General features: G+C 40.0%; 4 protein-coding genes across 6 annotated transcripts; 1 reads left to right on the top strand and 3 right to left on the bottom strand.

Annotated features, from left to right (window-relative positions):
• Positions 1–33832: 33832 nt before the first annotated feature.
• LOC122005561 lies at positions 33833–35864 on the top strand. Of its 3 annotated transcripts, none has more exons than XM_042560639.1 (7): positions 33833–33919; positions 33990–34091; positions 34173–34305; positions 34605–34708; positions 34947–35091; positions 35183–35302; positions 35373–35864. In XM_042560639.1, exons 2-7 carry the CDS (start codon positions 34051–34053, stop codon positions 35679–35681), a joined length of 852 nt encoding a protein of 283 aa, XP_042416573.1. In that variant the 5' UTR covers positions 33833–33919; positions 33990–34050; the 3' UTR covers positions 35682–35864. The 3 variants fall into 3 exon arrangements, with proteins under 3 accessions (XP_042416573.1, XP_042416572.1, XP_042416574.1); XM_042560640.1 differs by having other exon boundaries at positions 33852–33927; positions 34009–34091; XM_042560638.1 differs by having other exon boundaries at positions 33834–34091.
• LOC122005560 (probable beta-1,4-xylosyltransferase IRX14) lies at positions 35701–37545 on the bottom strand. Its single transcript, XM_042560637.1, has 3 exons — positions 36567–37545; positions 35940–36473; positions 35701–35836 (listed from the first exon to the last, which is right to left on the bottom strand). The coding sequence occupies exons 1-3, from the start codon at positions 37331–37333 to the stop codon at positions 35734–35736; spliced, it is 1404 nt and encodes a 467-aa protein (XP_042416571.1). The 5' UTR covers positions 37334–37545; the 3' UTR covers positions 35701–35733.
• Positions 37546–41658: 4113 nt separating this feature from the next.
• Positions 41659–43499, bottom strand: LOC122005559 (F-box protein At1g47056-like). The gene has a single exon (XM_042560636.1). The coding sequence runs from the start codon at positions 43399–43401 to the stop codon at positions 41920–41922; it is 1482 nt and encodes a 493-aa protein (XP_042416570.1). The 5' UTR covers positions 43402–43499; the 3' UTR covers positions 41659–41919.
• A 3546-nt stretch (positions 43500–47045) lies between these two features.
• LOC122004251 (pentatricopeptide repeat-containing protein At3g49710-like) lies at positions 47046–68587 on the bottom strand. Its single transcript, XM_042559170.1, has 9 exons — positions 68493–68587; positions 68021–68308; positions 67204–67297; positions 54470–54550; positions 54316–54389; positions 53776–53886; positions 51411–51490; positions 50813–50962; positions 47046–47395 (listed from the first exon to the last, which is right to left on the bottom strand). Exons 1-9 carry the CDS (start codon positions 68585–68587, stop codon positions 47046–47048), a joined length of 1323 nt encoding a protein of 440 aa, XP_042415104.1.
• Between the last annotated feature and the right edge of the window lie 3502 nt (positions 68588–72089).

Genomic DNA, 72089 nt, shown 5'->3' with positions numbered 1-72089 from the left:
CTATTCGGCTAGTATTACCACTAGTCAGCAGGTCCACATGTCCTATTGCCATATTTTGACTGCATACATTGCCTCATTAGACATTGTTGTAACTATAGGGGATGTTAGAGCCCTAAATGAGTTTGACATGGTAGGTGCTAAGAACTTCTCCTTAGGAGGTGTACATATAGATGATGAGGATGCCCCGTCTTAGAGGAGAGCGGCCCAGTACCAGCCCGATCCTGCTGCCTTGCCCCAGCTTGATCCTGAGGCCCAAGATCAGCCTGATCCAGCTCTAGACGAGGAGACAAAGCTAGATGCATATGTTGCTGATCTCTTTTGGGCACCAGCACCGGAACTGGCACCTCCAGTTCCTCGCACGTTAGATGACCAAGTTACTAGATTTGAGGCTGCCATGACGAGTCTTCGAAAGGAGGTCTCCGATCTTCGACGGGACATGTCCAGTTCTCAAGAAGAGAACTAGACTCGTCATACTGAGTTGATGGATTTCTTATGATCCTGGGGTTCCAACCCATCTTCCTAATCCTCGCAGTAGTGTAGTCTTTGACTGTTATTATTCTTGTTTGTTTGTTGTTAACTTGATATGACTTCACTTTCCCTTCAGTTACTAGTATTCCATTTTACTTTAGCCAGTTTCACTTTAGTGATTTGCCTTGCTATTGCTTTTTACATAATGTAATCTCACTATGTTATCAGATTAAGAGGAGGATTTATTTAAATAAATTAAAAATGATTTCTAAAAAATAATCTCACTATGCTTCTTTCCTTTATAACATCTTTCTGGCTTTGAAAATTTTCCTTATCTTTTTAACTACTTTCAAAATTAGACTTATATAGTTATATTTTTCAAAGTAATTTGGATTTTTGAAAAAAAATGTTTATCTCTTTGAAAAATATTTTTAGCATATTTTGAAAAGTTATCCTATAAAAAAATTACTCTTCAAGGTTTAGAAAAATTCCTTTGATAATTTTTGACTATCTTTTACCTTAAAATCTTTATTAGAAAGTTTTTTTGCAATTAATTTCCTATAAAAATATTAAAGCTTTAGAAATTATTTTTCTAATTTTCCTTAAGAAAAGTTTTTTTAAAAAAAATAAATAAATAACTTTGAATTTTTTTCAAACTTAAAGAAGTTTTTTACAAAGCTTTATTTCAACAAGGCTCTTAAACAAAATTCCCTTAGAAGTTTTGCTTTAAACTTCCTTTGAAAATATTACTTAGATATTTCTCTTGAAAGTCTTACTTAGAAAACATTGAATCTTTGAAAATCATTTTGAAAACCAGATTTATCATATCTTGAAAAGTTATTACTTCTGAAATATTTGAAAACTTCCTTGTAAAATTTCAGTTATTACTTTTGAAATATTTGAAAACTTACTTGTAAAATTTCTTAAAATATTTACTCCTCCCTCAAATGAATCTGAGCTTTTATTTAATAACACTTGCAAAGTTTGTTTACAGTAATTAGTATTCAAAGTTCCTTACATGGTCATAATTCTTTAAAACTTACTTGAAGATCTCAGTTTGCAATATTTTCTTATTTTATGCATTATATGTCTTTCATTTTTTTTATGTATGACAAAGGGGGAGGATAATGGGTTAAGTTAGAAAAATTGAACTCACTTTTAAAATACTTTATGCTTTATTACTTTGTTACATTTTTTTCTAACTTTAACCCGGGTTGTCATTACATCAAAAAGGGAGAGATTGTTGGTGCAGGTTGCACTAACAATTTAGTTTTGATGTATGACAAATAGATGGGTTGTTTGTCTAATACTTCTACCAAGTGTGTAGGAATTGACTGGTCTGAAGGACATGACACCAGACTGAAATCCAGCTAGATCCACAGGGCCTGATGGATGGTACAAAGTCTAGATAGGTTCATGGGGCCCGATATCTAGTGAGAAATCTGGTTGGGTCTGCGGGACCTGACAATCAGCCGAAGTCTAATTGGGTCTGCAGACCTGACAACTGGTGGGAAGACCCGGTGGGTTAGAGGCAAGTCGAGTAACTACAAGTGGTAAGTAAAGGTAAGCAACTGGAGGAGAGATCCAGTGAGGACGCGTTCCCCGTTGAGGGAACTGTAGGCATCGATCCAGCTTAAGTCTATTTGGGAAACCTAAGATGAGACCTTGACTAGATCTTGGTCTTGGGGAGACAGAATCTAATTACTACTCATATTTTATTATGTTGTACTAACTCTATTTTGCAGGATGAATCTATTTTTGTGTTGCCTAGGACTAACCTTTTTCTGTAGGGGAAAGCTGTTGAAGAAAAGGGTGTGGTGATCTTGTGGCCGGCTAGAAGGGGCGTTGAATAGTTGGTGTCCCCAAATCGATAACTTCCTGCACTTGTTAGTTTGCACAGTGGAATAATACAAAACAAACAAGCTAAAGACAAAGAAAGAATAAGCAAACCAATACACGTTGATTTAACATGGTTCAGAGATTAGGGCTCCTGCTCCATGATTGTCCTTGAGGTGGATGATTAATGTTAACCTTTTTGCATGTCACGAGGTACTCCAAATTAATACAGATTGGGATTCATTTAAGCTAAAGACAAGCATTGTAGTAAGGAGTCCCAAGTCGTATTTTTTTCTTTCCAAGGGTAACTAATAAATGTGTGAGTACTCTAGAATTGATTCACATGAAATTCTCTCGTAAACAAGGTCAATTAAACACTTCTTTTGGATTCATTTTACATCTAAATTCATCTAAGTCTCAAAATTGAACTAATTTAACCAAGAATAAAATCCAAGGAAAGCTAATCTTATCCAAACATTCTCCACTGTAATTTATCAATTCAGCATTAATCAAGCATCTTTGAATCAAATTCTTCAACTAGTAAATAATTCAATCCTTCACATGATCCACAACAATTAACTGAGGATACAATCATCTCACATTAAACATCCAAAATAAAATCTACAATTCAGTGATAATAAATCCAATTCATTGAATAAATGTTTTCAAAGCTGAAACAAAGAAGAAATAACAAGGAAAATTACATCCACTCTAACTGTGAGAACTAAATGTAAACATGTGGGTGTCTGACCTAGAATAATGAAATGATACCATGTATCTACTTAACAAGAAACTAAACTACCAAAATTTGAAATAGAGATAAGAATTACAACTACTTATGTAGCTCAAACAAGATTGGAATTGCAAAAGTGCAACGAAATCAGGGGTTTCAAGTAAAGAAATAGGAACAGAATTGCAGGAAATAAATTCTAACAGAATGAAATAGAAAAGGAACAAGGAATCTGAACACAAAATCTGAAGAAACAAAAATGCAGAAATAATAAATTGCAGAATTAAATTCTAAGCCATCTTCTAATCAAATCTACTCTTCTAATGAGTCTTTCCTTGCTGTCACACAAGAAATCTAAATGAAGAAGGAGCTTTCGACCACTAACTCAGTACAATCTCATCCAGCACCAAAGAAATCCATCCCGGAAAAGCTGGTAAAGATTAACACTGCCAAGCTTGAAATTCTGCAGATCTGGAATCGAAAATTCTCTGGATCGATACTCTCATATTGAGAGCGAGCCACTATCAACAGAGAAACACCTCCGCTGATGGCTGAAACAGAGGAATCGAACAAATCTGAGCTCCGGAGAGGAAATCGCCGGCGCGTGCAGAGGATCAAAATTTGGAAGCCAACGGATGGAAGTTCCAACGCCAATGAGACTCACTGAGAAGTAGATCTGGAAGAGGATGGGGAACACCGGCGTCGCAGCGGAGAAGAAGATGGCACTGTGGAGAAAATCGCGACGCCGAGCTCAATCACTGTAGCTTCTCACGCAGGTTTTAAATCTCCTCAGATTTGATCCAACAGCTGAGATGCTTCGGAGCTTGATCAACGGTGGACAATGGCCTAAAATTCGATCCAACAGTACTGATCTTCATCTACGCTCCAGATCTGCTCCTCATTAGGTTGGATGAGCCGGATCTTCAATGGATGTCTCCGATCTCTCCAATCTTCAATGGACAGTCCATAATGCTCCAAGGTTTGATCACCTTGTTAAGCCCTTGATTTGAGCCCAAATGCGGTCTGATTTGATCGGGTCCATGACCCTTTTGATGCCTACAAAATAATAAACAAATATTAGCATCAAATACCATGAAAATAGGCTAATTTGTAATTAGGTCCAAAATCATATGTAATTATGAAATATGGTGTAAATGTGAGATTAAGCTATAAACAGATCATTAAAAATGTGCATTATGAATCAAGATAATATAGCTAAAATCATGGTTATCAATGATCCCTATCTGTCGGTGGATTAGCCCCCGGCAAACTTCGGCTAGCTCATGTAGCTCCTTGTGGGTGGAGAAACCTCACCACAACTCTCACAAGAACTCTTGAGAAGCTAGGGCACTGGTAGACTACTAATAGAGGTTAACCACCTCTATTTCATCAACCTTAACCAAGCTTCCAAGACTTGGTTATATAGGCCACAGTTTGGAAAACCCTGCCTACCAGTTGACTGCCCTCTGTGGAAATTTGACCGTTACAATCCAACGGCTTGATACTAGTCGAGTGCTTCACACTGGCTGAGCGAATAGAGACCTTTTATTCTCTCTCTAGTCAATTGTCTAGTTGACTGTACCAATCGACTGATGGAAGTATTAGTCGACTGGTACCCGAGTATAATCTCTCAACACTCGGGCCCTCACCTTTATGACTCATTTGACTCTTCCTTGCAGCCTTGACCTCTTGTCTTCAAGCCTACTTCCTTTGGCTCTCATCCCTCGGATGCATTCAAGTTCACGGCTAATCCCCAATGCCATTTTTCGCATATGCCTCGAAGTCGCTTCCCTCGGCCCTTGTCCTTGATGCCTTGTCCACGGTCCCTCAGATACTCCATCCTTCACCAGATCCGAAGTCATCAAATTGAGTCATATGTGTATCCTGCAAATCTACACAACTCAAATACACATATCAAATACAAGGGTGAACCTAACTTAAACCCTTTGCCCAAACATCAAAACACATGGTCGCGCAAACCATTGGGATTGCTCCAACAAAGGAGTCCGGGCACCTGGAGCTAGTCCGGATGCCCAGACCAAGCTCGCCCGGGCGGGCCGTAGACGTCCAGGCAGTCTGGGTGCCTGGAGTCGATCCAGGCGCCCAGACCCGAAACTTCATCCACAAGCTGACGTGGAGCGCGTAAGTTAGCCAAGCCACGTGATCCAGGCACCCAGAGGGGTTCCAAGCACCCGGAATGGACCTAATTAAAGGCCTTCGAATCGAAGCTTCAAAACAACAACTGCAACGATCTTCTTTGCTGCTCGGTGCTCCAAAAAGACTCTCGTAATGCTGCTACACTTCACCAACAACCGGACTTCAGCTCTAATTAGTTTTTTTTTTTGTCAGAATTTTTTTTATAGTTCTTGTACTTGTAATTTGTAACCAATTTTGAACTATTAGTGGATTGCCTAATGAAAGCACTCGATGAGTGTGAGCCTTGAAGTAGGAGTCGCCGAAGGCTCTGAACCAAGTAAAAAACTTAGCCATGTTAGCATTGCCTTTTATTCTTTCTATAACGACCGCCCTTCTACTAGCCTTAACTTACAGGACACACGTTACCCTTTTCTCTGGCTGTCTAAATTTTGGCATTATTACCTATTATATGTTGCTCAGTCCATAGATCTATTCTAACTTGTTACGACTGGTAGGACATGACTTGCAGCCAAGCAAAGCCGAATGAGAGTTTAAAGCTTCTAACGGGTCTAGGCTAAGTGGCCCTGACAGGTAGTGTACTCCCGGCCGGTGTAGGGCACGGTCGTGTAAGGGTCACACGACCATGACCCTTAGTAGAGGAAAAGAAAGGGAGCGGCCGTGTGAACTCACACGGCCGTGTCACTTTGGCCGAGAGGAAAAGAGACACGGTCGTCTGAATCCACACGGTTGTGTGACTTTGGCCGAGAGGAGGTGGTGCACGGTCGTGTGATTCCACACGGCCGTGTCACCTTGGTCGAGGGGAGGAGGTGCACGGTCATGTGATTCCACACGGCCGTGTCACCTTGGCCAAGGGGAAGCAATGGGAGGTCGTGTGAACCCGCACGGCCGTGACACGGGCCGTGCGGAGGTCACCCCTTGCTCCATAAGAGAGGTTGATCTCCCCCTTGTAATCATCCTTGGCCTACCATTTTATCCCTTTACTTGAGGAGGAGTCTTTGACACACAAATTACTATCAAACAATAAATTTATCATAACAACCCTTTCTAGTGTTTCAAGTAAAGCGGAAATAAGGAAATACATTAGCACCAAAGTTTAACATAGCAAATTCCAAGATCTTCTTCCACTATTCCATTGCACACACACCAAAACACTGCACCGGCTGCCTCCTCCTACTCGAGTTTTCCTTTACCCTTATTTGCAGTATAAGGAAATGCAAATCTATAAGCGAATGCTTAGTAAGTACCATCTACTCACAAAACGATGCATTTAAGGAGAACATGTTTTCTTTTTAAAACTGCTTGCGGAAAGCACAAAACTTACACTTGACCGTAATTCACGCTAAAACACATAAATCCAAATTATATACATGGCATGCAAAACATCAACTCAAACCATGCTAGTAATATAATGAAAACAGGAATTTTGGCATATCAAAGAGGTCATCAATGTTGCACTTTATAATTCAATTTCTCAACTTAGGAAGCTTACACTAAAACAAACCATGAAGTTTAAAACATTATAGTACATACTTAGTGAAAATATTAATCAACTTGCTTGGGCCCAACATTGTATTACTTTGCGCGCATCCTTAATAAGATCCGAGGTAGCTAATCCCGAACCTATCAAGGTACTACTAGGTGGTCTAGGAGCCTAGGGGCGATCTAGGAGCCCACCCATGGACCTTGTGTCTAGTACATACCTTTCTAAAGTAAAATACTTTCTTTTAACTATTAATTTCTTGTACTTGCACTTGCTTGGCATTTAACCAAACACCTTATATGCGCTTAATTCCCCTCATACTCATAGGGAAGCACTTTAGGCACTTGATTATACTTCTTAGTCCCAAAACTTAATGGAAAGCAAATCAAGACGATCTAAATATGCTCTTAATCCCAAAACTTTTAGAGGGCATCAAACATAACATGACATGCTTCTTCCTTAACATGTCTAAAGCATATCTCAACATGCATCTCCTAAATCATGCATAAAGACATTACAAAACGCATCTTTTAAGCGACTTATACTGCAGGCAAGGGGTACTTACATCCTTTCGCTAGATCTTACTATTATAAAGTATAGAGAAGACCCAAAATCCTCCCTCGTATGCCTTAATCTCCGAGTCGCCCTTCACCCGCGTACCAATCCTTGCGCAACTCTCCTCCTAAATCCTCCCCTTGAAGATCTTAGAAGCTTGGACCTAGGTTTCTTGATCTTGGCCGAAACCACAAAGGAGATAAGAGAGGATTCGGCTAGAGAGGAAAGGAAGATTAGGTTTTGATCTCATCCAACCCCTTTTATACTAAGTGGAAGTTAGAGCATCTTTTCACATATAATCAACTTATAATGAATTGTTTCATATTGCTCTTGTTATGCTTTACCGCCATCTAATGGTTACTTAAACCAAACTCAACTAAGGAGTCTCGGGTTCAAATCCTAGCCCAGGTCATTTTTGATATATTTTTATTTCTTTTCTCTTCTTCTATTTGTTTTTTTTTGCTCTTTTAGAATAGAGGAAATTTACGGGTGTTACAATTCTCCATACCTTATAAAAAGTTCATCCTTGAACTTAGAACAATTGTGGATACTTTTATCTCATATTGTCCTCGTGTTCCCATGTTGCCTCTTCATACTGTTGACTTTGCCACAACACTTTCACTAACGGTATCTCTTTGTTCCTCAACTTCTTAACTCCTCGATCTATTATTTGAATATGTCGACTTTTATAACTGAGGTCCTCTTGAACTTGTACCGTCTGTGGCTTAATCACTTGATTTGTATCGAGAACATGCTTCTTCAACATTGAGACATGGAATACATTCTGGATGGCTGACATTTCCTGAAGTAGTTCCAGCTCATAAGCTACCTTGCCAACCCTTTTGGTGATCAGGTATGGCCCCACATAACGTAGACTCAACTTTCCCTTCTTTCCAAACTACATCACTCCTGTTGGTGCGGGAAGCATCCGACGATCGAACCTAAGTTTTGATAATGGCAAAGGGATTCAAAGTTAAGATTCCTTGTTATCTAATGTGCTTAAATGAGATTTCAGGAAAGTCCTAACTGCGGTTAGGCAGGTGGAAAAACCTAAGGGGCGGTAACCTTAGGTCCTAGGGGGTGGTAACTCTAGGTGAAGGAAAATCCTAAGGGGCGGTAACCTTAGGTCCTAGGGGGTGATAACCCTAGGTGGAGGAAAACCTAGGGCACGGTAACCCTAGGTCCTAGGGGGTGGTAACCCTAGAGGGCGGTAATCCTAAGTCCTAGAGGGTGGTAACCCTAGGCAGAAAGTCCAGTCGGTCTGGAGGACCGGACTAACACCAGGTAATCTCTCTTGAGGGGAGTAGGTGAGGACGCGTTCCCCGTAGAGGAAACAGTAGGCGTCGATTCGACCTAGGGTTTTCGATTGGAAATTCGAAGTCAGACTCGGACAGTCCGATGACTGTCAACCACTTAATTTGTCATGTTTATATCTGTTCTAACTCTGTCTTGCAAGGTACGGTGTTGTTTTGGGACTAACATATCTTGCAGGTACAAAAGGAACAAGTTAAGCCTCGGATGAACAGTGTCCGAGGCGCCTTCATGGAGCTTGGAGGCGTCTCGGGTGCAAGCCGAAGCTAGTTGTCCAGAGTGTTAGGATCGATGATCGCGGCTAGAGAGGGGGGTGTGAATAGCCGACCTCAAATCTTCGCGTTTCTTCCTACGAATTAGGTTAGCGCAGCGGAAATAAACACAAGAAACGAAAACAAGAAGATCAAACCTCAACGCGTCGATGTAACGAGGTTCGGAGATGATACTCCTACTCCTTGGAGTGTCCGTAAGGTGGACGAAGCCTACCAATCCGTCGGTGGATGAGTCCCCGGAGAACCGGCTAATAACTACTCCTTGTGGGTGGAGAAACCTCGCCACAATACTTGTAACAACAAGAAAGGAGTACAACAGATACAAGAAAGCAAAAGACAATATGAAACACTTGCTTGCCTTTCTTGTTGACTGGAGTGATGAAGCAGCAGCTGACGAGAATCCAATCGAGAAGCTCACGCGAAGCTTCAGCTCAGCAAAGCTCTGATAGCAGGTAAGAGCAGAAGCTCTAGAGCACCAGAACAGAAGTTCTAAGAAAAAAAGCAGCACACAGCAGCAGCCCTTCACCTAGATTTATACCTGCGAAGAACCTGCAACGAAGACAGAAGACGCAGAACCTAGCCGTTGTCACTCACAACGGCTAGATCCAGACCGATCAGGCTTCACCCTGATCGGTCTGGGGCTTGCCTGATCGGTCGTGGGGACCGATCAGGCCCTGTGCTGATCGGTCCCCAGACCGATCAGAAGGCTTCACAGAGAGTTGCCCAACTCTCTGTGTGGAATCTGATCGGTCCCCGGACCGATCCCACCTCAGGTGGTAGCGTCCCTGATCGGTCCCGGGGACCGATCAGGCTCCATGCTGATCGGTCCCCAGACCGATCAGTAAGCCCACAGAACCATGATCGCCTTCTGTTTGTTATCTGATCGGTCACCAGACCGATCAGATACACAAACGTATCACTGGATCGGTCTGCAGACCGATCCAGAGCTTGGTTTTTGCCCAAACCAAGTCCCAAACCTTCCAAACCAATGTCCGGTCAACCTTGACCTATTGGTACATCATGCTTAGCATCCGGTCACTCCCTTGACCTGCTAAGATTCCCCACCAAGTGTCCGGTCAATCCCTTTGACCCACTTGGACTTTCCTCTTCGTGCCAAGTATCCGATCACTCCCTTGATCTACTTGGACTTCCCAACACCAGATGTCCGATCACCCTTGATCCATCTGGATTTTTCCTTGCCCGGCTTAACTCACCAGGACTTTCACCTAGCTTCACTCACTAGGGTTTTCACCTGGCTTCACTCACCAGGATTTCCAATCTGCCTGGCTTCACTCACCAGGACTTCCAAACTGCCTGGCTTCACTCACCATGACTTTCCCTTGCCTGGCTTCACTCACCAGGACTTTCTCGAATGCCTGGCTTCACTCACCAGGACTTCTCCGACTGCCTGGCTTCACTCACCAGGACTTTTCCCCGTGCCAAACTCCCTGTTTGGACTTTCCCCGTGCCAAGTCTCCATACTTGGACTTTCCGCGTGCCAAGCTACCTGCTTGGACTTTTCCCGAATCAGGTCAACCAGGTCAACCTTGACCTAAGGTTGCACCTACAATCTCCCAAACACCTATTCTTGTCAAACATCAAGAATACAACTCTCTTCTCGTCAAACATCGTCAAACATCAAAACACAACTCGAGTCAGGTCAACTCGAGTCACCTCGACCTAAGGTTGCACCAACAATCTCCCCCTTTTTGATGTTTGACAAAATCCAAAATCAAGTTAGGTTAACCCGATAACCTAACTTAGGTTTTCCAATATTCTTCCTTGAACATTTTCCAAAACCTACACTCTTCCCCTTGGGACATCTCTCCCCCTTTTTGACACACATCAAAAAGAAGGAATCAAGGTCAAGGGTTTCTTCCTAATGAAAGTCCCATACCTTTCATTGAAACCCTTAATTTCCCCCTTGATACTAAACTCAACACTCAACTTAGTGACAATCCCATATCACTAATCCTCAAAAGTCTTAAGGAGTAAAAACTCCCCCTAAAACTCAACTCCCCCTTGACAATTAGTTAAGACTCCCCCTAAAGGTCAACTCCCCCTTGACCATTGCACCAACAATGTCTTGGAGAGTTTCAAACCTTTAGAAACCCGAAACTCAACTCCCACAGCTGAAATTTCAGACCACAATCGAAATGCAGCAAATTCAGCGCGCCTGATCGGTCACCGGACCGATCAGGACCCCTTTGGATCGGTCCCCAGACCGATCCAGCCTTCCCTGGATCGGTCCAGTGACCGATCCAAGTTCAGATCAGGCGGTTTCTGATTTCTTCTCTCCCGAAATTCAGAAACTCACAACAAATTCTAGAAAATTCAAAAAATTATGAAATTTTGAGGATACATTCCTCATACCATATACTATCAAGGAAAAATAGTTTTCTATGAAAATAACTTCCATTTTCAAATCTTGATACAAAGTTTAAAAGTCTTTGAAATGATGAATGCTATCACTAGAAAAGCTTCATCAAGGTTTTTCAAACCAATTTCAAAATGATTTTAAACCTTTTAATTTAGGACCACAATCTTAGGGCTATATGTACATGACTTGTACATAAGCTTTCCCTATGATCTCCAATTTCGAATTAGGCTCATCTAGGTACAAGAACTATGCACCTTGATCCTAACTCATGATCCTAATATCTCACACACATCTAAGGTGTGTAAAACACATCCAAGTCAATTTTGATGTGAGATATGGGTTTTAGGTTATCTTAGGCTAAGTTTTCATGCATTTTCTAAAACAACAACTTGATCTCCATATCAAATTGTGTTGTTTATCCTTAGATCAATTTCATTGATTATAAATGCAAGAAATGATGACATGGCATAAAGAGATATCATAAATGAAAACATGTGCCAATATCATGATGTCATGACATAAAGTATGAAACTTAAATAAAGCATGACATATAGATAACCTAAGAATTATCATGACATTTTAAATGATCATAAACTAAATATGATGTCATGACATGGCATATGGCAAACAATATATGGCAAATAGCACATAAAGGTATAGAAAATACTTAATTCTAGCCTTAGTTGCCATTTTTGATAATTTTGATCATTTTGCCATAGGTTCTATATTCCTAAGTGTAATAGACCTAAAATCATATACTAAAGATTTTTAGATCACCATGTGCCAATAAGATTGATCCTAGAAAACTCCTCAAATGAGATTGGCACATCCTAATCACCTTAGGAATAATTCTTAATTTCATTTTCAAAGCTTGATTATACCTTGAAAAATCCTAAAGTGCCACCTTTTGCCATGATTAGGTTAACTACCTATTCAAGTAAGGTTGGCACACCCTAACTCATCTAGTGTGATGAAATCACGCTCCTAGGAACCCAATACCTATTGGAGCTCATTGGGCTCACTAAATATTCACTAGGGATGACTTCCCTAGCAATCCTCCTAATGACCCTCTTAGGCTTTAAAGCCTTGGTCATTTGGGACTCATCAAGATCAACTCTAGGGGTGACTCCCCTTGTGACCTTGGTGATGGTCTTCCTAGCCCTAGATTTTGTTCCATAATCGAATGGAACATTGTGATAAGTGGGCTTGACCACTTGGGACTTAGGTTTGTGACCCAAACCTTTCTTGTCCTTGGACATTGGTTTTTGACCCTTAAACCCTAGAGATGACTTCTCCAAGTTCTTAAGAGCCTTTTCCAAAGTATCAAGTCTTGACCTCAAGACTTGATTCTCCTTCTCTAATACCTCAATTTTTAATTTTTTATTTTTCTTTGAGGTATTCCTAGGCATATGTCTAGATGATTTAGGATTTCTATCTAGGTTTCCCTTAACCTTAGATGAGTTAATCCTAGGGTTGGCTTTCCTAGTGTTATCCTTATCTAGACTAACATCTTTGGCACCTAAGCACATATATTGGTTCCTAGAATTAACATGCTTATCATTCTTGACAATAGCAATAAGGCTACTAGCATGCATCCTACTAGAATTGCAAGAATGTGCCTTAGAGATTACCTTAGGGTTTGCCCTAGCTCCCCCTATACATGTGCTCGATCTCTTGTCCTTGTGAGGTTGCCTCCCCCTTGGACATTGGCTCCGATAATGTCCCCTTCGCTTGCATTGAAAGCACACCACGTGCTCCTTGCCTTTGCGTATCGGGACTCCGGCTTCCTTGACTTTTGGTGCCGGTGGAGTCTTCCTAATCCTCCTTGGACACTTACTCTTGTAATGTCCATACTCCCTACACTCAAAGCACATTATGTGTAATTTGCTAGAAATTAAATGGCTTGAGTTACCTAGGTTTGAGGATGGATGAACGCTCTCTCCTTCATCCCTTCCGGAGGTAGAAACTTCTTCTTCTTGCTCCGAACTTGAAGAAGAAATCTCCTCCTCTTCTTCTTTAGATGTTGAGTGGCCCTCAACTTCTAAATCCACATCCCCATGGTGTGAGCTACTTAGCTCACTTGACTCCTCTTCATGACTTGAAATGGAGCTTTCTTCATGGAGCTTGGCCAAATTGGTCCACAATTCCTTGGCATTGTTGTAACCACCTATCTTACACAATATATCATTAGGTAATGAAAATTCAAAAATTTTCAATACCTCATCGTTGACTAGGGATTGGTGGACTTGTTCCTTGGTCCACTTCTTCTTCTCTAGGGTTTCTCCTTTCTTGTCCATCGGAGGCTTGAACCCTAATTGAACACAACTCCAATTTTTAAGATTAGTCATAAGAAAATATTTCATTCTTACCTTCCAAAACGCGAAGTCGTCACGATCATAGAAAGGTGGAATTGTGACATCTTCTCCGAACCGATCCATTCTCTAGCGCTTGTGCTCCCCCGGGTGTTGATCCAACGAAGAGCGGTCTCGCTCTGATACCACTTGTTAGGATCGATGATCGCGGCTAGAGAGGGGGGTGTGATTAGCCGACCTCAAATCTTCACGTTTCTTCCTACGAATTAGGTTAGCGCAGCGGAAATAAACACAAGAAACGAAAACAAGAAGATCAAACCTCAACGCGTCGATGTAACGAGGTTCGGAGATGATACTCCTACTCCTCGGCGTGTCCGTAAGGTGGACGAAGCCTACCAATCCGTCGGTGGATGAGTCCCCGGAGAACTGGCTAATAACTACTCCTTGTGGGTGGAGAAACCTCGCCACAATACTTGTAACAACAAGAAAGGAGTACAACAGATACAAGAAAGCAAAAGACAATATGAAACACTTTCTTGTTGACTGGAGTGATGAAGCAGCAACCTCACACCAGCAACAGCTGACGAGAATCCAGTCGAGAAGCTCACGCGAAGCTTCAGCAGCGAGGAGCTCAGCAAAGCTCTGATAGCAGGTAAGAGAAGAAGCTCTAGAGCACCAGAACAGAAGTTCTAAGAAAAGAAGCAGCTCCCAGTAGCAGCCCTTCACCTAGATTTATACCTGCGAAGAACCTGCAACGAAGACAGAAGACGCAGAACCTAGCCGTTGTCACTCACAACGGCTAGATCCAGATCGAGCTTCACCCGATCGATGGGCTACTGATCGGTCGTGGGGACCGATCGGGCTCTATGTTGATCGGTCCCGGCACCGATCAAAGGTCGCTCTTGCCCAACTCTCTGTGTGGAATCTGATTGGTCCCGGACCGATCCCACCTCAGGGAGCCTCCTGATCGGTCCGGGGACCGATCAGGCTCCATCTTGATTGGTCCAGGAGCCCTGACGGTAACCATGATCGCCTTCTGTTTGTTATCTGATCGGTCACCAGACCGATCAGATACACAAACGTATCACTGGATCGGTCTGCAGACCGATCCAGAGCTTGGTTTTTGCCCAAACCAAGTCCCAAACCTTCCAAACCAATATCCGGTCAACCTTGACCTATTGGTACATCATGCTTAGCATCCGGTCACTCCCTTGACCTGCTAAGACTCCCCACCAAGTGTCCGGTCAATCCCTTTGACCCACTTGGACTTTCCTCTTCGTGCCAAGTATCCGATCACTCCCTTGATCTACTTGGACTTCCCAACACCAGATGTCCGATCACCCTTGATCCATCTGGATTTTCCCTTGCCCGGCTTAACTCACCAGGACTTTCACCTAGCTTCACTCACTAGGGTTTTCACCTGGCTTCACTCACCAGGATTTCCAAGCTGCCCGGCTTCACTCACCAGGACTTCCACCTGGCTTCACTCACCATGACTTTCACCTGGCTTCACTCACCAGGACTTTCTCGAATGCCTGGCTTCACTCACCAGGACTTCTCCGACTGCCTGGCTTCACTCACCAGGACTTTTCCCCGTGCCAAACTCCCTGTTTGGACTTTCCCCGTGCCAAGTCTCCATACTTGGACTTTCCGCGTGCCAAGCTACCTGCTTGGACTTTTCCCGAATCAGGTCAACCAGGTCAACTTTGACCTAAGGTTGCACCTACAATCTCCCAAACACCTATTCTTGTCAAACATCAAGAATACAACTCTCTTCTCGTCAAACATCAAAACACAACTCGAGTCAGGTCAACTCGAGTCAGGTCAACCAGGTCAACCTTGACCTAAGGTTGCACCAACACAGAGGAGCTGGAGGCACCTTGGACCGCGGCTTGGAGGTGTCTTGGAGTGGCTTGAAGGCGCCTTCAAGTGGAAGAGGTGAGACCAGATCAGTGCTGATCCACGCGGCTGACTCGGCGGGTTGGAGGCACCTCGGATGCTTTAAGGCGCCTTTAGCAGTGAATAAAAGGAGGTATCGAGCAGCAGTCTAGTACAACTTTGAAAAAGCAATCCTTCTGCATCCAGCTGCTAACGAGTCCATCCCGAAGTGCTGCAACAACATCCCGACGACCCGGAGCTTTGAATCTGCTATTTTCCAGTGTCGTTGGTATATTTAATTTCTGTTTATTGTACTTAAATTGTAACATCTTTTCGATATTATAAGTGTTGCCCACCGTAAATGCTCAACGAGCGTGGGCCTTGGAGTAGGAGTCGCCATAGGCTCCGAACCAAGTAAACAACCTGTGTTTGCGTGTGTGTTTGCTTTTAATTTTTTTGCTGCGTATTCTGACTCTATTTCTAAATCGTACGAAATAGCCACGAGCGTTATTCACCCCCCTCTAGCACTTCTCGATCCAATAACTCCTTTCATAGGAGCCACTTTGAGGAACACTAAATCCCCAACCTCAAATTCCAGTGGTTTACGGCACACATCCGCATAGCTCTTCTGCCGGCTCTGAGCAGTTTCTATTCTCTAGCGAATGTTTCGAATGACTTTGGTGGTGTCCTCGATAAAATCTGTCTGGAGTCCCATTTCTTTCTTTTCACCACCTTCATACCAACAGATAGGAGATCTACATCTCTTCCCATATAGAGCCTAGTAGGGTGCTATTACGATAGTAGCTTGATAGCTATTATTGTATGCGAATTCTGCTAAGCATAGGTATCAGCACCAGCTCCCCTTGAAATCCAAGGCACAAGCCCATAGCATATCCTCTAGAACTTGATTTACTCATTTTTTTTGCCCATCAGTTTGAGGATGAAATGTTGTGTTAAACCGTAGCTTAGTGCCAAGAGCTCTCTTAACACACTCCTAGAAGTGTGAAGTAAAACAACCATCTCTATCAGAAATTATGGTTTTGGGAATTCCATGCAATTTGATAACCTCTTTAACATACAATTACACTAGCTATTCTATGGAGTAAGATATTCTGATAGCTAGGAAATGAGCAGACTTAGTTAATTTGTCCAATATTACCTAGATAGCATCGTAACCATTCGTTGTTCTGGGTAGTCCTACTATAAAGTCCATAGATATATCCTCCCACTTCCACTCTAGAATCTAGATAGGCTGCAGAACTCCGCCTAGTCTCTGATGTTCTGCTTTAACCTGTTGGCATGTCAGGCAAGTACTGACATATCTTGCAATATCTCTTTTTATTCCAGACCACCAGAAGCATTCCTTTAAATCTTGGCATATCTTGGTGGAACCAGGATGCATTGCATAGGGTGTTCCATGGGCTTCATCTAGAATTTTCTTTCATAGTTCTTCTTTATTAGGGACACAGAGGCGATCACCATAATATAATATCCCACCGTCTGATACTCGGAACTCCCCATTTTCTCCTTCCTGTATTCTCTGCTTGATCTTCTGAATATTAGAATCTTTATCTTGTCCTTTCTGTATCTCATCAAGCAGGGTTGACACTAAGGTTAAAGTGGAGAGTTACCCAGTAACGATTTCCAGCCCAAAATTTTCTATTTCTTTCTGTAGGGGAGGGGTCATGGAAGATAAGGACAATAGAGTGGCACAAGATTTCCTACTTAGTGCATCTGTCACTTTGTTCGCTTTCCCTAGATGATAGAGAATTTTACAGTCATAGTCTTTGACCAGCTCCAGCCATCTCCGTTGTCTCATGTTCAGGTCCTTCTGGGTGAAGAAATACCTAAGACTCTGGTGATATGTGTAAATCTTGCACTGAGCTCCGTATAAGTAATGTCTCCAAATCTTAAGAGCGAAGACTACCGCTGCTAACTCAAGGTCATGAGTAGGATAGTTCTTCTCATAATCCTTGAGTTGTCTCGAGGCATAGGTGATGACATTGCCATTCTGCATCAGTACAACCCCGAGTCCTAATTTAGAAGCATCACTGTAAATATCGAAGCCTTCTTTAGTCTCTGGGAGAGTCAGGATTGGGGCACTGGTCAATCTCCTTTTCAGTTAGGTGAAACTCTTCTCACAATCCTCTGTCCACTCAAATTTTTGGTTCTTTCTGGTAAGTGTTGTCAGTGGTGAGGCGATCCTTGAGAAGTTCTCTACAAATTTCCTGTAGTAGCCTGCTAACCCAAGGAAACTCCTGATTTCATTGACATTCTTGGGTCTATTCCAATCACTCACAACTTCTATTTTTGTCGGGTCTACCATAACCCCATCCTTGGAAATAATGTGACCTAAGAAGGACACTTGATCGAGCTAGAACTCGCACTTGGAAAACTTTGCGTATGGCTCTACTGAAGAATCTGTATTACTATCCTCAGATGTTCAGCATGTTCTTTCTGAGTTTTGGAGTATATAAGGATATCGTCTATAAAGATGATTATGAACTTGTCCAAATATACTTTGAATACTCTATTCATCAGATCTATAAATGTAGTAGGAGCGTTCGTCACTCCAAAAGGTATAACTACAAACTCGTAGTGCCCATACCTCGTTCGGAATGTCATCTTCGGCGCATCATCCGCTTTCACTTTCACTTGATGATATCCGGACCGCAAGTCTATCTTGGAAAAGACTGTGGCTCCCTTTAACTGATCGAATAGATCATTAATTCTCGGCAGGAGATACCTATTCTTGATTGTTACTTTGTTCAATGCTCGGTAGTCCACACACATTTGCATGGACCCATCCTTCTGTTGGGTTCTTCGGGCAACGAAAACCGCTTTTTTACGTCGCGGAAATCCCGAGTCACCCAAAGCCATGGATCTCGTGCAAAGATTCGTAAACAAAATTTTCGAAAAACCTTTTTCTTGTACGAGTTTGTAAAAACTTTAGATCTACACTAAAGTTAAGATCATTACCCTTGTAGCGAAGCCCTTCGCGTTCCCGCTTGTCCAAGATGTCGCCGGATCTCTAGTTGTCAAAGTAGACAACCTCTATATGTATCCACACGGACACAAGTAGAAGGAGATGACCAAAACACAAGGTGTGCTAGCACCAATGGAGTGTTCGGCCAAGGAATGGGAGAAGGAGAAGAGAGAGCACCCAAGGGAGAAGAAGAGTGAATGAATCAATATGAGAGGAAATTCAAAAAACACCTTAGCCATCAAGTGGACGGCCACTCTAGGAGGTGTAAAACCCCCACATTAATTCCAATTAATGTGGAGACCATTAAGAGTTGTAACCCCCATGAGGTGGCACTCTAGGATGATGTGGATCAACACTATTGGTCCACATCTTGCCACCTCACTAAATGACATGGCAACAAGTGTAACCTCCTCATTTAATGTGGGCCGGCCACATTAAATGCTATGGAGGCTTGTAACCTCCATGAGGTGGCACACATTGATGATGTGGAGCAATCCTATTGGTCCACATCTTGCCAACTCACTAGTGATGTAGCAAAAAGTCAAGTCAAACATGACTTTTTCTCTTCCTCTCAAATCAAGTCAAACTTGATCAAATCTCTCTCATGGTTGATCTAATCCAACCATATGATTCAAGCCAACTTAATATAATGAATCTAATTCATTAAATTAAGTTGATTTAATGAGTCATAATCTAAATTAGACTCATTGAATACATGAATCAACTTGAGTCCAACTCAATTAGCCCAATTTGGATTACTCTTAATCCAATATGATTCATCAAATGAATCTAATCCTCTTAGTTCATCATATGAACTAAATCTCCATCTAATTGTCCTTAGTGTGTGACCCTATAGGTTCTTGTAACGTTGGCAATGCCCTAAACCCATTTAGGAGCATAAGTAATGAGCGGTATCTAGCAACACATCATTACTACCCAAGTTACAAGAATGTCGAGATCCGACATCACCTTGTGACTACCAATTGTGACTCCTCACAAAATATGTCAAATGTTCTTCTATCCTTGACATCTAGATTGATCAATGCGAGGCATAGACCGTGTCATCCTCTAATCAATCTAAATCTTGAACTCCGAGTAGACTCACTCGATCAAATGAGCTCAACATCTCATGTTGACTCATTTGGGCATGGCCATGCACTTCGTGGTCTAACTCTATCAAGAATATTGATGTCGCTCCCGTCATATGGGAGGGATAGATCCCATCTACATCACTCACATCCCTCTGCATAATTTATTACATACCCAGTAATCGCCTTTATAGTCCACCCTGTTACGGGTGACGTTTGACGAAACCAAAGTACATAACTCCTTATGTAGGGATCCATGGTGACTTCAGGTCAAAGGACTAATAGTCATACTAATAGCCACATGAGAAAGTATATGACACTCATATAACGATCCATGATACTTTCTCATGGCGGGTCATTCAGTATACATTCTCCAATGTATACCCATGTGTCAGCATGATATCTCTATATCCATGACTTGTGAGATCAAGTCATCGAGCTGACCTACATGATAGTCTTATTGCATTAACATTGTCCCTGAATATTAATACTCGACTAGGAATGATTTAGAGTAGTGTTCCCTATATCATCTCACTATCGATTCAACTAATCGATTGATATAGGTATGAACCTTCTACTCTAGGACGTTACTATACTTATTTTATCTGGCACTAATACAAATAAGCATAATAACCAAAAACTAAATGCCTTAATATATATACATGAATATGATATACATGAGTCCATACAATCATCAAATGATTGGCTCTAGGGCTCTAACTAACACCTTCTTCTTTACAAACAACACCGGAGCTCCCCTTGGTGAGTGACTAGGGCGAATAAAATCCTTGTCGAGTAGCTTCTGTAACTGGCCCTATACTTCTTTCAATTCTGTCGGAGCCATGCGGTAAGGTGTTTTTGAGATTGGATGGGTACCAGGAATGAGTTCAATCTCAAATTCAATTTTTCTATCCAGAGCTAAGCCTGGCAACTCATCCGGAAACACTTCCAGGTAGTCACATACGACTCTAACTTCCTCTAACTTTTGGGTTCTTTCTTGCTGGGTGTTAACCACATGAGCTAGAAACCTGGAACATCCATCGGCTAACATTTTCTGAGCTTTTATGGCCGATAAGAATTTCCGGGTTATTTTCTTGGATTCTCTGATAAATTCAAACTTAGGCTCTGACTCGGGTTGGAATATGACTCTTCGCTTACAACACTCGATGGAGGCACCGTACTTTCTCAGAAAGTCCATCCCAAAAATAACATCATTGTCAGACATGTTCAGCATTATCAGATCACTGTACAGTTCTCTGTCTGAAATTTTGACTAGCACAGCACGTAACCAGTGCGTAGATGTTATTATCTCTCCCGAGGGTAGTGTTGTTAAGAATTATCTGCGTAGGACCTCCAGGGGTATACCTATTCTTTCAGCAAATACTATGGAGACAAACAAATGAGTTACCCTAGTATCAAAAAGCACAGTTGCATATTGACTAAAAATGCGTATCTGACTTGTGACAACAGTGGAGGCGTTTGCTACCTCCTCTCTGGTAAGGGAGAAAACTCGAGCATTAGTAGCACTTGGTGGAGCCTCCAGTCTGCCTTGACTAACATAAGGTCCTTCCAATGCGGCCTACATCTAGTGTAACTGTGACTGCTTGTCTCCATACTGAACAGGTTGTTCTGGAGGTAGGGGGATCTTAGTCGGGCAATACTTGGTTATATGCCCCTCTTGCCCACACATATAACAACCACTAGTGCCCTTGCGACAAATTCCAGGATGCATCTTTCCGCACGCGGAACACGTGGCATACTTAGGCTGCTTGCTTACGGATCCTCCCTTCTTATTACTCCAATACTTTCTCTTGGAGCTCCTCTTCCAGGTTGAACCTTGGCCTTGAGTTTTCTGAGTGCCAGAACACCCTTGACCTTTGTTCTCAATCTATACTGGCTTCTGCTGCTTGATGCTATTCAGGTAATGCTCCGTGATCAGGGTGCTACTAACCAACTCTTCTTTAGTCTGCAGTCTATTTATTCCGCTAGCTACATTCAGAGCTATCTCTGGTCTCAACATCTTGAGCATTAGCCGTACCCTCTCTCGTTCTGTGCTGACCAGTTCAGGACATAGGCGAGTTAGCCTATTGAATTTCTTCACGGCTTCGTCGACCGATAAACTTCCCCGACGGAATTATGTGAACTCATCGTAGTGTTTGTTCGTGACTCGCATATGAAAGAATTCTTCAAAGAACTCAGTCTCGAAGTCAGACCAGGTCATTTGATTCACTATCATTTTTGCCTTGACACGCTCCCACCGCATTCTTGCATCTCCAATGAGGCAAAAGGAGGCACACTTTATCTTTTCTACCTCTGGCCAGTCCAGTAGTTCCATTATGCTCTCCAGGGTTTTGAACTATGCCTGGATATCCCATGGTTCATTGGTGCCAGAGAAATTCTCTGGTTTCAGTTTTTGCCACTGGATGAGGTACGCTTCTTGCCTCACTACCTTTGCTGGTGCTACAGGTGTAACTGATGGAACTTCAATTGTAGTAGGTGTCACCATATTGGCTTCCGATGGGACTACAGGAGGAGCTTGCTGATTAGCAGTCAGGTGGCAATGACCTGCTGCTGCTCTGCCACTTGTCTCTGCAGTTGAGCTACTACTTCTAAAAGGTTGGGCTACGGTGTAGACTCATTTCCATTGGTTGAGGTTCATTAACTCTCGGCTGTCTCGCCGGTCATCCTTTAGCCATTCTACATATCATAAGCCAAACCAGTGAGACATACATCAACCCCTCCTCATCCCTACTTGCTATCATTACTGCTTTCATGTATAAGCCTGCTAAGTCTTAACAAGCATTTCTTACTCATATACAGAAATAAAATGCATAAAAGTCATGAGAATGTACTTTCTTACATGGAAGCTGCAGGATCAATGCTTGATGTGTGTGTAACGGAAGGATGAAACTTGCTCTGATACCAAACTGTAACACCCGCCCTTCTACTAACCTTAACTTACAAGTCACACATTACCCTTTTCTCTTGCTGTCTAAATTTTGGCATTCTTATCTATTATATGCTACTCAGTTCATAGATCTATTCTAACTTGTTATGACTGGTAGGACATGACTTGCAGCCAAGCAGAGCCAAAAGGGAGTTTAAAGCTTCTAACGAGTCTGGGTTGAGTGACCCTGACAGGTAGTGTACTCTCGGCTGGGGCAGGGCACGACCATGGAAGGGTCACACGACCGTGACCCTTAGCAGTGGAAAAGAAAGAGCACGACCGTGTGAACTCACACGGCCGTGTCACTTTGGTCGATAGGAAAAGAGACATGGTCGTGTCACCTTGGCCGAGGGGAAGAGGTGCACAGTCGTGTGATTCCACACGGCCGTGTCATCTTAGCCGAGGGGAAGCAAGGGGAGGCCGTGTGAACCTGCACGGCCGTGACACGGGCCGTGCGGAGGTCACCCCTTGCTCCATAAGAGAGGTTGATCTCCCCCTTGTAATCATCCTTGGCCTACCATTTTATCCTTTTACTTGAGGAGGAGTCTTTGACACGCAAATTATTATCAAACTGTAAATTTATCATAACAACGCTTACTAGTGTTTCAGGTAAAGCGGAAATATGGAAATACATTAGCACCAAAGTTTAACATAGCAAATTCCAAGATCTTCTTCCACTATTCTGTTGCACACACACCAAAACACTGCTCTGGCTGCCTCCTCCTACTCGAGCTTTCCTTTACCCTTATTTGCAGTATAAGGAAATGTAAATCTATAAGCGAATGCTTAGTAAGTACCATCTACTCACAAAATGATGCATTTAAGGAGAACATGTTTTCTTTTTAAAACTGCTTGCGGAAAGCACAAAACTTACACTTGACCGTAATTCACGCTAAAACGCATAAATCTGAATTACATACATGGCATGCAAAACATCAACTCAAACGATGCTAGTAATATAATGAAAACAGAAATTTTAGCATATCAAAGAGGTCATCAATGTTGCACTTTATAATTCAATTTCTCAACTTAGGAAGCTTACACTAAAACAAACCATGAAGTTTGAAACATTATAGTACATACTTAGTGAAAATAGTAATCAACTTGCTTGGGCCCGACATTGTACTACTTTGTGCGCATCCTTAATAAGATCCGAGGTAGTTAATCCCGAACCTATCAAGGTACTACTAGACGGTCTAGGAGCCTAGGAGCTATCTAGGAGCCTACCCATAGACCTTGTGTCCAGTACATACCTTTCTAAAGTAAAATACTTTCTTTAAACTATTAATTTCTTGTACTTACACTTGCTTGGCATTTAACCAAACACCTTATATGCGCTTAATTCCCCCCATACTCATAGGGAAGCATTTTAGGCACTTGATTATACTTCTTAGTCTCAAAACTTAATGGGAAGCAAATCAAGACGATCTAAATATGCTTTTAATCCCAAAACTTTTAGAGGGCATCAAACATAACATGACATGCCTCTTCCTTAACATGTCTAAAGCATATCTCAACATGCATCTCCTAAATCATGCATAAAGACATTACAAAATGCATCTTTTAAGTGACTTATACTGTAGGCGAGGGGTACTTACATCCTTTCGCTAGATCTTACTATTATAAAGTATAGGAAAGACCCAAAATCCTCCCTCGTATGCCTTAATCTCCGAGTCGCCCTTCACCCGCGTACCAATCCTTGCGCAACTCTCCTCCTAAATCCTCCCCTTGAAGATCTTAGAAGCTTGGACCTATGTTTCTTGATCTTGGCCAAAACCACAAAGGAGACAAGAGAGGATTAGGTTTTGATCTCATCCAAGCCCTTTTATACTAAGTGGAAGTTAGAGCATCTCTTCACATATAATCTACTTATAATGAATTATTTCATATTGCTCTTGTTATGCTTTATCGCCATCTAATGGCTACTTAAACCAAACTCAACTAAGGGGTCTCGGGTTCAAATCCTAGCCTGGGTCATTTATGCATATGTTTTTATTTCTTTTCTCTTCTTCTATTTTTTTTTTTTGCTCTTTTAGAATAGAGGAAATTTACGGGTGTTACACTTCTGCTGGGTTTCTATTTTTAAAATCAAATTTTAGATGATCGCTATTCACCCCCTCCCCCCTCTAGTGTTCTTTTCGATCCTACAAACACAACTACTGGAAGTCCACGAGGAGACATTTTGTTAATAATTTACTTATAATTTCATTTCATTTTTGTAAAGTTGTTACACATGGTTCAACTTTAATTATATTCTTTATATAATGAGGTTTTGCCCCCAGGGCGTAGCGCAGACGGTGGGCGCATGGTATCTCTGGCGTAATGGTCAGGGGTCGATTCTCAGGAACTGACGACCTGAGGTTTACCCCGCTATGCGCCTATGGCCTGTGTACCTGCATGAACCTCCCTCCATATCCGTGGGGCCGACACTAGGGGGGCCGCTAAGGTAGCGGATCTACCTTTTATATAGTGAGGTTTTTAGACCCGAGCATTCTGGTCAGGTGTGATGTTTAGGAGCTGGTGCGCTGCCTAGCCAAGTGTTCCCAGAGCAATGTAAACGCAACTCAATGTATTGGCAAGATTATCACTTTAATTTAGATTTAATAGATAAATTTAAGGAAATGAGAGATAAAATTAAAGATATGGAGTTGCGAGAAGCACAAGAACAAACGAAAATAGAGCAGATGAAAAAATAAATGCAAGAAAATGATCAGTTCTAAAATTTTGCACGAGTAATGCTAAGTATGATGTCGGTAAGTGTTGGGGGATCTCATGGATCTAAATTATTATCGGCACAAGTAAGAACATTTCTCACTAAAAAAAATAATTGTTTAAAATTAGTTGTATAGTTAAGTACATAATAGCAAATTTATTTATTTTTTAGATGGTAGCTATGTTCGCAAATATTATAAAACAACAAATTCAATCAGCTGTAGAAGAAGATAGGTATAGATCCTCCCCATCAACAGAATCATATAATAACTAGAGAGGTTGGTATTTTAATTATAAATATTTTTATTTGAGTATTTTTGACTTTCTATTTTTTAAATTGAAGTTTAAAATAAGTTAATTCATAATCCTAGTCATATGAGTTTTTTTTGTATTATTCTTGTATGCTTGTTCCTCTAAAACTTACATTTCAATAATCCTATTGATTTAAATTAATTAGTTTAGTGGTTTGTATATTAGTTGAAAGTAACTAGTAGTTTGTAATAGTTATTCCTTGTGAACTTGTGTCATTCCAAGTTCATTTTCACAACAAATATAATATAAGAATGCTTATTTTAAAAGAATCCATGGCGAATGAAATAGTTGTTCCTATCAACCAAACCCACTTTATGCCAACAGAAGTTTGAGAAGCTGACCAATAATGCAAAGATAATAGAATTCTAATTTTGAACTTAAGTCTGAGAAGCTAACCAACAGAAGTCTGAGAAGCTGACCACTTTATGCCAACAGAATTCTCTTCGAAGCTCAGCATGCTTGTATACTAGAATTTTAATTTTGTTTGCTTAGTCTTTTATGTCTTTTTTCCATTCTTTATATCTTTCCATTCTTTGAATGTTGCTATTGAAGGTCGGAGCAAATGCCTTTTGTTGTTTGGAGCAAATACCTGTTGTCACTTGGAGCAAATGCCTTTTGATGCTTTTTTGGTGGAGAAAACTTGTTATTCAAGTTTTTATATATTTTGGAGATTAAAGAAAGGATTGTATTAGTGGTATAGTGTGGTATTAAATGTGTGTTATGAATATTTTGAATTTAAGTATGAATATGACTTGTTGAATATTTTGGAGATTATGTGTTATGAATATAAATTAGATTTGTGAAGTGAAATATGAATATTGTCAATTGATTTAAATTGAGCATTTGGTTTGGAAATCTATAAGTACAATATGATATAAGAGTATTTTTAAAATTGGTAAATCTGTATAATTAGCAGCAGTTTATAACCGCTCATATAGATAGTGTCATCGTTGTATAAGCAACTTATAGGATCGGTTACATCCGCTTCTAGACACTCATTTTCTAAATCAGTCTACAATTGGCTCTAATAAATCATCCTTTTGTATTGGTTTTCGACCACTTCTAAAAGTCATTTTTTTAATTGCATAGTAATTTATAGGATTAGTTGTAACCATTTTTACAAGTTAACCTTCCGAATCGGTTACTGGCTGCTCCTAAAAGTCCACCTTAAGCCGATCCATATTGATTATAGATGCAGTCATGATTGCTTCTATGCATTTACTATTGGTATGCATCAGAAGCGACTTCAAGGCTTAAACCACCCGTTTGTTTTACCGCTTTGGTTGCCTTTAGCGCCGCTAACACCTACAACCGTTGGTTAACCGGTGCAATAGGTTTAACAGCGTTCGTAAACCACTGGTATAGGTCTTTACAAACCGCTTCTGATGTCTATTTTTTTGTAGTGTTAGGGTCAAATCTTATTAGATTCTGGTCGACCTAATTGACATGATTAATAAATGGTCAAGTTCGAGTCAATCTGAAATGACTCGATTATAATTTATGAACTCATTTATAAATATTTTCGGATCAACTTCTGATTGAGTTTAGGTTAAAATAAGCATATTTTTATAAAATGGATCTTTTGGGGTTAGGTTTGGGTTGAGCTCAGGTTAACATGAACATGTTTTAATAAATGAGTCATTTCGGGTCAGGTCGGGTTCGGGTTGGATTTAGATTATGGATCATTTTAGATCAGGCTCAGGTCAAATACAGATAAACGAGTTGAGTTAGGGTCGAACAATTTGATCCAAAATATTAATTAGATCGGGTTTGGTTTTGATGTTCTAACCCATCAACCCTCTAACCTGAATCCACCAACCTGGACCTAACTTGAATTGCCACCCAAGAAAAAAGAAGTTTAGCAATGGACAACTCTGTCGCTAATTAAATATAGCGACCAATTATTACCATCATTATTAAATGGGTCGTTGATGTCGTTTAGTGACGAAATTTAATCATTCGTCGCTAATAGCGATGGAATTTAATATCTGTCGCTAAACTTAGTGATGAAAATTTAATTCTGTCACAAAACTTAGAAATGAAAGTTTAAATTCTGTCACAACTAAACAACAACTAAGTCATATCCCACTAAGTGAGGTCGGCTATATGGATCCTTTTCCGCTATTGAGTTCTATCTCCTACTATATCATCATCTATACTTAAATAAATTTTATCTTATTTTATTGTTGCTAAATTTTATCATCATCTATCCTTTTACAATGAAATTAAAATTCTATCACTAAATTCATTAATGGTTCCATCCTGGCTCTAGCCAAACTTGGCAATGGATACGTAAAATTCCATCTCTAACTAGAGACAGAAAATTAATATTCTACTGCTAACTAGAGATGGAAAATTAAAATTTTTCTTTGCTGGGTTTAGAGACGGAATTTTAAAATTTCATCGCTAGTTAACAATGGATTATTAAAATTATATCTCTAATTAGTAACAGAATATTAAAATTCTGTCTCTAATTAGCAACTGAATATTAAAATTCTGTCACTAATTAACGTGAAAATTCTAGCAAAGCCTCCCCATTTTGACATTTTTCCCTATTTACATATATAGATCAATCAACATCATCACAAACTATAGTTTTCACAACACATTCACAAATAACATAATACATTCACAAACATAGCATAACAATCACATTACACATTATAACAACACAACATAACAAACGATACAATCCACATAACACATTCACAAAAACGATATTATCAAATCCAATCCAATCACATATCAAATTTAATCCAATAACAAAATAAAAATGAATATCCAAGATATTTTAAATTTTATTAATAAACATCTAAATGTAATACATACAAATATACTACCAAAAATAATAAAAACATCCTAGCAAAGACAATCAATCCTACTCCAAAACTAGCTAGTAGTATCCAATTCTGTAGAAAGTATAATACATTATCAGAATTGTGACTAACAAATTGAATTTAAACTAAACAAGGTCAACAATATATTAAAAAAAAATACAACTAGACAATAGTTTTACAAGTTTTAAAAAAAATACCTGAATGCTAGTTTAGATATTTGTATATAGTGATATATAGAATATTGTTGGGAGATTATTAGTGCAATCATCCTCGGGTCAAGATTGACCAGTTTAACTAAGCTTGAGTGGATTTAAGCTTGAGTTTCGATGTTTGAATAATATGTGAGTAGAGGTCGAGTAGGTCATGGTTGACCAGATACTTGGCAACATGTGAGAGAGAAGTCAAGTAGGTCATGGGAGACCAAATACTTGACTGTAAAGTCCTAACTGGAGGTTAGACAAGGAAAGTCCTAACTGCAATTAGGCAAATGAAAGTTCAAGTGGGTCAAGCAGAATCACAAGTTGGCAAAGGGAAGTCTTAACTATGGTTAGGTAAAGGAAAGTCTAAGTGGGTCACAGAGGACTGTAAGTTGGCAAGGAAAAGTTCTAACTAAGGTTAGATAAAAAAAAATCTAAGTGGGTCAAAGAAGACAACACTTGGTGATCGAAAGTTCAATGGGAAGTTGGCATGAGATGGAAAGTCCAAGTGGATCAAAGGTTTACCGAACACTTGGTGAAAAAGTCCCAACAGGTCATGATTAACTGGATGTTGGAAAAGGAAACCCTAGACTTGGGTTAAATAAGTTAGGATTGGACAATCGATTAGGACATTTGCCACATGAGCACAGAGGGTGGTGCCAAAATCGATTGCATTTCTAATCAATTAGTTTAATCGATTAGACAGTGCTAAATCGATTAGGAAGAAAGCTTAATCGTTTGAGAGCTTCACAGAGTGAATTCGTAAGAACAAGGGCTGAATCGATTGGCCTAATCGATTCAGCCATTGCTAATCGATTAGGTAGTGATTTGTCGCGAAGAGATGGAATCAATTGAGGCAATCGATTAACACTTCTTAATCGATTGGGCTAATCGATTAAGGTTTTTTGTGAGAGAACAGACAGTTGGGGGGGGGGGATCAATTAGCTAATCGATTCAGCCCCAGCCAATCGATTAGAGCAATCGATTGACCAACATCTTGAAGGAATAGAAACCTAGGGAATCAATTGGGGAAATCAATTAGAAGCTTCTGAATCGATTATGATGACTCACCAATCGATTAAGAGTTAAAAAAGAGTTATTCTACAAGTGTTCGAATGATTGACTAACGTGGTAATCGATTAGGAAAAAACTTAATCGATTAGGGATGTCAAGTGAACCATATAAAGGGTTTTACAAAGGTTTAAATGCATGACTCACTACAATCATTCATGCCAATTCTTGAGGGTTTGGAAGAGAAGTGTTACTCATTTTATAAGCATCAAGAAGCTATTCCAAGCAATAAAAGAGCAAGCCAAGCAAGGTTCATTGTTGTAATCATTTTTTGATTCTTGTGTAACCCAGTTTGCATTTATTGTTGCATTCATTGTATTTCAGCTTATATGAGACTTCTCTAACTCCAAAAATGAGGTATTTATAGTGCATATTTGAATGAGGAGAGTGGACCTTTGGATTAGTCACCTCAAGGAGGTAGACTACCAAGAAGGTGAACCTTGCTTCCCGGAGGCTTCTCCGCCTCAGAGAAGCAAGGTTCATTGTGTCGGTCATTTGGTCATCCTCCATGTGAGACATTGAAGATGAGGTATCGATCAGCACTGTCCATCATCATGTGATACAAATCGTCATGTAGCTTGTCTTTGTATATACCACGTATAGCTCAGCATCATCAATGTCCATCTCCACCAAGTGTCCATGAGCCGCCTATGGCTCCACATCATCTTTGTCGAACCTCTTCCTTTGTCTGTGAGCTTAGGATCATCCGATGCCTCGTCTCCAAGCCTCTTAGAGTCACTTTTAGCAAGTGACCAACTATCAACGGATTTGACATGTCTTTATAGGGAGTCGTTTGTTGCATACTAGATAAACCTTTCTAGTAGGTCTATTCACCCTGTTGGGCTTTTTAGCAAAACTTCATCCATAAATAGATTTGAAGTATCTTTGTTGTGAGCCATTTGTTGCAGTCTAGATAGACCTTTTCTAGTGGACATATTCACCCTCTTAGGATTTTTGGTAAAGCCTTAGCTATAAATGGATTTGAAATATCTTTACCACGAGTCGTTTACTACTGACTATCATTCCAACGTGGATTTATTCACCTGTACATCATTGCCACCTCACCCTGTCTCTCCCACATACAATCCTCACCCTCCACATCATATCTCCCTTTGATGTATCCTCCCCTCTCAGCTCTCCTCCTCATTCACACGATACTCTCCTTACATGTGGTATTCAATAGTAAAGCTCCATCGACGTCGTCTCGATACTCCTTGAGGTGTCCTACATCCCATTCATGTCCTACTTGTAGGTGCAATCAATCTAGGATTGATCGGGTACAATCATGGTTTTAATTTGTGTGTGTCAAAGAGTTTTAGTTAGACTTGCATATTGATTTGATATGTGTGTTATGAGTCATGCAGGACTTGGCGAAGCACACATGAGGAGCTTGGTGCAGTCAAGCTTGAAAAACTCATCCTATGGCTCGAGTTCTTGAGATCGACGAAGGATGGTGCATCCGAGGGATCACTGGATGAGGAGCAACAGAGTGGAGCCGAGGGAAGCGTACTTCAAGGCAACACAAATGATGTATGGAGAGGAGCCGCAAGCTCGAGTGCATCTGAGGGACGAAGACAGAGGAAGAAGACTTCAAGGGTGACTCCGGAGAGGATGAGTGTGAGTGTGTAATCATGACCAATAGACTGAGTGTGAGTGTGTAACCATAACCAGTCGACTGATAGAAGTTGCAGTCGACTGGTCCAGTCGACTGCTTAGTTGACTGGTCCACTCGATTGAGTAGTCGACTGGTCCACTCGACTAAGCAGTCGACTGGGAACGAACAGAAGTATTTTGTTCGCTCAACCAACATCGACCTTTCACCAATCAACTGGTAAGTGGTCATTGGCAACCGTTGGCATTCTGTGAAGTAGCCGTTGGCTACATCCAACGGTAGCACCAGTCGACTGATGGTTTTGCCAGTCGACTGGTGTATAGGAAATGAGTTGATGTGTGATCAACTCTTTCTTCTCTATATATAGGAAGCTTGGGGAATTGAAGGAGGTTACTTATCTTATTGAAACACTCCTAGTCTTTCTGGCCTTATTCGAGCGTTCGGCTTTAGGACTATGGTGCAGGACCTGAAAACTTTGAGGTTGGTCAATCAACAGAACTAGGTGTGGAATGCTTCTATATCCTGACTTTAATCGCCATGTCACCTAATTGATTTTGACTACCACATCATTTTCTGGATCTGCTTGCTATAACCCGTATCAACAAACTATTCACCCCCTCTAGTCGGGCGTACCATGACTAATATTTAATATTATACCCAAGTTCTCATGGAGATGTAGCGATCCTTATCGATACGTTATATAGTCAGACCCTGTAATGTGAACTCTTATATATTTGGTACTACACCCGAGTTCTGGAGATGTAACGGTCCTTGTCGAGACGTTATAGTCTGACCCTACAACACGTTCCTTCTAGAGAACAACCTATCATTAGCACAATAGTTTAATGGATCTATTCATTCAACATTTGTCATAGTTTAACGTTGATTGGCAATCAAACGTAACTCTCCTCCTTTATCCAGACTTGAGATCTGTCATGACTGATTCATCATGGGCAGAATTTGTGAAGCAAGCTAGTATCTAAAAAATTGTATAACCAAAATGTATCAACCTTACCTAAGTACCTGATCGGAGTATACATCCAACATCCTAAAGATATGTATCTATATCTTCTAAAAACCAACTCACCATTAAACTGCATCCTCTCAAATATACTGTAATTTTTTACTAATTAACTAAATATGATAACCATCGTTGATATAGTAAGGTGACTAGTTATAATCAAGGTGGAGGAGGATATTGATCTCCTAATTAGATTGTACAATAGATTGAGGGACTTGGTGCTTCACTTCTCAGTGTTAGGATACCCAGTATATAGCCAGTCGACCCTAGAATCAGTCTGACTTAAGGGACCCATCACCCCATTCTTTGAGCACAAGTCTCTCAGCCTACAGTCGGTCGGCCCAAGGGCCGATTTGACATAGGGGACTTATAGCTCCACTCGGTGTCAAGATATACAGAATAAATCCGAACGGTCTTAGTGCCAACCAAGCATACGAGGCTTAGCTCCCCATCCTTCAAGGGTAGTCTCCCAGCACACAGTAGAGGTAGTCTCCTATCATATAGTCGGGCGAACTAAGATATGGTCAGACTTATAGAGCCAAGGCACTTGACATACAGTCAGTCAACCTGACAACACAACTCTTAACATACAACCAGTCGGCCCTAGATCTAGTCGAACTTATAGCGCCAAGGCACGCATCATATGGTCGATCGGTTGTGGTGCCAGTCGGACCTTCGGGACTTATGTCCCCACTTCTAATGTGCTAGTCTCTCATCATACAACCGAACAAATATAGGTTCGGTTAGACTGCCTCCAGGGAACAACATTGTCAAGGAATCATAATAGTCTATCAGAGAATAATAGCTACTTATCCAGGAATATTTCACTACTACATCATATACCTACGATGGAACCTTCCTATGAGGGTGACTATACATCTGCCAGTACTTGACATCAGACATTCTCAACCACCTCATTTATTGCGAAAGTTATAAAAGACTATACATATACATGTAATGGAAGATTCCTCAAAGGATAACTGTGCATTTTCAGACTGTACATCTTCGATTACCCGACATATTTTGGCATCAGATATTCCTTGTCATCTCATTATTATGGAGGTTATGAGGGACAGTATAAAAGAGGTCCTCTCCATTGGCCAGGTACGCTTCACATTATAAGCACACACGCATACTATTATCGGTCTTCTCCACTTTCGCTCGGCTACTGATTTAAGTATCGATATGTATACACCAAGAACCTCCTCTCTGATTCTCATTCTAATGTTTCATTTACTCTCTCTAATATACACAGGAAGGCTTGCCAAGTTTCCATCTTTTTCTTCAATTTAAAATCTTCTTCCAATTACGATAGAGTGTGCCATTGATAACAGATTATACATCTAACCGCCCCCAATTACTGGGACAATTGATATATTCATGTCATATTTACTATAATAAATTATGGAATCGATTCTGAAAGCCTACTAGACGAAATTCTCCATTTACCTTGAAAGATCGCATGGGACAATCCGCCCTGAAATGAGGATATGATTGTATTTTGCTCGCGCATCCAACCACGTAAATGTAATAAATTCCTCCTCCCGCGATCTTAAATACCGTTCCTGAATTTAAATATAAATTCAATAAATTAGTACAGTTGACTTGACTTGACTTGACTTCATTTAAGTTGCCGAATAACAAAAAAACATAAATATCGAAAAGTTTCAGCTGGCTCGTGTTCTTCACTGCGTTCTCCGTCTTCTCGTCTTCCACAGCTCACCGCCACTGCCATTACCACCATTGCGTGTTTGTGGGTGTGCAAGTAGCCTCCTTTCTACTCGTTATCTACATCCCTCTTTCTATCTGTTCTTGCGCTTTTGACAGCAGTAGCCGTGAAAAGCAGAGGGAGGGAGGCAGACATTGGAGGGCGAGGTGAAGAAGAACGATGTTGTGTGGACTTCTAGGCGGAAAATTCTTCAGAAAATGGTAAGAATTTGCGTTTCTGGTAAAAATTTGGAGATTTTGTTAATGGTGGTGGAGATCACGGATGGATGGATCGGGCTGCAGCAAGCACTCGGCGAAGAACATAAGGACGAGGGTTGTGCCGATCCGCAATAAGAAGCAGGCCACGGTGTGGTGGCTCAAGAAGGACGTCGCTGACCTCATCGCCGCCGGCCACGAAGCCAACGCATATGGAAGAGTGAGATTTTCTCTTCGCCTTCGATAAACTGTCAAAAATCACCTTTTTCTTTTCTTTAATGGGATAAACGCTAGGATTCTCCCATCCCTTGATCTCTTTTCGTTTTAGATCTCCTTGAAAGATCTTTTTCTAAGCATTTTCAAAGTGGAAGATTTGTGTTTAACATTTCCGCATAGTGAAACCGATATTGTTCCAATCATCAATTTGTACTGAGTTACACTGCATTACATTTTCTAACCCTTTTTGTAAGTTTTGAAAAACATCGTTGAGATTGTTTCTTCTTTTGCTTCTTGACACAGATTGATGCTCTCATGGTAGAGATAAACCACACATCATGCTATGACATAATCGATCAGCACTGTTTATACATCTTGAACCATCTTCCAGACCTGAAGAAGCAGAGGTATTAGAACTGTCGTACTTTCCGCTGTAAAACTCCAAAGGTTGCTATATGAGTTGCAATAACTAATAAAGTTCGCTCGATCTACTAGATGAGTTCATATTCCTTTTCTTAGGAATTTTGCTCTCCTTTGAACTAGAAAGTTCATTGTCCAGTTTAGTGTACTTACATGGAAGTCGAAGTACTCGCTAGGACTTTCGATTTAGATTACTAAATGCATTTTTCATATTTCTTCTTCTAGGGAATGTCCTCGAGAAGCCATGGAAGCTATAGCAACTCTAATATTTGCTGCTGCAAGATTTTTTGATTTACCTGAGTTGCGTGATCTTAGGCGTGTGTTTAATGATAGATATGGGAGTTCAATGGACTCATCTATAAATGCTGAGGTGTTAGTTCTTCGCCATTATTTCTTCCGAAAAACATATCAATTAATTTCTCTTTCTTTCTTTCTCTAATATTCATTCATTTTGTTTCCAGTTTGTTGATAAAATTCAAGAGAAGTCATTTTCAAAAGAAAAGAAGTTGCAGCTGATGCAAAGTATTGCGGAAGAGTTCTCCGTGAGATGGGATTCTAAGAGATTTGAGCACCTATCAAGTGTAAAATATTCTGAAACTATACTGTTGATATTTTCTTGAGTTATAAGCGAAACCTTAACTATTTCTGCAGGCGACGCCGGGGAAAGCTACTCATCCAGATACTAGAAACAATGAAGCCTCACCAGTTCAGGTTGGAACCAAAGAAAAGGTTTGGTCCATAGAAAGATATCCTTCAAATCCTGCAAGCATTGCACGAAAAGAGCAAATAGAAGCAGATCCCAAAGACACTCATGTTGTTTCAGCTGAAATTAAGACGCCTGCTCGGGCTACTTCAATGCTGATGCCTGAGCTATTGAATCCTAATGGTGGTCGAGTGCTTCGCAACATGCCAGATTACTTTCAGTTGGCTGCGCGGCTTGCTGCTTCAAGGAACACTTGAAGTACAAAGCAACCATGCCATGGTGCCATTTGGTAGTTATTATTATTATTATTCACCAGTTTGGATCTTGAGAGACGTGTCTGGTCCATGTCGACATATCGTTGCTTGTGTCTTCGTTGCTAACAGTCGTTTCCAGAACCGGCTCTATTGTCCATCTGAAATTTAAAAGACGCAAATTTAACAGTTGAGTTTCTGAAATGATAACGAACATCTTCCACATTATCTGCTCTCTAAACAAGGAGGGCATGTGGCACGTACCCTGTTGGGAACTTGCTGTCATGGCGAGCCTCGGAGCGGAGCCACCACAGGAGGACCTTCTTTCCGCAATTTCCCAACGGCTCTATGAAGGAGGCATCTTCCAAGAGACACAGCGGGCTGTCGATGTCCTCTCCCTTCCTGCCCACGTCGTCGAGGTTCCTCACCCAAGTGGGCTTCCCCTCAGCCTCTCTCCGCAGCAGCTTCGAGTTCAGCACGAACCCCGCCCACTCCATCTTCGCCGGCAGCACGGTCTTGCCGGCGCCGATGAAGGTGGCGCCAGTGTTGGGCAGGGGGTTGTAGGTGTGCCATCCGACCAAATGGCCGGAGGAGTTGCAAGCCGGGCCGTTGATTGGCACAGGGGAGTGGCGATCCTCGGGCGTCGTGCCTGATAGCCCGGCGCTGAGCGTGAGGATTCCCATGGAGATGGCGCCCATCCATTTCACTCTCTGCGCCTCGTCGAACAGCTCCATGCTGTGCACATTGCTGTCGTCAGCGAACACCACGACGCCGTCCATTCCCCGGTCTCTCACCATTCTGTTTCATAAAAAGCGGAATAAAGATCCAATTTTTATATTCATTTCCCGATCAAAATCCAATTTTGATTATTTGGAGGGAGAATTAATTCACCTGAGGGAGTGGAGCCGCATGCGGGATTCGGTGATCCGCCGGAAGCGTGAGTCTTCCGGCATTGGATCGGGGAAGTGAACGTGGAGGTAATGGAGGCCGGAGCGGGCTAGGAAGGCCGCTGTGTCATTGGATCGGCGACCGGCGGGGGCAGCCTCGACGACGATCCAGGTGAGGGGGAAGGGAACGAGGAGGAGCGTGTGGAGGAGGCCGGTGAGGTGGAGCGTTTGGCAGGTACGGACGTAGGTGGGCGTGACGACGATGAGCGGCTGGGGACTCCGCACGCCGTCCTGCAGCCGCTGCTCCCGCTGCACGCGCTCGATGATCCAGTGCGCCCGCATGGTCTCCTCCGCGTCCGGGTGCGCCCACGGTCGGATGCGGATCCCGTGCCGCCCCACCGCGACGCGGCTCTTCGTCTCGTTCTGCGACGCCTCTGCCGGCAGAGGAAGCGAAGGCGGAGGCAAGGCAAGCGAGAGAGAGGGCGTCTGGGTCGTAGTAGTGGTGTGGACGACGGGGGCGGATGTGTTGTAAACAGAGGGAGAAAAGAGGAGGACGAAGACGAGACGAGAGAAGTTGAATCCGAGGAAGAGACTGATGACGCAGCAGAAGGCATGGAGGACGATCCAGAACGAGGCGGTAGGGGAACGGAGGACGCTCTCGGACGGGGAAGCTGAGTCTGAGCCGCCGCCGCCGCCTCCTCCAAGTCCTGAATCCTGATGGCGGTAACTGCTGCGGCGATTTGGCTGGTTATGGAGCAAAGACAACTTCATATTTTCGCCCTGATCTCTTCAAACTAATCCTCTTCTACTCCAACCCTTCGCTGCTTCGGTAAACAGAGCTGGATTTTAAGGAGGTTTGTGGTGGAGTAATTAATCGAGGAGGAAGAAACAGAGGCACCAGAATCATTCATTACATTTGGCGGAAGAAAGTGACGGCGCCGAATTGGAAGCTTTTCATTCGCAGTCATTGTCAAGGTTCCTGTCTTCCTCATGTTTCAACCAAACGCAGGATTTTTTTTTCTTCAGATTTCAGACAAAACTATATAAAATCTTGAATTATGGAGTATATTATTTATTATTTTTTTACATAGTTGAATTTAATGAATACAAACCTAAATGTTTTAATCTGAATTTATGATATTCAAAAATTGTATTATAAAATATCAAAAGTTTTTAGAGTAAAAACTTAGGTCCTCGGGGGCAAGAAAGTTGGGCGTACCCTTGCATCCTTTCCTTAGTTGTCATATCAATAACTCAACCATAAAAGTTGGTGATGCTTTTGATCGCTTTAATATATACACATATTTATATCTTACTATCGGATTATTTCTAAAAGATAAATTTGAAAACCCTATCAAAAGTAATTTATGAATTTCTTACGCTTTTTGAGATTTAAACACTGGCCGGATGATATGTGCTTATTATTGCCCCATAATCTGGGTACCGCTTTAGTATATTATTTGATCCAACAGTTGGTGTCGTGCTAAATCAATTTAAAATTTTAAGTATTTCTAATTAAAAGTTAAATTAAGTTGTTATCCTTCTCTAATAAATTTTCTTCTTAAATTATTTATTTATTTGACTAGTTCAATATTATTATAAGAATTTTACATAAAAATAATTTTAGTAAGCATTTTTTAATATTGGATAAAAATTATTATTACTTAGGGCAGTTTCAGCGTAATTGCTCTAAATAATTTAAATAAATACTGGTAAATATTGTTGTAGAATATTTTTTATTAACGCTTATATATTAAAACTGTTTGAATATTGTTAAAATAATTATGGTTAAAATTATTTTAATATTAATTAGAATGACAATATTAGCTTAGTTATTGGTTTCATATATATATTTTTAATTTATCATACCTTTTTAATAATAAAATGAGAAATGTCCTTTTAATATTTAATAGCATAAATTGCATGTAGTGGATATTCAGAGTATCATTTAAATATCCATAAAGATTTCAAGTTAGTCATTATGTGTTCTTAATTTATTTTGATGGTCCATAAAAAACTTCATTAAGGCTGTATCGATTATCTTAAAAATAGTCAAAAAAAAAAAAAAAAAAAAAAATTCCCATTCTTTTGCATGAGATGTATGTACATTTATGATTCATTTAGTCAAGAATTTCATCCTATGCCTGATTTTTTTTATAAGACAAAATAAAACAGAATGTTTGAAATTTGGTGGCATAAATTTTATTTTGGTTAAAGGCCCGACCTCTCATGGGTTGGACATAAGATTTTTTTGGACCATTTTTTATAATTCAGAGGATATATCATTTGTATTTATGGTCGGATCGTGATTGTGATTCAACCATAAATTGTTGCGATCCCTTCCTGGGTTCACCGTCCCCATCATATTATAATTTTTATTCAGAGCGGGCGGCCGGAGGCCGCTCGGAGGACACCCTCGCTCGACGTCCAGTAACCTGGCCATTTATCCATCACAGGAGGCCTCCGGTCATCCGCTCCGAAAAAAAATTATAATATGATGGGGACGGTGAACCTAGGAAGGGATCCCAACAATTTACAGTTGGATCGCGATCATCCGACCATAAATATGAGTGACACGTCCCTGGATCATTTTTTTTGGTCCAATAGATCTGTACTCCATGGGTTACTACCATACAATGCACGATCTAGAGACTAAGGGCGGAAGAAGATGTTAGCTTATATGCGTTTAGCTCGTGGGCAATGTTTTTATATATGTAATTGTTCATTCGATCACCTTAAACAGCCAATCAATCTTAAATCCATAAATTAAATTTAGTGATGAGTAGATTATAATTCTGGCTCCACAAGACTAATAAATTTTCACTCATAATAATGTTTATCATTAGTCATAATCATAGAATAGCTATTAATTTAATACATAAATCTGTAATAAAAATAAAATAATTGGCCAGCAACTATTGTTTTTTACAGAAAAGAAAAAAGAAAAAAAAAAGACATGGGGCTAGATTCTATAATACTCTTTTGACTCCGACGGTGTAATAATTAAATAAATAATTCAGCCAATAAAGTAAAATGGCTGGATATTGGTAAAGAATTAAAGATCGATTAGGTTGAATATTAAATTTGTGTAAATGTGACGAAAAAGAAAGGAAAACCCACTGGTGGAGGTGTTAAGCTACAATGAATGATAGATTCATAACGCAACTAACTACTAGTGAGAATAATGAGATACAATGAATTGATATTTATTGTCTGGTTTTTTTTTATATGTTTAGTTGTTCATGGAGAAAAAGAAAAAGACAAAAAAAAAAAACTATTTGTTATTATAAAAAAATAAGACTATATTTCATCCTATTTTTTCATCAAAAAATACTATTAAGTGTAGTAGTTTTGATTAAAATTATCCTAATTGTGTGTTACTGAAAGATTAAACCTAATGAATGTGCAACCTCTATACTGTCAACGCTATCTATTTTAACTATCAAATGGCACAACAGAATAATACATTTTGCCGAAATCAAATTCAACAAAGTAATCCTACAACTTTCGAACAGCCAATTTCCTCGAACAAAATCGAAGTTGAATCAAAAACAACTTCAAAGTTTCCTCTATAGCAAATTCAAACAATTTTAAATCAAACTTCCAAGTCACATATTTAGTTCAAAATTTTGTCCATATGACATTTTTGAAAGGAGGCATTTGCCCTTTTGGAATCTTCAATTTACAAAACACCTCAGACGATGCAAAGAGGAGAAACCAAGTAGCCATGTGCAGTCAGACAATGCACAGGCTCATGTGGAGAGACTTGCCAGAGGAGAGGAGTTCATGTTCATCACCCATAATCAACAGTCAACGATGGTGAATGGTTGGTGGCTTATGATATCCAACGATCACCAAGTATGGTGGTCCACAATATTATCTATAGTGATCAATTTTGATGAGAACAAGAGGCTCAGAGCTTGTTCATCCAATTCCTTTTATCTATATCTGTTCATGTTCTTTGGCATTCTACTTTTTCAGGCGTAGGAACATAGGAATCACTACTGTAAAGTATATGGCTTCCAAATTTCATAGTTTAAACTTTGTACTATTTTGTTTGCATAGAGCTATGCAATTCTAGTAGGATTCAATTTAGTGCTTATGCCTTGGTCCAGGACTTCGACAGCACGAGTTGCTAACAAAAGATTGATCATAATTCTGTTCCATATTGCACTTCCCTATAGCAGTGTTAAAGTTATCCTTCCCCCAAAGCTTAACACTGGGGTTCGATTAGTTAGATGGAAGATATAAGGGAATGAAGAGAAAGATTCCCAAAATTATATATGAATCTTGTATCTTTCTATCACTTTCCATCCTCTTCCTTGTAGAGAAAATAAATGAACTAATTATCTTTCTGGTAGCACTAAATGTATAGGGAATCAGAACAATTTTCTCTTCTTTTATTTTTCACAACTTAGGATCCCTAGTTATCGTTAGAACAGGGTAAATATCTACAAAATGGTAAATATAGGTGCGAGAGGCTGGAAATAAAGAGATAAATAATAGGAACTACATCAGTAGATATTCATTAACTGCAGATATATTCTCCAGAATGGTTCGGAAATATGTATGTGTAGTAGAAAGAATAATAGTTTTAAATATAGCAAGTCATGAATAAGTAAAAAGAAAATATGAGCATGATTCAACTGGAAAGTATTATCAAATCAGTTAGCAGTGTTAGTCCCAAATAGTTGGGACTAACATCCGCCGATACCATTCCCAAGCTAGGATGAAGAAAGTTGAGAATACTAATAATCCTTGACAACCAGTACAGAGTGTCTAAATTCTTGATGTGTATCTCAGCAATATTTCTATCAAAAAATTTAAATGCCAATTCAGCAACTAACATTGAAATAAGTTAAGTTACTTCATTGGTTATGCATCCATTAGCAGTGTTAAAGATATGAATCAATGTCACATTGCACCTTCTTCCCAGAAAGTATTATCCTAACATAATAACAATCTCAAATGGGTTTTATTAATTAAGTGGTAGACTTTGGTTTGCAATTTTATTTAGTCCAATGACAAATGCAAGATTATGAAGTCCTAGTTTCTTTTTTATTGAAGAAGCACTAATCATCAGAAACAATACGAAGTTCTTGGTAAATGCATATTGAGGGAACTGAACTCATGACAGTATAAACTTTTAACAGAATGTGCTTATAAATCATTAGAGCAGAAATATGTACATATAAACATTAGCAGCAAGTAGTTTAAGCAGAATACATACCATAGAACAGCATAAAAAACAAATTATACTTTGCACTTGGCCATTTCAGGGCAGCGGATGTTAAAGGCTCCTCATTGTTGACTTCATCAGAGAAGGTTCACAAACAACAAATTATACTCCAGCTTCACTATACTCCAGCTTCACGAAGATGAGAATCATCACCTGCACTTGACAAATTTCGGACGGCAGATGCTAAGATGCTCCTCATTCTTGACTTTATCAGTGAAGATCTATCATTACTGCTTGAAGGAAGATCCAATGTCATGATTTGTTCTGTGAGAGAAGAAGCTTCCTCATTCACACTTTCCGGCATCCCGTTCTCGCTCGTGCTCGCATCCGGTTCCTGCAACTCAATTGCGTCCCAGATGACAACAAACGGTGCTCCCCGGGCTGCCAATAACCAATCCAAGCCCTCGCGCGTCACTCCGTTGCACCTCTTCAGTTTAATCTTTATCAAATTGGGGCACCCCTCGGCAAGGGCCTCCAATCCACAGTCTGTCACCGGGCAGCCTTTGATGCAAAGCTTCCTCATGGCTGTGCACTTGGTGGCAATACAAGCAACCTCAGCGTCGCCAATGGTTTCACAACCACATAGCGCGAGGCGCTCAAGATCACGGCAGCTGCTCGCAATGAGCTCCACGCTCTGTAGTGTCGGGTTAACCCCAATCAGGACGAGCTCCTGCAGCTCAGGGCAGCCTTTGGCGATGGCCATGAGGCCGTAATCTCCGATCCGATTCATCCTCCAGCCATCAATGTGGATCTTGCGTAGGTGACGGCACTTGTTGGCAATGGCGATGACACCGGCGTCGGTGCATTCAGGGGTTTTGACGAGGCGGAGAACCTCCAGGCCCAGGCAGGAGGAGAGGGCAAAAAGGCCTTGGTCGCTGACCTGGATCTTCTCGAGGTGGATCTCAGCGATATGTGGAACCTTTACGGCAATCACCTCGAGGAGGGAATCCCATACGCCGGTGCATCGGATGATTTTGAGGATTCTGAGGTTGGGGGAGCCGGCGATGAGCGGGTCAAAGCACTGACCGTTGTAGAGTTCCTTGAGGCAGATGGAGCGAAGGGCAGATGAGGCGACTGCGAGGCGGACAACCTGGTGTGGAGGGTTGGATAGGCCTCGCAAGCGCTTGATTGATAGATCTTCGAGGCGGGGACAGCCCTGGAGGATCGCGTCGAGGCCGGCGGCTCCGAAGGAGCAGGAAGCGCAAGAGAGGCGGCGGAGGGAAGGGCAGCCGTCGGCGAGGACATCCATACCGAGATCCGTGACGCGTCGACAAGCTCGCAGCTTGATCCGGGTAAGGGAAGGCCAGCTGCGGGCGATGAGTTCGAGGGCGTCATCGCCGATGCTGTCGGATCGGCGGTCGCAGCGAAGGGAGAGGCTGGAGACGGCATCGAAGCGGTCGATAAGAGAGGGAAGAGCTTCGATGAGGGAGGAGCGGGCATCGAGGGCAAGCCTGCGGCGGCTGTGAGCCTCGACCTCGAGCCAGCGGCGACAGACGAGGGAACAGCTTTTGCGGTCGCCAGCTCCGAGGAGATGGAATACGATCGCGAGGCAGTCGTCGGGGAGGTCCAACGTACGGTCGCGGGGAGGATCGCCGCCCATTTCGGCGGCAACAAGAATGGCGGAGGAGGGCGGTGACGATGGTGGAGAAAGAAAAGGCCTCCACTCTTTTCTTTCTTTGCTCTATTTCCGTCCCGTTGACTATCAATAAAATAGTCACATTAGAGGGACTAAAACGTAAAATATCGGTTCCTTTTCTTTTGCGTGAATTAAAAGGCAATTAGTTTTATACATTTTGAAAAGCAATTAAAACGAGTTAATCACATGCCTTATTAAGTAAATCAATGACTAATTAAGAAAAAACGTGAATCCAAAAGGTAAAGTGCGTCTCAAATTTTTTGCAAACTCAACTCTTTGATCTCAATATTTAGATTTGTCTTCCACAAACTTAATTATTTAATTTTAGTGACTCAGTAATTTCTTAATTAATTACAGTCATTAATTTTTTGAAATCCACCTAGATAGATTGTCCTTACAAAAAAGTAGATTCGTTATCTTAGCGGTTCTCCTAGTGCCGGCCCCATGGATATGAAGGGAGGTTCATACAGATACACCGACTATAGGCGCATAGCGATAGATTATCCTTACAGGTGTCAAGTCTACTGGTCGTCTGTCATGGATTTTAGTGGCCCAGTAGGCCGAAGTATTTTCTCTTCACTTTATTTCTTTTCTATTCATTTAATTTCTTTTTACCGAATCACGTAATTAAATTTTCAAAATTATCAAATATCATAGGCTAGTCTTAAAATTATCAAATTACATATCCACTTTCTATTTTATCCCTAATTAATCGATTGATAAAAAATCAGTCGATTGATTTTTAACACTAGTCAAATCGATTTCTATTTGTACTGAAATTTCGAGTAAAATTAATTGATAGATCAAATGACCTCGAATTGATATGAAATTAGTTTATATGTATTCGGTGAGTTCTCCTGATTATATTCATGTTTCAAATATCAATTTGATCTAATATATTAATAGCAGTGATTTTTTAAACATTAATGTGTTTGAAAATTCAATTTGTGGTCCATCAGTCGATTTTGGACAAAACTGATTGATGACTGAAAAATCTCGGATTGATATAAAATGACTCCTATGTGTTCGTTTACTTCTCCTGATTATATCCATGTACTCAAACATCAATTTAATCTAATACATTGATAATAGTAATTTTTTGACATGAATGTGTTCGAAAATTTTAATTTGTGGTTCATCAGTAAGTTTTATCCAAAATCAGCTAATGGACCAAACATCCTCAGATTGACATGAAACTAACTTCCATGTGTTTGGCTAGTTCTTATAAATTCATCATCTCAAATATTAATTTGACCTAATATATTGAGAGCAATAATTCTTTGAACACGAATTAGATTTTTTTGGAATACATTTGTGTTCAAAAAATCATTGATCTCAATATATCAGGTCAAATTGATATTTGATGGGATGATTATAATTAAGAGAACTAGCCGAACATATAAGAACTAGTTTTATTTCAATCTAAGGACGTTTGGTCTATCAGCCAGTTTTGCCCAAAATCAGCTGATGGACCACAAATTGAAATTTTCAAACATATTAGTGTTAAAAAAATTACTGCTCTCAATATATTTGGTTAAATTGATGTTTAAAGGCATGAATATCATTAGGAGAACTAGTGACGCCGAGCAAAATATGTATATTATTCTTGGGCGTGAAGTTGTAGAGGGATTAATAAGAAAATAAGAGAGAAGTAACGAAAAAAAATGAATAGCCTAAATTAGGCTTAAACCTATTATGAAATCAAGAGTGCAAAGAAAAAGAGATGTAGTTGTAACGTGGCTTAAGTAAAATCAATTAATTCAATATCAAAATAACTTATCAAAAACATTATCTAAGCATAAGTTTATATAGCTCTCAAAACCCTCAAAAAAATTTAAACAAAAAAAAACTAACTAGACTTATTACCTAAGATTTAGGATAAATTAACTAACAAGACTTAGTTCCCTAAGATTTAGGATAAAATTAAATATAATTAAGAAAAAAAACTAAACTTAATTATCAAATAACTAATTAAAAATCCAAAATATGCAAATTCGAATACTTTGGTTTCTTTGTTGTATTATAGCCTTATCGGAGAATATAAATTGATCATGGTGTTGGATGCTCCTGCATCAGACTCCCCATGTTAAAAAAAAACTCGTCCTCGAGTTTAAAATAGTATCAGGTGTAAGTACCCTATGATAGTTTGATGTGATCAACCAAGTTAAGTTATGTCTTGTTTGTCTTTAATGTCTTGTGTCTAAGTGTGCAGGAACTTAGGAGCACAAGAAGTCAAGCAGAAGACGCAACTAGCGAGAAGGATGACAGGGTAAGGAAGTCGACGGGCTCAGAGCATCCGAGGGATGAGATGCTGCGAAAGAGTATACCGGTGGACAAGAACAACGTACGTGACATTCAAGGGATGAGAAGCCAGGAAGGAAGTCTGCTTGAGGAGAAGATAGGAGTTGGGTTTGGGTGAGCTAAACTCTGGTTGAACAGAGCATCACCCACATGAAAAAGATCAGCTAAGGAGCTAATCTGCCTCAAGGAAGACACCTTCCATGAACAGTATCGAAGGGGCCTTCCAATGATCGTTAGTTAAAGATAAAATTTTATCTTCGGCGATAAAACTTCTCTGATTGAAGGCGTCTTGAACCCTATTGAAGGCGTCTTCCAACTTTGGATAGAGTTTTCCAGAGGCTATAAAAAGACCCATTGAATGAGGAAAAAGACAACAACTCAACTACAACTTCTATAATCATTGCCTAGTCTTTTTCTAAGTTGTCAACGTCTACAAGTGGCTAATTTGTCTTCAACAAAGGAAATTTCTAGTGGAGCTTCTTCAACGCCTTGAATTAACAACCACTTAGGTTGTAACCAAGTAAATCTAACCTTCTTACTATTTTCTTAGAAGTTGATAATTTTATGCATTATTATTTTGTTTAATTAATTATGCTATCTAATTAAGTTGAAAGATCGAGAAAGAGGTTGTTTAATTTTTTTTGTAGGCAATTCATTCCTCTCTTGCTGGTCACATCAAGACCAACATCAGGTGGCTGCCCAAGAGGAAGATCTTCTAGCACTAAATCAGCAATATTCATTTGTTATGGATAGATGCGTGTTAGAGTAGCTTTATTTGATTTTTTATCTTCCAAATCTATGTTTGATAAGGGGTAAGAGGGTCTCAACTCTCTCAAACTTCACAGTGCAAGCCAAAAGATAAATCATGCACGAATAATGTTCATCTTCGGGTTTAATATCATACTTTTGCCTCATAGAATCAAAATATTCCCATTCTTCATCACCCTTCCCAGTGCGAGCACATGCAGACAACACAAAGATGAACATGATGCTTGTGGGCTCATTTTCTATATCAAGCATCGAACAACTCCAATGCTTCCAAACCAAGTCCATGCTAAGAATAAGTTGTGATCATAGTATTGAATGAGACCTTGTTGCATTATCTCAAAAAGCATACTCGTATCCTTGAGATTTCCACACTTTGCGTAAATGAAAACTAGTGCATTATCAACATAGATTTGATTGCTTGGCGACTCAGTCTTAATAGTTAGTCTATGCATTTGCTTCCCTTGCGATGGGGATGACAAATTCGAGCATGCAATGATGGCGCACACAAAGATACAATTGTCCGATTTAACCCCAACTCGCTACGTATCACAGCAACATTTAAGGCCTTGCTCTGAGAATTCATCATTGAGCAAGTACCCTGAGATCATTGTGTTCCACACGACCAAATCATGATCATCAACCTCCTTGAAGACCTTCATCGCATCGACTGTCCAGCTAACCTTCAAGTACAAGTCAATCAAGTCACTGTCAAAATGAGATTTTCTTGCAAAATCATTCTTGGTCATATGTACATGGAACTGTGCACCGTCGACTGAATCCTTCATGACCATGCATGTTGTGAACATGTTGGCGACCTTCAACATGTCGATCTTGAAGCATTTCTTCACCAATACCTGAAACAAGTTAAGGCTTTTAGTCCATGTCGGTGCTACCCAAACGCAATAATCATGCAATTCCAAGAAATTGTTGGAGCAATCTCAATGGTCTGCGTGACAATGTATTTTAGTGTTTGGGCAAAGGGTTAAAGTTAGGTTCACCCTTGTATTTGATATGTGTATATGAGTGTGCAAGTTTGCAGGATACACATATGACTCAGCTTGATAGCTTCGGGTCCGGTGAAGGATGGAGCATCCAAGGGACCGTGGACAAGACAGCAAGGACAAGGGTCGAGGGAAGCGACTTCGAGGCATATGCGAAGGATGACATTGGGGATGAGTTTCGGGCTTGGATGCATCCGAGGGACGAGAGCCAAATGAAGTAGGCTTGAAGGCTAGAAGTAAGGCTGTAAGGAAGGGTCAAGTGAGTCCTGAGGGTATGAGTGCATTGTTGGGATCGATGATCGCGGCTAGAGAGGGGGGTGTGAATAGCCGCCCCCAAATTCTTCGTTTCTTCCTACGATTAGGGTTAGCGCAGCGGAAATAACTAAATAGAAACGTAAAAAGGAAAGATCAAACCTCAAACTCGAACTCGACGATGTAACGAGGTTTGGAGATGAAACTCCTACTCCTCGGCGTGTCCGTAAGGTGGACGAAGCCTATCAATCCGTCGGTGGATGAGTCCCCGGAAAATCGGCTAATGTAACACTCCTTCTGGGTGGAGAAACCTCGCCACAATGTTTTGCAAAAGCAATACAGGAGATACAAAGAAAAGCAAGAACAAAATATATAATGAATGTACAAATACTCGCTTGCCTTCTCGTCGACTGAAGTCCCAGATGAAGCACCAACTTCACAGACGAATGCCAACAAGCAACTCAGTCAAGGAAGCTCCCCCGAAGCTTCGGAGCTCAGCAAAGCTGAAGCACAACTTTCAGAAGAACAGTAGCTCAAGGAGGAAGAAGAAGAGTTAAGAACAGTAGCTCCTCAACCCCTTTTATAACCTGCGAAGAAGACACGACAGAAACTAGCCGTTGCTACGCAACGGCTAGGATGTGGACCGATCAGGCTTCATCCTGATCGGTCCACAAGGGTCCTGATCGGTCACAGGACCAATCAGGCCCTTCCCTGATCGGTCATGGTGACCGATCAGGTCCTTCCCTGATCGGTCCCATGACCGATCAGGGCCTTTCCCTCCTTCTGATCGTCTCCTTCTGATCGTCTCCTGATCGGTCTGAAGACCGATCAGGAACTTCACTGTATACTACTGATCGATCACTGATCGGTCTCCAGTCCGATCAGATAACACACAGAAGCTCACTGTGTGGTTACTGATCGGTCACCAGACCGATCCAGATACCCAGTGTATCACTGGATCGATCCACTGATCGATCCAGAGCTTGATTTTCGCCCAAACCAAGTCCCAAGCCTTACAAACCAACATCCGGTCAACCTTGACCTGTTGGTACATCATGCTTAGCATCCGGTCACTCCCTTGACTTGCTAAGACTCCCCACCAAGTGTCCAGTCAATCCCTTTGACCCACTTGGACTTTTCTCTTCGTGTCAAGTATCCGATCACTCCCTTGACCTACTTGACCTTCTCAACACCGGATGTCCGATCACCCTTGATCCATCTGGATTTTTCCTTGCCCGGCTTTACTCACCAGGACTTTCACCTAGCTTCACTCACTAGGGTTTTCACCTGGCTTCACTCACCAGGATTTCCAATCTGCCCGGCTTTACTCACCAGGACTTTCCAACTGCCTGGCTTCACTCACCAGGACTTTCCCACTGCCTGGCTTCACTCACCAGGATTTCCAATTTGCCCGGCTTCACTCACCAGGACTTTCCAATTGCCTGGCTTCACTCACCAGGACTTTCCCATTGCCTGGCTTCACTCACCAGGACTTTCCCACTGCATGGCTTCACTCACCAGGACTTTCACCTAGCTTCACTCACTAGGGTTTATCCGTCTGCCTGGCTTCACTCACCAGGACTTTCCACATCCGGTCCAGAGAACGAGCTACCGAGCCCTCTCTGATCACAATTCGGAGAACGAGCTACCGAACCCTCTCCGACTTCCATCTGGTCCAGAGAATGAGCTCCCGAGCCCTCTCTGACCACAGTCCGGAGAACGAGCTACCGAGCCCTCTCCGACTTCCCATGTGCCAAGCTTCCATACTTGGACTTCTCCGTGCCAAATTCCCTGCTTGGACTTTTCACCATGCCTAACTCCCTGCTTGGACTTTTCCGAGTCAGGTCAACTCACCTTGGGTCAACCAGGTCAACCTTGACCACGGGTTGCACCCACACTCTCCCAAGATTATTCTCGTCAAACATCAAAATACAACTCGAGTCAGGTCAACTCGAGTCTGGTCAACCAGGTCAACCTTGACCTAAGGTTGCACCAACAATCTCCCATCATGTTTTCGTCAAACATCAAAATACAACTCGAGTCAGGTCAACTCGAGTCAGGTCAACTCGAGTCTGGTCAACCAGGTCAACTTTGACCTAAGGTTGCACCAACATGCATGAGAGATTATACTCAGGGTAAAATCCTAGGTTTAGAGTTTTACTATAGCAGTATTGTAGCAAATACTATAGCAGTACTATAGCAGTCGACTGATGTTTTCACTAGTCAACTGGGAGCGAATAGAATGCTTCTGTTCACTCGACTAGTGTGGAGCAGTCAACTGGTACTTTTATCAGTTGACTGGTATCAAACCGTTGGAATGTAACGGTTGAATCTCCATAGAGGGTAGTCGACTGATGGTTTTGACAGTCGACTGGTAGGCAGGGTTTCCCAACTCGCGACCTATATAACCAAGCTTTGGTAGCTTGGTTAAGGTTGATGAAATTAGACTTGGTTAAAGTTTAATTAGTAGTCTACTAGTTCTCAAGTGCTTGTGAGTATTGTGGTGAGGTTTCTCCACCCACAAGGAGGTTTGAGATAGCCAGAGTTTGTCGGGAGCTAATCCACCGACGGATTGAGAGATCATCTACCTTATGAATAACCGTGGAGTAGGAGCCCTAATCTCCGAACCACGTTAAACAACATGTTATCAGTTTGCATTTCCTTTCTTAATCTTAGTCTTAGTCTTTAGCTTTCGTATTTGTATTTGTATTGTTTGTATTCCACTGTGTTAACAAATACATAGGAAGCAAGTATTTGGAGGCGCCATCTATCCAACCCCCCGTCTAGCTGGCCACTAATCCCCTACAGAAACAACATCCCTTTTAGAAAACATCTCATTAAAAATCGGCTCGACTTCGACCAAAAAGTCACCTTTACTATAGCTGCTGATGAGGGTGTTGTTAACAGAGATATAGGAGTCAAGACCTAAGGCGATAGTGAGGGAGTGGAACTACTCGATGACATTGATGACAGATGACATGAGAGAGGAGAGGGTGAATCCATTAGTCTTGGACCCAAGGTAGCGCATGCGAGAAAAAAGTGGATAACATCACAAGCGTAGGTGCCACCGTTGGCAGTTGCAAAGGCGGGGAGGAGTGTTGTAGCAAGTTGGAAGGTTGCTTCGGTGTCTGATTGAACAACTAGCAGTAGTAGAAATATCCCAAAATAGAACTTAAGCAAGTTGGTGAAGTAGAGCTTGTAACCTGTACCATCAAGAAGAGAAGAAGAAATCATAGCGGGGAAAGAACAAGAAGAGATAATAGCCTTGAGTGATAGATCATTCATTATATTCAATATATTCATCCATTTTTGCAAATGATATTAATGTTTTCTCCTCCTCTGAAATGCTTTATAATTGTATATCTAAGGTCATAGTAGATTGTTGAGCTCTTTGTATCTTAGAAGAATTCAATTTCCTCTCAATATTGCTTTTAGCATCATTAGGCCTTGTTGTTTGCTTCACTTTATTGAGTTCAAAAACCAACACAATCGTGATCTTCATCGTAGAGTCAATCGGCTCAATTGGGATCAATCAATCCTCCTATATGCAACTTGGAGTGGAAATGGGGACTTCAATGGATGCGTTCTCCACCAAGTGGAAAGCATTAGAGATAAGGGAAGATTCTTCTTCTTCCTCCAAGATAGCAGTACCGTGTCCTTCGTTCTCATCCTCTTCGTCATCATAAATTGGATCACCAAATATTTTGATCTTGTCGTCATCTCCAGGGCTCCTGTGATCAGACAATCGGAAGAGTAAAATTGTCGTACTCGATGTTGTTAAAGTCCACATCCTCATGGTTGTTTCCACCATCGTGGAAGGAAGGGGGGACATAGTGTAGGATTGGAAAGACGATAGAGAGGAGGGTGAATAGCATTCTTCGAAAAATTGTGAATTAAAAACAAGTACGCAACAAAAAGGGAAACAAAAGACAGTGCTAACACAAGCCAAGTTTTACTTGGTTCGGAGCATTCGACGACTCCTACTCCAAGGCTTGTGATCGTCGATCACTTTCGTTGGGCAATCACTATCAGTTCGAATAAGGTGTTACAAGTTTTGGGTACAAGAACTAAAATTATTATTGACAAACAGAAAGGAAATAGAGATCTCTCGTCTTCAACCTTCAGAGAAGCCTTTCGGTGTCGTCGGAGCTTTTTCGGAGTAGCATGCAAGAGAGAAACTTATAGTAGTTGGTGTTTCTAAGCTCTTGATCGAAGGTCTTTAAATAGGCTCATTCCGGGTGCCTGGACCAAGTGGCTCGGCCAGTAGACGTGCTCCACATCAGCTTGTGGATGAGTTTTCGGGTCCAGGCGCCTGGACCAACTCCCGGCACCCGGACCGTCCGAGTGCCAGCAACACTCGCCCAGGCGAGCCTGGTCTGGGGGCCCAGACCAGCTCTGGGCGTCCAAACTCGCCTTTTCTTCAGCAGCTTCTTCCTTGCAAAATGGTTAGTCCGGACAATAGAAAATATATTTACCCTGTAAAATAAAGTTAGCACAATATAATAAAATAGTAGTAGTAGTTGGATCCTGTCTCCTCGAGACCAAGATCTAGTCAAGGTCTCAACTTGATTTTTCAAATAGACCTAAACTGGAATCATGCCTACAATTCCATTAATAGGGAACACACCCTCACTGGATCTCTCCTCCAATTGCTTACCTCCACTTACCAACTGCAGTTGCTTGACTTGCCTTTGACTTACCAGGTCTTCCTGCCAGTTGTCAGGTTTGCAGACCCAACTGGACTTCGGCCTATTGTCAGGTCCCGCGGATCTAACTGGACTTCCCGCCAGATATCGAGCCCTGCGAACCTATCTAGACTTCACACTAGCTATTGGGTCCCATGAACCTAGCTAGATTTCAGCCTGGTGTCAGATCATTCAGACCAGTCAACTCCTGCACACTTGGTAAAAAGGTTAGACAAACACCACATTTAACTTTAGCCTATTTGTCATACATCAAAACCAGATTATTAGTGCAACCTCCACCAATACATAGAGGTGTTGTACAGTCGGCGTTCTCTTGAAGTTGTAGGTGGTGGGGTAGTTGATCCCGTATTTCTCGAAACTAAACTTGCGCTTGGACATCTCTTCTCAATTGAAAATTAGAGATTTTTCAAAAGGGAAATAAAGGAACTTACAATATTGTGTCGCTAGACACCGAGATAACTTTGTGGCTTGTGTCTATAGATATTGAATCTCATCTTGGGTGCTACGACCACGGTGTGATGCTTCCTCAGCCTTAACATGCCTTCCACGACCATGACCACGTCCAAGATGATTCTCCATTGGATCTTAATGAGCTTTGATACCAACTGACACCGAGTAGAATATGTATATTATTCTGGGGCGTGAAGTTGCAGAAACATTAACAAGAAAATAAGAGGAAAGCAACACAAAAAAAGGAATAGCCTAAATTAGCTTAAACCTATTATGAAATCAAGAGCGCAAAGAAAAAGAGATGTAATCGTAACATGGCTTAAGTAAAATCAAATGATTTAATATCAAAATAACTTATCCTAAACATCATCTAAGCATAGGTTTATATAGCTCTCAAAACTCTAAAAATAATCTAAACGAAAAAAATAACCAACTAGACTTATTCTCTAAAATTTAAAATAAATTAACTAACAAGACTTAGTTTCCTAAGATTTAGGACAAAATTAAATATAATTAAGAAAAAGATAAATTAAACTTAATTAATGGATAACTAATTAAATAAATCTAAAAGATATACAAATCTAAATACTTTGGATTCCCTCTTGCATTATAGCCTTATCGGAGAACATAAATTGATCATGGTGCCGGATGCTCCAGCATCAGATGCCCTAAGTTGAAAAAAACTCGTCTTCAAGTTTAAAATAGTATCATATGGCGGCTCAAGAGGAAGATCCTCTAGCACTAAATTAACAATATTCATTTGTTGAGGATAGATGCGTGTTAGAGTGACTTTATTTGATTTTGGTCTTCCAAATTTGTGCTTGATAAAGGGTAAGATGGTCTCAACTCTCTCCTCAAACTTCACGATGTAAGCCAAGAGATAAACCATGTATGAATAATGTTCTTCTTCGGGTTCAATATCATACTTTTGCCTCATAGAATCAAAATACTCCCATCCTTCATCAACCTTCCTAGTACGAGCACATACAGACAACACGAAGATGAACATGTTGATTGTGGGCTCATTTTCTATATCATGCATCACTTTGAACAACTCCAATGCTTCCAAACCAAGTCCATGCTGACCATAAGTTGTGATTATAGTATTGAATGAGACCATGTTGTATTGGTGCATCATCTTGAAAAGCATACTCATATCCTTAAGATTTCCACACTTTGCGTATATGGAAATTAGTGCATTGTCAACAAAGATTTGATTGCTTGATGACTCAGTCTTAATGGTTAGTCCATGCATTTGCTTCCCTTGCGATGGGGATGACAAATTTTAGCATGCACTGATGGCACACACAAAGATGCAATTATCCAGTTTAATCCTAGCCTGCTGCGTATCGTAGAAACATTCAAGGCCTTCCTATGAGAACTCATTATTGAGCAAGTACCCTGAGATCACCGTGTTCCACATGACTAAATCAGGATCATCAACCTCCTTGAAGACCTTCATCGCATCAACTATCTAGCCAACCTTCGAGTACAAGTCAATCAAGTCGCTGTCATATGAGATTTTCTTGCAAAATCATTCTTGGTTATATGCACATGGAACTGTGCACCACCGACTGAATCCTTCCTGCCCATGAATGTTGCGAGCATGTTGGCGAGCTTGAACTGTAGATTATACTAAATGCATGAAAGACGAATTAAAAATAAATGCGATAAAAACTTACAGCAATCTCCCGCAGATCCGCAGTCGGCAGTGGCGAAAACTCGCTGTCGGAAGAGCGATCACAAGATCGGAAAGCCCTCCGCAATTCCACAAACCAAATCCCGTCGCCTTGGATGTTCTCCTCTTACTCTCGTCGCATACTCGCAATTTCACACCCCCTGAGCCTTGGACGGACCCCCTTTATATAGGGAAATACACTAGGGGCATAATGGACTTTTCCATTATGTGTAGTGGGGAACATGGGCCACGTTCCCCACTATCCTCATTTCCAACATCTCCCACTCGTCCAAGGTAAGTCACTAAGACTAGTTCATTCAGGTAAGTCACATAGACTATTAGAGAGTTTGGTCACATAGACCATATGAGAACATCCAATCCATACTTAGAGAAAATGGTTCGTGCGACAGCAAGCACACTGAGCGATAGTTGCTAAGAAGATTGTTACACCTTAACTTAGCCGCTCTTTAAGCAATCAATGCTAATAAAGTTGTTACACTTTACTTAGCTACTCAAATAAATTAGAGACACACTCTTTATGGCACTTAGCCACTTTCCTGGTGGCACATAGCCTTTATCCAGGATCCATCCAATCTTCAAATGACACACAGCCATTATCTTGAAGATATCCATGTCTTGCTATTTACCCAGATTAAATAATTTTCATTTACATCGATATGAACATCTCTAATCCCTTATAATGACCATTATGTCATGAGCATGTTCCATATCCAATATTCACATTCATTTCTATACATAACGAAATGGGTCGACCAGTGAATAACAACAAAAGATGTAAATATATTTAATCTTCCTTTTTAGCTAGAATCAATTCATTTTAATCAGTCGCTTTCCTAGTTATGCTCCATAGACCGAATCATCCATAGCCATAGGATACATGCTAAAGTAGTAGACACTGATTAAAACTTCAAGTGAATATCTAAATAGTCACTAAGGGCAAAAATTGAGATTAACATATAATCTCAAAGGTCTCACATAGTAGAGAAACGGGGATTCATTCTCCTACTACCTTTATTGTCGCAATAGCACATGTGGTATGAATCACATGCTACGATGTTATTCTCTTTACTAAAAAGAGTGCATGTTGTCTTCAAATTTAACATCGTACAAATTTTGATCTAGACATACCTAACGTCTAATCCTGAATTCAACATATGAATTCTAATCGGCTTTCGACAGTTCAGTAAATGGTGGGTTCATTTACTTGATCATTATTTACACATAAATGATCTCATCTTGACACAATTATCAAGGCGACCTCAACTTATAGATCTGTCTCTAATTTCAGCTACGTAAGCTGTTTCATAAGTAATGGTCTTACCCCTATTTGTACTTAACAAACAGAGATGATTGTCCATGTGAGTGGACCAATCTCCACCTGCCAACATGCTCACCGAGATCTTACATGAATGTAACAATACAACATATACACTGAATAAATTATGGCAAATTACACAATCATAACACAAAGTTTGATTGTTATTTCAATATTATTACATTCTACGAAGTCCCAAAGACTTTACATGTTCTTTAAATGACTCTTTAGTCATTGGCTTAGTAAAAGGATCTGCAAGCATAACACGTGTAGGGACATACTCAAGAATGATTTTTCTTTTAGCCACAATATCCCTTACATAATTATATTTAATTTCTATATGCTTGCCTTTGCTATGATATTTGGGATCCTTGGAAAAAGCTATTGCAGCTTGACTGTCACAGTAGACAGTTACTGGACTCCCACTATCCTCAGTAATTTTCAGTTGCTTCAGAAACCTTCTCAACCAGACTGCTTCTTGCACAGCTGTTGAACATGCCACATATTCAGCTTCCATAGTCGACAAAGCTACACAAGCTTGTTTCTTGCTGTTCCAGGAGATGGCGCCACCATTCAGCAAGAATGCATAGCCTGATGTGGATTTTCTATCATCCAGGTCTCCAGCCCAATCTGCATCTGAATAACCTTTCAGACTCATATCTGATCCTTGAAAACAGAGACAATAATCTGTTGTCGCCTTCAGATATCTGAATATCCTTTTTTATTGCCTTCCAGTGTCTCGGTCCTGGGTTTGACTGGAAGCGACTGACCAAGCCCACAACATAGCTGATATCGGGACGTCTACACTGTTAGAGTGTATACTAAAAGCCTAGCTTTTGGTATAAACATTTATCTAGAAATAAGAATCACATTGGTCAAATGTTTACATTTATGATAAATGTAGTTGTTCAATTAATTTATATTGTAGATAACATGGTGTGTGGTGTCACACACAGAGGATCATGTTATCAGTACCTTATAAATTATAAACAGTAGCTCACGACCATAATGGAAAGGAACAAACAATTGGAAGGTCGTAGTGTAATTAGGTATTAGTTTATCTTAACTATATAATTATACTAGTACACTTAGAGTGTATTGAGTAGGACCATTAGAGGTCGTTTCTTTTATACTGACTTTATAAAGAAACAAAGACTTCAGTTATTATGGAAGTGTGTGCTCTTAATCCTAATATAATAACAAGCACATATATTTGATATTTATGTCTTTAATTTATCAATGGGTGAGATTTAGTTCGATGAATCAATAAGCCTGATAAGTTGGGAAATGATATCACTTATAGTGTGTGTTGTTGATTATAGAAGGAAACTGTGTCCTAGTGATCTAGGTTGAGAATGTCCCCAAGAGGAGCTCATAAGGATTGTCATGTTAAACCCTGCAGGTGGACTTAGTCCGACATGACGATGAAGTTGAGTGGTACTACTCTTGGAGCTAGATATTAATTAAGTGAGTTGTCAGTAACTTACTTAATTAGTGGACATTTGTTATCTTAAACACAGGGAGACTAACACACTCATGATAAGAAGGAGCCCAAAATATAATTTGGGATTGGTGAGGTAGTTCAATAATAGTTCTCTAGTGGAATGAATTATTATTGATAAAATTAAGTTGTGTGTTCGGGGCGAGCACGGGATGCTTAATTTTATCGGGAGACCAAAACCAATTTCTCCTCTCGGTCCCTATCGTAGCCTCTTAATTATAGAGTACTATACCCACCTATACCCACCTTCTTACCCATCCTATAGGGGTCGGCCAAGCTAGCTTGGAGACCAAGCTAGGGCCGGCCATGGGTATGTTCATGGGTGAATTCATGTGGCCGTCCCTATTAAAATAAAAAGGAATTATAATTTTAAAATTTTTCTTATGTGGATAATATAATTTAAAAGAGAGTTTAAAAATTTAAATCCTTCCTTTTATAAGATTCTACAAAAGATTAAGAGAAGAGTTAAAATCTCTTTCCTTATTTGTAGATTAAAAGGTTGATTTTAATTTTGGTAAAAACTTTCCTTTTAATTATATTCATGATTTAAAAGAAAGTTTGAAAATTAAAAATTCTCTTTTATTAGTTTCTACAAAAGATTAAGAAAAGATTTAATATCTTTCCTTATTTGTAGATTGAAAGGAGATTTTAATTTTTAGAGATAACTTTCCTTTTTGGAAATTATCCACATGTTTAAAAGAAAGATTTTAATTTATAAAATTTCTTTTTATTAACCAATCATGAAGGGATTAAAATTATTGGAGAAATTTTTATAAATTTCTAGAAACAAATTAGGAAGTTTTAATTTTTGTTTTAATTAAAACTCTCCTTGTTTTGGGGAGAAGAGTGGCCGGCCATTATAATTTGAAAAGAGAAAATTATTTTAATTAAATAAATTTTCCTTTTCAATTGCAAAAGAATTAAGGAAGTTTTTATTAAATTTTCCTTATTTTCCAAGACCAAGGATTATAAAAGAGGGGGTAGAGGAGGCTTCAAGGTGAACGACTCTATTCTATTTTCCCTCTCTTTTCTCCTTGGGTGTGGTCGTCCCTTTCTTTCCTCTCCTCTCCTTTGTGTGGCCGAAACCTTCTCATGGTGGAGATATCTTTGGTGGCCGGATCTAAGAAGGAGAAGAAGGAGAGAAAAGAAGCCTCTTTTCTAGCATCCCTTGGAGCATGGTGGTGGTGGCCGAACCTCTTCATCCTAGGAGAAGTTTTGATGGCCGAAACTTGTAAGGAAGAAGAAGGTGCTTGGTGGTTCTCATCTCGGAAGATCGTTGCCCACACAACGTCCGAGGTTAGAAGAGGAATACGGTAGAAGATCAAGAGGTCTTTCTAAAAGGTATAACTAGTAATTTTTGTTTCCGCATCATACTAGTTATTTTTGGAAATAATACTAAATACAAGAGGCATACGATTCTAGAGTTTCGAATTTGTTTTCGATATAGTGTTCTTTTGTTTTTCTTTCCCTTGTGATTTGATTGTTCTTTTCGGTTAACCTAAAGTTATTTTAGGAAATTAAATATTAGCTTTCTATAAAAGGTTTTGTCTAGTCGATGGTGGTTGCTCCCATATCCAAGAAGGCCATGTGCCTCGCCACGTCAGTACTGGGAACCAATTATGGAAATTAATATTTAATGGAATTAATAACTTAAGGTGACTTGGGTCGAACGTGTTAAGTTCCGCAGGAGATCCAAGTCAAAACCTAAAAGAACAAATAGATTAAGTTTTGGATCAAACGTGTTAAGTTCCGCAGGCGATCCAAAATTTAATTTAAAAGAACACATGGTAGCTAGGAAAAGGTTCAGACCTTTGTACAAAATTTTTATACAGTGGAACCTCTAGGTTTTCCGAGTAGCAACCAACAATTGGTATCAGAGCTAGGGTTTTGCCTCTGTGTATTTGGTATTAGTTTAATTATGCGCATGTCATACATAATTTAGGCAGGTTAATAGTAGGATGTGCTAACTTTGTGGATGCAGGATCCAACTATTATGACTTTTAGTTATTATGTGTGTGATTGGACCCTTGGACATGTCAAGGGCATTTATCTGTGTGTGCATGATTGTATTAAAATACAGTAGGAGCTGTATTTAGTTTTATTAGGATTTTATTTTTGATCTAGATACATGTACATTCCTTTTATGGAATATAGGATCAAAATGTAAAATTCTATTTATGTCGCGGATCGAATCTTGCAAAGCGTGGAACCTTCTAAGGACCAGAGGCGCAGCGGAACTAGGAGCAAGATGGATGCGACAGCTAGACCCGGTGGCGGTGGCCAAATATGGCAGCAGCTTGGGATGACAACACACGGAGGACAACTAGAGATAAAAGTCATAATAGTTGAAAATTAGATTTTCTATTTATTGCTTTTATATTGTGCTGTGTGTGCATGTTAGTATACATGACTAGTAGGCTAACATAGTTAAAATTCCTCGTTTATAAATAACTAAGTGGGAGAGGGATTTTTAAATAAATCCCATGGTCTTCATTATTGGTTTGTAAGTGATGCAAACAAGCTTGCGCGTTGGCTCTGAGTGCCTTCTCCATAACGGATGAGCTTGTTTGTGGATCACTAGAATAGACTTCCATTTTTGGATGACTATAGGAAGTTAATTAAGAGCGTGTGATCTTCCCCAACGGAAGGGGCATAATCTTATTAATGGACTTAGTGTCAAGTAATGGTATACACTTAGACACATCTAATAGTATCCTCCCCATCGGAGTCACTGCTATTATTTGTGTGACCAAATGAAACCAACTATTAATTTGTCATAAAACTAGGTTGACAAGATAATAAAATTAAAGGGTTAAAACCCTTCTTACAAATGATTGATTTTGTATACGTCCACACTAACGTGGCAAATAAAATTAACGGTGTTTGAGATAATTTTATTTGTCATAAAGATACGTTGACAAGATAGTTAATGGGTAAAACCCTCCTTTTACAAATGTTGAATTTGTATACGTCCACACTAACGTGGCATGCAAAATTCACTGTGTTTGAGGTGTTGGTGAATTTAAATAATATTGTTTGAGGAATCAATATTTTATTTTAAATTCAAAAAGTTTTGACCAAATATTTGATCAAAGACAGATCAACTATTAATTTTATTCGTCATAAAGTAAAGTTGACGAGATAATAAAATTAATGGATAAAATCTCCTCTTTGATTTTGTATACGTCCACACTATCGTGGCATACAAAATTCATGGGATTTTAAAGAATTGATCTTGACCAAATATTTTTGTGATTCTTAGGATTTAAAATGTTTGTCAATCCCCTAGTTGTTATACTATAGAAAAGACTTAGTAGTCCCAATTGTAATGATTGGAAATAGGACTTGGACATTAAGGTAGACTGTCTTCTTAGAACTAAGAACAATATAGGTGTATTTAATTCATTAGTTGAAACATGTTTGGTGGTGTTATCTACCAGAACCTGGAGTGTAGATACAGATGCCATCAATCATGTCCGCAATTCATTGCAGGGTTCCAGGAAATCCAGCAACTAAATGAAAATTAAAACACCGTCCACATGGGCACTACTGTAAAAATGGTAGCTGTTGCAGTGGGAGATGTTTATCTTTTGATAAGAATAAAACATGGATTTTTGAGTAATTGTCTTTACGCACCAAGTTTAGAAAGAACTAGTTTTCAGTTTCTAAACTATTCAAAGAACTTGATATTCTGCCTCTTTAATAACAAAGTTGTTATTAAGAAAAAGAGGGAAGTTATCTGTTCTGGTACGTTGGTTGGCAATTTATAAATCTAATAACTCCCACGATGCAACAAATGGAAATTAGTAACACATCTTCTAATTTTAAGAGAAAGCAACCTTCGGAAATGAACCATTAATATCTTTGGCATCTAAGGCTAGGTTATATTAACTTGAGTAGGATTCATTGGTAGCTGATGAACTTTTGGGTTCATTGGTAGTGGAAATCTTTCCAACCTGTGAGTCTTACTTGGAAGAAAAAATAACCAAGAAGCTTTTAAGTTTAAGGGGTATGGAGTCAAAGATATATTGAAATTGGTTCATTCTGATTTGTGTGATCCTATGACTATCCAGATAAGAGGTAGTATTGAATATTTCATCTATTTTATAGACAACTATTCAAGATACAAATAAATTTACTTAATGTACTGCAAGACTAAGTACTTTGATTAGTTCAAATAGTACAAGGCTGATGCGGAGAAATGTTAAAGTAAAAGTCACTATGGTTAGAACATAGTGGCAAGTACCCCTTGGGAGAATTTAGGAGTCACTTATCAGAAGTAGGGATTCAATTCCAACTAACTGCACCTGGTACACCCCAACAGAATGGTGTAGAAAAAGGAAGGTATAGGACTCTTATGGAAATAAGTAGATTGATGAGTTATTTAGAATATTACCAAAATCATTTTTAGGATATACTCTGGAAACGGAAGTGAATATAGTACCTTCCAAAGTCAGAACTCTCTACTCATATAGAATTGCTGAATAGGCGTAAGCATATTTCAAAGCATATTCGGATTCGGGTAGTCCAGCACATATGCTGAAGAGAGACAATGATAAGTTGGACAGGAATTCACTTGTTTGTGTGTTATCCTAGAGAAATGAAAGTAGGTTTATAGTCTTAAAAATTAGAAGGACATTGTTAGCATCAATGACCGATTTTTAGAAAAGGACTATGTAATAAACCATGTGCCCATAAGAAAATTTGTTCTTAAGAAAATAATAAAAGACATGTCTAATCTAGTATCAATTGTACAAGATGAGATACCACAAGGAAACTGCAACACGTATCACAAATGATACACAATTGCAGAAAGTGCCCTCCATTTGGGTATATCCTCCATTTGGGTATATCCTTTTGCAACTAAACGAGCTTTGTATCTGTTAATCGATCCATCTGCTTTCCTCTTTATTTTGAGAATCCATTTATTCCCAATAGCCCTTCGGCCCGGAGGAAGATCAACTAAGTCCCAAACATGATTTTGAATCATGGACTCCATCTCTTCAACCATTGCAGCTTTCCATTTTTCTCTAACTCTACATCCCAATGCTTCCTCAATGTATTGAGGCTCATCGTCGTCAATTGGAAGTGTAACCAATGCCTCATTCTCAATATCAAACCTCTTCTTAGGTTTGATCTTACGAACACTTCTCCGTAAGTTGGGCTGTTGAGAAGTCAACTCATGACTCGGCATATCACTCCCACTCGGTTGACTAGACTCAGGTATCCCTTTTGACACCTCTCTTGTTGATAATATCTCATCCTCCTCAAATAGAGGAACATTTTTATCAACATCACCTCTGATTGGGAACTCTGTTTTGAGAAAAGTCGCATCTCTCGAGTCTATTTCGGAGATGGTTCCATCTAGTTGCTCACCTATGAAAACATAACCTTTGGAGGTCGCATGATATCTTATAAAGATACATTTCTTACCTCTAGGCCCTAGTTTTCCATACTTGTGACAACTATCATGAACATAAGCAGCTGACCCCCAAGGTCTCAGATTACTCAAATCTGGTTTTCTGCCTGTCCAACGTTCATATGGGGTAGATGGAACTGACTTTGAAGGCACTTTGTTAAGTATATAGGCTGCAGTTAATAATGCATCTCCCCAATAGGAGATTGGCAAATTAGCTTGCGCCATCATAGACCTAACCATTTCAAGAAGAGTCCTATTTCTTCTTTCAGCTACCCCATTTTACTGTGGAGTTCCAGGGATTGTCAGCTGTCTAGGGATTGTCAACATTTATGTTGGCCGGCGGCATGCTTGAGAAGGCCTCTTGCAATTTCTGCACAGTGTTCGTCGCTGTGAGGTTGGCTGCAGAGGGGAGGCGATCTACCGTGACCAGCGTTCGTCGCTGTGTGAGCGGCGTGTGTGGCTTGAGCGGTGTGCGACGTGGGCAGTGGCGGAGAAATCGGTAGTGCGTGCGAGAAAAAGTCAAATATAAAAAAAAAACGTGAACAGTTGGTTAACTCACGTTCCACGTGCAAATATAATGCAAAACACGATAGGCCTCAAAGAACACCTAAAGAATTTGTCTCCGATATTGGTCGGTAACTGTGTTCATGGCAGCCTCCTACAGAAGGTTTGCGTCTTTAGTGGACACTGGTGACAACGATCTATGACCGGCGACAACATTTATGTTGGCCGACGGCATGCTTGAGAAGGCCTCTTGCAATTTCTGCACAGTGTTCGTCGCTGTGAGGTTGGCAGCAGCTGTCTAATAATCCCTCTATCATTACATATTGTCTTGAACATATCAGACAAATACTCCCCACCACAGTCAGTGCGTAAAGTCTTAACTTTACGTTCCGTTTGATTCTCAACTTCGTTCATATAACGAATAAAGCAATCTAATGCTTCGGATTTATGAGAAATCAAATACACATGACCGAACCTAGAGAAATCATCAATAAATGTAATGAAATAGGAAGCTCCATGTCTAGCCTTCACATTCATTGGACCACAAATGTCCGAATGAATTAACTGCAATGTTGATTCAGATCTAATAGCCTTACCAAATGGTTTCCTAGTTGCTTTTCCAGCAAGACAATGCTCACATATAGACAATTAAATTTTAGCTCGAGTGCCTAATAGACCCTCTCTAGCTAACCGATTCATTCGTTCTTGTCCTATGTGTCCTAATCTAGCATGCCAAACCTCATCAGTTATATCTGCATCACTAGTTAAAGCAATGTTTGAAAAACAACCATCAATAGCATAATTGACATCTGGTTCTACATCAAGAACCATAAAATCATTTGTTAAAAAAAACCATATCCGATTGACACTGAGTCAATCTTAAGCTCAACAGACCGATTGTAAAAATTAATACAATACCCTAAATCAAGAAGACACATAACGGAAACAAGATTCCGTCGAATTTCAGGAGCATACAGGACATCATGTAGAAATAAAACTCTACCACCACGTAGGTTGAGTTTGCAAGTGCCGACTCCTTTGACTTCAACTCTTGCATTATTTCTCACATAGATCCACTTGTTGCCAGCTGGTACCCGACGGTACTCAACAAATGTAACTCGTTCCCGAGCTACATGGTTGGTTGCTCCTGAATCTATAATCCACAAAGGATAAGAATCAGCTAACAACACTGAACTAGCAACAAAATACTCTTGAAAAGAAGACACACTTGGATTTGCCTTTTTTGGCTCAGTGCACTCCCGAGCAAAGTGGCCCTTTTTGCCACAGTTAAAACAAGTCAACTTGTTTTTAGGTTTCTTTCCAGTCTTCTTGACTATCTTCTTGATTGGGCCTTGTCCCACAACAGTAGCTTCCTTCTTCTTTCCCTTCCCTTTCTTGAACCATTTCTTTTTCTTGGATCTATATGATCCAGCAGAACTTACAGCCACATAGGCTTGTCCAGAAATCCTTGCGGATTCAACTCTCTCCGCCTCCAATTCTACATGGCGTGAGACGTCAGTGAAAGTCTTGATACTCTCACTGTGAGTTAAGGTCTGCTTCATGGTCTCCCAAGAATCTGGAAGTGAACGAATAACTGCTTGAACCTATTGTTCATCAGTCAACTCATGACCAGCAGTTTTAAGCTCCCGAATCATGTTCGACATCTCCCTGAGGTGTTGAACCATTGACACATACGGACGCTTTTTGTAGCTGTCAAATTTAATTGTCAGCTGTCGAAGCTTGCTCAGACTTACTCCACTGTATTTTTCTTTAAGGGCAACCCAGACTTCATGAGCCGTAAGATATGACTCATATTCAAAAGCTAGGTCGTCTACCATTGAACTAATCAATATACCCTTTGCAGTAGAGTCCTTTTTCTTCCATGCCTTATAGGCATCAAGATCTCGTCTGTGTTGTGCAGTGGGACCATCTACAGGTACTTCCATAACCTGATTTACAGCCTCTAGAACTTCTTGTTCCTCAAGTACATATTGTATCTTGAGGTGCCAGATCTTGTAGTTATCCCAATTAAGTTTTTCACCTTTGTTGAGTTCAGCTATTATGTTTTTGGTTGCCATAATCTATCATAAATAAATAAATTATTTAGTATTCAGTATATATCATATGTATGCAATTTATGATTGACTTAATATTACTTTGAGTTGGTTTACAAAATCAAGTGACAACTATGTTTTCACTCATCATCCGTATGACCAATCAAATTAATATTAATCAATTGTATTACATACATCCCAACAAATGAACTAATCATTTATAATATCATGAATTTATTAATTAAATGAACTAATCATTTAATATATCATGTTTTTTTTAATTAAATGAACTAATCATTTAATATATCATGAACTAATCATGCATCATGTCAAGCAAACAACATAAATAAATGAACATATCATTAATATAAAATTATGCTGCAAATTGTTAACATATAACCAACTGACATGAATGAAATAGACTAACTATTGTTCATACAAAACGACAATAAAAATAACAGAACTCTAACAAACTAGATAGACAACTACCACTCCCACTAGGACAGACACTAGCGCAGTGGCCAAAATAATCCCTGGACTCATTTGGGGTAATCATAGGCAGGACAGCTTCAAGGTTCTCTTTTGGATCCACAATTGGATCCTCTTCTGGTTCCTCCTCAATCATTTCCGGGTCCTCTTCGAACTCTTCCGGATCCTCTTCAGTCATATGATGAAGCAGCTCCTCACATAATACAGAATATGTGAAGCATCCTTGATGACGCCCCCAAATATAGTCTGCTATCATCCTAGGATTTTCTGGCAATGATTGCATCAAAGCCCAAATCCTATAACTGTCCAGGACTGGAAACTCTTCTCGCTCAAGTTTCCAAAACAAATCATCAAGCCGTCCAATGTGTCCGTCGACTCCATAAGCAGAGTTATACTCTATCTCCTGAATCTCCTCCCTGAGCTGATTTCGTTGCACTTCGCGACGAGTCAATGTGGTAATCGTCCGTGCCATCTGAAAAATTAAAAATAAATAAGTCAGTACAAAACCGACTAACCAGTACAAAACCGGCTTATTTCAATTTATACAGGCATAGTACCAACATAATAAATCAAGAAAAACAAATCTTCTCGATTTTCAGGAGTTTAAGTCAACAATTAGAACTAATCTAATTGGTCAAACCCATTGGATCGGTTGATTAGGGATCCAGATCCTAAGCTTGGTCCATTGTCCTTAAGTAGAACTAATCTAATTGGACAGGGATTTTTGTACCTATGTTCTGTTACTTTTCTCTAAGTCCATTTTAACCAATTTCAGACTTATTGATCAAACTCAGGTCCGTTTGATCAAACCAATGCCCATTGGTTTAAGTCCGACCAATTAGAACAAATCTAATTATTTTAATCAAATCTGACCCGTTAGAACAAATCTGGTCATTTGATCATATTTGATCCAAGTCCAATTAATCAACCCAAATTGATTCGAGTTTAGATCAAATTTATTTGATTAAACCAACTAATGATTCAATCTAAATTTGGTCTAATTAGACTAAAATTATTCTACACCATTTATCATAAATAATGAATTAATTGAACTTAATATTCAATTAATTACCACATGCAAATATAATTAATGTTACCGAAAAAAAACTGTGCATGAAATTTTTTTATTATAAACATTAATTCCTCTAAAAGGGCAAAACTTCTCCATTCAAGCAAAAAAAACGTTATTTTGTTTTTTTTATTTTATATATACACATATTGTTTTGCATTATATTTGCACGTGGAACGTGAGTTAACCAACTGTTCACGTTTTTTTTTTATATTTGACTTTTTCTCGCACGCACTACCGATTTCTCCGCCACTGCCCACGTCGCACACCGCTCAAGCCACACACGCCGCTCACACAGCGACGAACGCTGGTCACGGCAGATCGCCTCCCCTCTGCAGCCAACCTCACAACGACGAACACTGTGCAGAAATTGCAAGAGGCCTTCTCAAGCATGCCGCCGGCCAACATAAATGTTGTCGCCGGTCATAGATCGTTGTCACCAGTGTCCACTAAAGACGCCAACCTTCTGCAGGAGGCTGCCATGAACACGGTTACCGACCAATATCGGAGACAAATTCTTTAGGTGTTCTTTGAGGCCTATCGTGTCAGCAATTTCAAGCAAATCGCGACATGGACGCAATCTTACTTGACTACGGCAAAACTAGACGGAGACGAACTCCGTTCACAGTAGCAATTTTAAATAGAAGATCGTACATGCATTTAGAATTAACTTGGCTCTGATACCAATGTAGATTATACTAAATGCATGAAAGACGAATTAAAAATAAATGCGATAAAAACTTACAGCGATCTCCCGCAGATCCGCAGTCGGCAGTGGCGAAAACTCGTTGTCGGAAGAGCGATCACAAGATCGGAAAGCCCTCCGCAATTCCACAATCCAAATCCCGCCGCCTTGGATGTTCTCCTCTTACTCTCATCGCATACTCGCAATTTCACACCCCCTGAGCCTTGGACGGACCCCCTTTATATAGGGAAATACACTAGGGGCATAATGGACTTTTCCATTATGTGTAGTGGGGAACATGGGCCACGTTTCCCATTATCCCCATTTCCAACATGAACATGTCAATCTCGAAGCATTTCCTCACTAATACCTGAAATAAGTTAAGGCTTTTAGTCCCTGTCGGTGTTGTCCAAACGCTGCAATCATGCAATTCCAAGAAACAACATCCCTTTTACAAAACATCTCATCAAAAACTGGCTCAACTTCGACCAAAAAGTCACCTTTACTGTAGCTGCTGTTGAGGGTGTTGTTAACAAAGACATAGGAGTACTCAAGACCTAAGGCCATGGTGAGGGAGTGGAACTGCTCAATGACATTGACGATAGATGACATGAGAGAGGAGAGGGTGAATCCATCGGCGTCGGAGCCGAGGTAGAGCCTGTGAGAAAAAAGCGGATAACATTGCAAGCGTAGGCTTTATCGTTGGCGGCTGTAAAGGAAGGGAGGAGAGTGTTGTAGCAAGTTGGAAGGCTGCTTTGGTGTCTGATTGAACAGCTAGCAGCAACAGAAATATCCAAGAATAGAACTTGAGCAAGCTAGTGAAATAGAGCCTTAGCCCGTACCATAGAGAAGAGAAGAAGGAACCATAGCGGGGAAAAGAACTGGAAGAGAGAATAACCTTGAGTGATAGAACATTCATTATCTTCAATATCTTCATCTATTTTTGCAAATGACACTACAACAAAAATGGCAAATGACAACGAATATTATCCATTGTCGTAGGGTCAAAAAACTGTTGTAACTGACAGCATTGTAAAATGCATTACCCTACGACAACAGTTTTGAATCCGTTATCTTTGTAGACATTCGACAATGATTTTAATCCGTTGTTGTTTATATGCTCAAAATTTTTTTACCATATACGACAACATTTTAAAATCATTGTGGTAGATAATTTTGGCAACAGATATAAACCGTTGTGGTAGACTCTGTTTACAACAAATGTAAATTGTTGTGGTAGATAATGTTAACCATTATTGTTTTTAATTTTGACAATAGTTATAAATCATTGTCGTATATAATTTTAATATGTTTTACAATGGATAAAACCGTTGTCTTTTATCACTTTTCACAAAAAAAAAAATCTGTTGTGGTTATGTAATGTTGTACAATGTTTCTAACCGTTGTCTTTAATTGTTCATGTTGTAACACGATAATAACAAACAACCAATCTTTATTTAATATATATAAACCACCAATACCAAACTAAATATTTACTACAATCAATCCATGAAAATGTTATCTTCAAATTTCAAAAATTAACTACACACATCAAAAAGAGAAAATAATAGCTGTGTAATGGAAATCCAAAATATGTTAGCTAAAATATACAAAAAGAGTTGTACACTCATGAAACTTAGTAGTACCAAACCATAAATCACATGTTTTCCAGTTCACCAAATGGCTTCTTTACATTAGCAAGGCAATCTAGAAACTAAACAAAGCTCACTCCTTGCATAAAAAATCTCAATCCTCATGAATTGCCCTTGAGTTACGTACCTGCAAGAGAAAAGTCAATTAATTAATACTTAAAACTCAAACCATTGATTTAATGCAAAAAAAGTCAGAAGGAGAGAAAAATTAAACAAAACTTATCAAAGAAAAATATAAAATATAGAAGAGAGAATTGTAGTAACTGCATGAATTGTAACTACAGAAAATGAGGATGTTTCTTCTCTTCTCATCCAAAATTAGTATAGTATCATTTTCCAAGTACTTAGGAAGGAAAATATCAAAATGTAGTAGCATTTAATAGACATATAATCAGTAACAAAATTGTTAAACTATTCTTGGAACTCAAAAATCAATACCTTGATAGTTATAGAGGAATTGGAAGAAATAATCAATCATGGCATAAGAAATCAACAAGAACAGTAAATCTTCAAGATAGCCAATACCTTGTAGGCAACATAACATGGAGAACATTGGTTTGGTTAAGCAAACAAGCATTACTATTTGTTAAGTTCATAGCTTGGCTAGCGTATCATAGATTATTAGATTATGCAATTTGGATTTGATATAAAAATGTGCCATCCCAATATGAGTTAATAATAAGTCTGGGGAATTTCATTTTTATATGGATATATCGATAACAAGCTTCGGAAGTAATTAATTTAAACAACAAATATAAAAGCAGCAAACATTGTGGAATATGAAATATAGTAGAAGCGTCTAATATTATCTTTCCATTATCTCTAATCTATATAGCAGTTCTTGTCCATGACTAGTTCTGTAAGAAGTGTTTGGCATATGTTATCCCACATTGTGTAAGAGAGGAAAACTAATGTAGCTAGCAGCATTTGTTGTCCAGCACTGAGGAAAAAAGATGTGGTGTATGGCAAGCAACCAGGAGTAAAAACTCATCATCACAATATGGTATCAGTCATTGTTCAAATCTCTTTCCATATTGGTCGGTATATTAAAATTTACTTACAAGAAGTTAGAAGAAAGCATAAATAAACTACACAGGTCGATGTCGTTAAAAGAAATACCACCTAATTATATGGTTCAACTATTCAAAGACAATCATTTAACCGACACAATAGACACACTACAAGAAATTTTAGATTTAACCACACCTAATAGACAACAGTTTTTCGAGAAACTGTTGTCTTTTTGCCATTTAACAACGGTTTTATTGAAAACCGTTGTTGTTCATCATAATTTTTTTTAAATGACAACGGTTTTTAAAAAATTGTTGTCTAATGTATGTCAAAGACAATGATTTTTAAAAAACTGTTGTCTAATGTATGTCAAAGACAACGGTTTTAAAAAACTATTGTCTTTTAGCGTTGCTTACATGATAATATACAACAGTTTTATTAAACTGTTGTCTATTGAATATTGTTGAATCCCAAAAAATAATAGTTTTTTTTAACTTCACGAAAAAAAACTCATGAACAAAAACCTAAAACCCATTTCTCCGAGACTCTTCCACGAACAAAAACCTAGCTCCGACTCCTCCTTCGCGACTCCTCTATGAAAGACGCTCCTTGTTTCTCTCGCTGCTTTGCTCGTAAAGTGTCGGTGCATTGATAAGAAATTTGAGATATCTACAAGAAAATTGAGATTTTACAACACTTAAAAGACAACGCTTTTTTTAAAAAGCGTTGACTTTATTTGTTTAACAACGCTTTTAGTGAAAAGCGTTATCTATCTCTTTATTTTCTAACTAATAGACAACGTTTTCTTAAAAATCGTTGTCTATTATTGATTTTTGTGGGTCAAAGACAACATTTTTTGAAAAACATTGTCTATTATCAATTTTTTAGTGTCTATGACAATGATTTTTAAAAGCATTGTCTATTGTCAAGTTATCATCTCAATCTGGGATGTTATGAACCGTTGGATCAAGTAAGAAGTAATAAAACCCTTGGTTTCACTCGGCACCTACCTATAATCTGGACCGTTGATCCATATCTAAAATAATCTGGACCGTTGATCCAGATCTGAAATAATCTGGACCTTTACTTCATCAAGAATGAGATCAAGCCACCCATCCTTCTCATGATTAAATCTGACCCCACATCTCCTCTCCTCACAGATGGACGACCCAGATGAAAGAGAAAACCTTCCTTTATCTTCTCTCACGCGGAAGCACAATAGTTGGCTCGGGCTTTACTCATCCTCGCGTTTTCCTTTCTCCCCCGATGCCCCTTTCTCTCTTCCTTGATTTCTCCAACGGCGACGAACGACGACGAGTGTCGGCGGCTACGAGCGATGGTAAAGACATCTCAGATCGTGCTCAACTCATTGGAGGGGTTCTCCGACATTTTTCACCCTTCCGTGGCTACCGTGTTGCTCTCGCCAACGCGGGTTGCAAGGGCTAGGGTTCCACAGCAAGCAGCGGCAGGGCGAGCTTCGATCTTCATCCCATCGAAGTTGGTTCTTTGGTGTGTTCTTCACCTCCAGGCGTTTCTCAGACTTCTCTGTCTTTCTGGGGTTCAGACGGGCAAAGGAAGAAGAAGGCGGCGGGGGCACATTCGGAACCGTCCAAGCTCGTCATCAAAGGGGTCATCGCCAGGGGCACATTCGGAACCATCCATCGCAGCGTCTACGACGGCATGGACGTCGCCGGTGAGCCGTAACCTAACATTTCTGACAAACAATTAGGGCTTTGCCTTCACGATGCCATCCTGACTGCTTGAAATCTCCCCTTT

The sequence above is a fragment of the Zingiber officinale genome, chromosome 7B (assembly GCF_018446385.1).
Source record: "Zingiber officinale cultivar Zhangliang chromosome 7B, Zo_v1.1, whole genome shotgun sequence".
Lineage (NCBI taxonomy): Eukaryota > Viridiplantae > Streptophyta > Magnoliopsida > Zingiberales > Zingiberaceae > Zingiber > Zingiber officinale.
This window is presented reverse-complemented; position numbering and strand designations above follow the sequence as displayed.

What these genes read in the sequence shown, in the direction of transcription:
- LOC122005561 (XM_042560639.1), top strand. Translation starts at nt 34,051, where the DNA reads ATGTTGTGTGGACTTCTAGGCGGAAAATTCTTCAGAAAATG. An exon ending in CCAGACCTGAAGAAGCAGAG is followed by an intron (nt 34,709 to 34,946) that starts GTATTAGAACTG and finishes TTCTTCTTCTAG; the next exon opens with GGAATGTCCTCGAGAAGCCA. An exon ending in GATTTGAGCACCTATCAAGT is followed by an intron (nt 35,303 to 35,372) that starts GTAAAATATTCT and finishes CTATTTCTGCAG; the next exon opens with GCGACGCCGGGGAAAGCTAC.
- LOC122005560 (XM_042560637.1), bottom strand. Translation starts at nt 37,333, where the DNA reads ATGAAGTTGTCTTTGCTCCATAACCAGCCAAATCGCCGCAGCAGTTAC. An exon ending in ATGCGGCTCCACTCCCTCAG is followed by an intron (nt 36,474 to 36,566) that starts GTGAATTAATTC and finishes TTTATGAAACAG; the next exon opens with AATGGTGAGAGACCGGGGAA. An exon ending in GACAGCAAGTTCCCAACAGG is followed by an intron (nt 35,837 to 35,939) that starts GTACGTGCCACA and finishes TTTAAATTTCAG; the next exon opens with ATGGACAATAGAGCCGGTTC.
- LOC122005559 (XM_042560636.1), bottom strand. Translation starts at nt 43,401, where the DNA reads ATGGGCGGCGATCCTCCCCGCGACCGTACGTTGGACCTCCCCGACGAC.
- LOC122004251 (XM_042559170.1), bottom strand. Translation starts at nt 68,587, where the DNA reads ATGAAGATATTGAAGATAATGAATGTTCTATCACTCAAGGTTATTCTC. An exon ending in TCCTTCTTCTCTTCTCTATG is followed by an intron (nt 68,309 to 68,492) that starts GTACGGGCTAAG and finishes TTTTTCTCACAG; the next exon opens with GCTCTACCTCGGCTCCGACG. An exon ending in CTCTTGGCTTACATCGTGAA is followed by an intron (nt 51,491 to 53,775) that starts GTTTGAGGAGAG and finishes GTCTGATCACAG; the next exon opens with GAGCCCTGGAGATGACGACA.